General features: G+C 43.7%; 1 protein-coding gene across 1 annotated transcript; it reads left to right on the forward strand.

Moving 5' to 3' along the window:
- Window positions 1-14,932: 14,932 nt before the first annotated feature.
- SNCG (synuclein gamma) lies at window positions 14,933-45,414 on the forward strand. The gene is made up of 5 exons (XM_073685894.1): window positions 14,933-15,289; window positions 20,697-20,738; window positions 24,676-24,803; window positions 29,549-29,623; window positions 45,240-45,414. Exons 1-5 carry the CDS (start codon window positions 15,169-15,171, stop codon window positions 45,258-45,260), a joined length of 387 nt encoding a protein of 128 aa, XP_073541995.1. The 5' UTR covers window positions 14,933-15,168; the 3' UTR covers window positions 45,261-45,414.
- Window positions 45,415-72,089: the final 26,675 nt, after the last annotated feature.

Consider the following 72,089-nt stretch of genomic DNA (forward strand, 5'->3'; position numbering starts at 1 on the left):
TTTATGTGTTTTCATGCATTTTTAATGCATTTTTGGACATGCTGCTTATTTAAACGCACATGAAATCCTGTCAGGAAAACTCTTGATCATGTGCACAGATCTTGCAAATTCTCATAGAAAATGCTCGGATAAGGTTTGCAATGCATTTTTGGGGCCAATTCGACACGGATTTACCGCATCAAAACCGCATTAAAAACGCACTGTGTGTACATAGCCTAACAGTTAAGAAGTAAAAGAAAGTAATAAAATGGCAACATTGTTGTCCAAATGCTTTGTGTAATGTCATCACTGTTATTTGTGGTCTTGTTTTTACACTGAAATCCCGAGAAATAGACTTTAGAGTACCTTGTTCCAAGAAAAACTTGGCCAGTTGAACATTGTAGACAATTTGCCTGAAGAAGTTATTAAATTATATATGATGATATCAATTAGCAAATATTGCTTTATCATCCATTGCAGAATATGAACCAATTAGATCAGAGATTTCAATTCTTTAGAGATTCCATTTTGTATTTTCATTTGTTCTGATTTTATTGTTGGAGTGGTTATGTGTCAAGTGTTTTTAGGCTAAGTGCAGCATTAGTTCATTATTCTTTTAATTCGCTATTAAAGTAAAGCTGAGATTTAACAAACGAACAGGCAAATGTTAGATCAGTAAAATATGGCAACTGATTTAACTCTTAAACTCTGTGTGACTGCAAAGTTATGAATTTCCCCAGCACACGCACTGTGCGCTGCGGGGATTCGCCAGTTACAGAAACTGGACCAGAGGGTACATATGCGTTTTAGATACCCCCAGCCAGTGGGCGCCGCCTTGCTCCATACACTTGTATTGAGCGAGGCCATGCCCCGTCTAGTGACGCGGGCGGCCAGAGGGCGGGTCCGACTAGAGAGTGCGGCCTTGCTCCATACAAGTGTATGAAAACCGGCGAATCCCCGCAGCGCACAGTGCGTGCGCTTGGGGGATTCATAAGTCTGCAGTCACACAGAGTGACTGCAGACTTATCGGTTTTGACCGGACAACCCCTTTAACACCTAAAGGACATATTTTCGAACTTGCATTTCTAACCTTTCTCAAATAGCGACAACTTTTTTACCTTTTGCTGTACTCTGCTTTTTTTAAAATATTTTTAAAACTTTTTTTTTTTTTTTTTTTACTTTTCACTTACTTGAGCCCACTACTATATACAGCAATCTTCAAGGGTGACCCCAAAAAATGTATACACATTTCAATAGTGGTTATTTATGCCCTTTATAAAAATCAGAATTGAATTATGGCAGCAATATGTAGTATGTTGTCTCTAAAAATGAATGTAGGCTCCGTGTGGCCTTCAGGAGAGTCAAAGAAATAGAAATGTAATGCAGAGCAATAGTTTGCTGAAACCAGTGTCCCTTTGGGCACCTAATGTGATTTCAGAAGTCAAATTGATATACAGCTACCCTTTGTTGTCTATGTATATCTAGTAATAATCTAGTAATAAAGCTTTTATACAGATATTTTCCATGGTGACATCACAGGAGAAATCACACGACATTAGAAGAATAGCAACCCATCGGCCAATAGGTGTCCAAATGGATGCTCCGGCTGGACCGAAGCGCTTAAATGTTGCTGTAATTGACATCAATGTTTAATACCTTAACAACAGCGATCGGTGGCAGAGCCATTTGTTGCTGTTATATGCAGATAGGAGTTATGTAATACAGCCGGAATCTGCTCTGCTTGGCATGAACTCAGCTTCTAAGCCCGCTCCAAAGTCTTTGACATGCATCATAATGTAATAGGATGTCTAGGGCCGCTTCAGCAATGAGGTGAGTTGAGTATCACTCAGGATTCCGATACTGTTACCAATTGAGCAGAGGGCCATCAGCTCTCAACCTGTGCCACTTACTTCACCAAGACACAAGCTACTTTTGGAGGAACGTCGGGTGGTACAATGCCACCATTGCATCGTGCCGCCCTCTGCCCACTGCTAGACATGTCAAAAGAGAAGATGAAAGCTGAGGTAGGTGAGGAACATAAATTAGGTGAGCATAATGTTGTTTTTATTATGTATCCCGAAAGTCATGACACTGGGGGTGGGGGAGGCAAGATGAAGCTATGGTGACAGCATATTGTGTATTGGGGGCTTTTGGGGCATTATATTGTGTATATGGGGCTATAGTGCAATCATATTATGTTTAGGGGACTATGAGGTATTATACTTTGTATAGTGGGCATTAAAATTTGTATAGGGGCTATGAATGCATTAAACTATGTATAGGGGCATATATGGACATCATACTATGTATAGGGGGCTATGGGCACATCATACTATTTATAGGGGTGCATTATACTATATATGAGTGGCTATAGGCATCATACTGTGTTTAAGGGGCTATGGTGACATCATATTCTATATGGGGGACTATAGGGGCTATGGTAGCATTATACAGCACTAAGGGGTCATGATAATGTGTATAGGGGCTATGGGTTCATAATACTGTGCATAGGGAAGTATGGGGGCAATATACTGTGTATGGGGGGCTATGAGCATCATAGTGTGTATAGGGGGTTATTGAGGACTTATACTGTGCATGGGGGGCTATGGAGGCATTATAATGTGTATGGGGCTATGGGGGACTTATACTGTGTAGAGGCATATGGGGACTTTATACAGTGTATGGGAGGCTGTGTTGGTACCATATTGTGAATAACATGTTTGTGGGGCATCATATTGTGTATAGGGCAGCTATGAGAGCATCATACTGTGTATATTGGGGCAATATACTGTGTCTGGAGGCGCAATACCCGTTTGTGGCGGGTTGGTAAAAATCCTGCCGACTACGCCAAAGTTGACGCGCCCCCTGGGCCTGTGTTGTGCAGGGAATACCCGGAGCCGGATCGCTGGGGGTTGTAGTCTCCGTGGTGCTGACCCGGTCCGTGCCCAGGGTGGTCAATTCAGTGGCAGTCTTATTAGTGAGATAATAGTCCGACTACGCCACCCGTGGATTGCGGTCAGTGGGGGCCGCCGCTGCAAGGCAGACCGCTGAGGCCGGTGTTATGTGTGCAGCTAAGAATGGGATGACTCCCCACGGGAGAAGTATAGCCTCAGGGCAGTTAGTGTGGATGATGGGAGTGATGGTGCACGAGCGTCCCAGCACTGGTGGTGCTGGTGCGGCAAAGAAGCACAGAGACGTGTGGTTGCAGTTTCCAATGCTTTACTCACAGTTCTTTACTGGTCTTAGTCACCTCGGCACCGGCGGCGACTGCCTAAGCCGTGCTGCGTCCACCAGGCAAGGGGCTCGACCAACTCCCAGGCAATTCCAGAGCGTGGCACAGGGCTCCCTTCTCTTCCCTTCTCTGGCCGTGCCCCACCAGTGACTCTACGTTTGTCCGGCTGCCTCGGGCCTTCTCTGGGCACGCTGATCTCTGCGTCCCTGACCCTGTATGGTGTGCCTTCCTGGTAGGTGTAGTGAGGGGTCACACCGAGATATAGTCACGACCGCCGGTCTTTGGCTGAGGATTAGTCGCCTCCACCAATTTGGGATCCGGTACCCTGTTCTGCCAACCCGTCACCCGTGATTTCCTAGGCCTATGGGGTTCCTTCTTCTCACGTGTCTCTGGGCCTCTCTTAATGTTCTGTTCCTTGTTTCCTTTCTCTTCTGTTCCTGTTCTCTCTGCTGTTTCTGGCCTCCACTCCAGGCCTGCCTCGTGGAGCTGGGCCCAGACTGAGCCACAGCTCCCTGTCAGCCCTCTCTGGCTGAACTCCTCTCTGAACAGACTCCCCGGACTGAACACTGTTCTAAGATGGTGCCCACCTTATATACCTCCCTCTATGTGTGAGCCCAGGTGAGTAGCAACCAATGGGCTCCTACCTTTGCCCAGAGACCCACCCCTATCTGCTCCTACACCACTGGGTTTTCCTTCCCCTCCCCACTCCAGCCAGGGACAGATGCTGTCGTGCCTGCACTTCTGTCTAGTGGGAGCACCGTTGAGCTGTCCCTCGGAAATGGGGTGTGTGTGGTGCATGCAGCTTACTAAGTCCTGGTCCACACTCCATCCTTACCCGGGAGTGGAATATCACACCTCTGGTTTGAGGTGCAATACCCCTGTAGCAGCCGAGCCCTCGGGGTGCTACACATACAGTGCAGACAAAAAGTTTGGACACACCTTCTCATTTAAAGATTTTTCTGTATTTTCATGACTATGAAAATTGTACATTCACACTGAAGGCATCAAAACTATGAATTAACACATGTGGAATTGTATATTTAACAAAAAAGTGTGAAACAACTGAAAATATGTCTGATATTCTAGGTTCTTCAAAGTAGCCACCTTTTGCTTTGATGACTGCTTTGCACACTCTTGGCATTCTCTTGATGAGCTTCAAGAGGTAGTCACCAGAAATGGTCTTCCAACAATCTTGAAGGAGTTCCCAGAGATGCTTAGCACTTGTTGGCCCTTTTGCCTTCACTCTGCGGTCCAGCTCACCCCAAACCATCTCGATTGGGTTCAGGTCTGGTGACTGTGGAGGCCAGGTCATCTCTCGTAGCACCCCATCACTCTACCTCTTGGTCAAATAGCGCTTACACAGCCTGGAGGTGTGTTTGGGGTCATTGTCCTGTTGAAAAATAAATGATGGTCCAACTAAACGCAAACCGGATGGAATAGCATGCCGCTGCAAGATGCTGTGGTAGCCATGCTGGTTCAGTATGCCTTCAATTTTGAATAAATCCCCAACAGTGTCACCAGCAAAGCACCCCGACACCATCACACCTCCTCCTCCATGCTTCAAGGTGGGAACCAGGCATGTAGAGTCCATCCGTTCACTTTTTCTGCGTCGCACGAAGACAAGGTGTTGGAACCAAGGTCTAATGTCCATTCCTTGTGTTCTTTAGCCCAAACAAGTCTCTTCTGCTTGTTGCCTGTCCTTAGCAGTGGTTTCCTAGCAACTATTTTACCATGAAGGCCTGCTACACAAAGTCTCCTCTTAACAGTTGTTGAAGAGATGTGTCTGCTGCTAGAACTCTGTGTGGCATTGACCAGGTCTCTAATCTGAGCTGCTGTTAACCTGCGATTTCTGAGGCTGGTGACTCGGATAAACTTATCCTCAGAAGCAGAGGTGACTCTTGGTCTTCCTTTCCTGAGGCGGTCCTCATGTGAGCCAGTTTCTCTGTAGCGCTTGATGGTTTTTGCAACAGCACTTGGGGACACTTTCAAAGTTTTCCCAATTTTTCGCACTGACTGACCTTCATTTCTTAAAGTAATGATGGCCACTCGTTTTTCTTTACTTAGTTGCTTTTTTTCTTGCCATAATACAAATTCTAACAGTCTATTCAGTAGGACTATCAGCTGTGTATCCACCAGACTTCTGCACAACACAACTGATGGTCCCAACCCCATTTATAAGGCAAGAAATCCCACTTATTAAACCTGACAGGGCACACCTGTGAAGTGAAAACAATTTCCGGTGACTACTTCTTGAAGCTCATCAAGAGAATGCCAAGAGTGTGCAAAGCAGTCATCAAAGCAAAAGGAGGCTACTTTGAAGAACCTAGAATATAAGACATGTTTTCAGTTGTTTCACACTTTTTTGTTAAGTATATAATTCCATATGTGTTAATTCATAGTTTTGATGCCTTCAGTGTGAATGTACAATTTTCATAGTCATGAAAATACAGAAAAATCTTTAAATGAGAAGGTGCGTCCAAATTTTTGGTCTGTACTATATGTATTCACCCCTTTTTGCAATGAAGCCCCCCCCCCCCCCCAAATTTCTGGTGCAAGCAATTCCCTTCATAAGTCACATGCTTAGTGAAAGGAAGTCCACCTGTGTGCAATCTAAGTGTCACATGGCCTGTCTGCACACACATTTTCTGAAAAGATGCAACACCATTAAGCAAGAGGCACCACTACCTAAACAACACCATGAAGACCAAGGAGATCTCCAAATAAGTCAAGGACAAAGTTGTTGAGAAGTAAATGTCAGGATTGGGTTATAAAAAAAATCTGAATCTCTTATGATCCCCAGGAGCACTATTAAATCCATTATCATCAAATGGAAAGAACACGGTACCACAACAAACCTGACAAGAGAGAGTCACCCACCAAAACTCTCAGCCCAGGGCATTAATCAGAGAGGCAACACAAAGACCAAAGGTATCCCTGAACGAGCTGCAGAGTTTCCAAGCAGAGACTGGAGTATCTGTCCATATGACCACAATAAGCCATACACTCCATAAAGGTGGCCTTTATGGAAAAGTGGGCAGAAAAAAGCTTTTACTTACACACAAAAACTGTAAGGCTTGTTTTGAGTTTTCAAAAAGGTGCTGTGGTCAGATAAGACCAAAGTTTAACTTTTTGGCCACCAAGGTAAACGCTATGTCTGGGGCCTAACCAACAGAGATCATCACCCCAAGAACAACATCCCCACAGTGAAACCTGGTGGTGGCAGCATCATTCTGTAGGGACAGGGAAAATGGTCAGAGTCAAGGGGAAGATAGATGGTGCAAAATACAGGGATATTCTTGAGCAAAACCTGTTTCAGTCTGTCAGTGATTTGAGATTGAGACGGAGGTTCACATTCCAACAAGATAATGACCAAAAGCATATTGCTAAAGCAACATTTGAGTGGTTTAAGGGGAAAAGTGTAAATACTTTGGAGTTGCGCAGTCAAAGCACAGACCTTAATCCTTTAGAATCTGTGGTCAGACTTGAAGATTCATGTTCACCAGAAGAAACCATCTACCTTGAAGGAGCTGGAGCAGTTTTGCCTTGAGAAACGGGGAAAAATCCCAATGGCAAGATGTGGAAAGGTCATAGAGACTTAACCAAAGTGACTTGCAGCTGTAATTGTCACAAAAGGACGCTCTACAAAGTACTGACTTTAGAGGGGCAAATAGTTATGCACACTGAAGTTTTCAGTTATTTTGTCCTATTTGTTGTTTGCTACACAATAAATAGAAAACCAAATGTTCACAATTGTATGTATATTCTTTACATGAACTGATGCAACCCTCAAAAAAATACAGTGACATTCCAGATTGTGGGGTATCAAAACACAAAAAATGCCAAGGGGGTGAATAATTTCACAAGCCACTGTATATTGTATATTGAAGGCTGCGGGGGCATCATACTGTGTATGGTGGACTATGGGGGAATTATAATCTGTATCAGGAGCTATGGGCCATCATACAGTATATAGTGGAGTTACAGATCATCATACTGTGTATAAGGAGTTATTTGGGACATCATACTGAGTATGGGTGGCTGTAGAGACTAGGCAAAGTATAAAGAGGGGGAAGTATAGAGATGAGGCACTATAGAGAGGGGGATATAGTGAAGATGGAGACAGACTGGAGGTGGCATCATGAAACTCAGTGTGGAGATAGATGATGGGGTACACTGTAGAGGAGACAACATGAAGTAGGTAAAGTGTGGTGGTTATAGTTCAGAATTTAAGATTGAGTTAAGCTTATATATTATGATGGTGATGGTTCATATTGAGGGACTGTGTGGAGGCAATAGTTCATAAGTGTGGCTGTTGTGGAGACCATAGTTCATAAGGGATGGATGGCGAGAGGTTAAAGTCCATAAGTGGGGATGTTGTGGAGGTTATAGTTGATAAGGGGTAATGGTGTGTTATACTTCATAATGACAGATGGTGTAGGGGTTATAGTACATACGAGCGGATGTTGTGGGGGCTATAATTCTAATGGGTGGATGTTATGGACAGTGTGAAGACAATGTACCATAACAAGGATAGTGTGGTAGTCATGGTTTGTGCAGAAAGACAATTATTTTTCAGGGGCACAGCATGGACAGATATTTTTATTTAGGAGAATTATAATGACACTGTTATTTGGACTCGTGCTGTGTCGGGATGTACTGTAGACCAGAGAAGAGGAAAGTCTGTGGATGTCGAAAGTCATAATGGAGTCTGGACTAGATGAAAGCGAAAGGACTGAGAATGACTCCAATTAGAGAAGATGTCACTGATAAGGTACCATGGTGTAAATTTTTATTTCTGATACTGTCTGCGTCTCATCAGTGCTGTGGTTACTATATGGTCCACAGTCTGATGATGACTGGTAACAATTCCCAGTATCTCCTTATCATTGTTCACAAAATAGTAGGAATTGCAGATTCATATGATAACAATGTTCAACTGGGGGCACCAACTTTTCCCACATGAACATCCTAAGGAAAATTGGTGCTGATCTTCAACCCATATTCCACAGAGACCACAAACTGAAAGAAATATTCCCTTAACTACCACTTCTCTCCTATAAACAGCCCCCTAACTTAAGGAATTGTCAGAAGTGTCCTCTCATCACCATCAGTGACAGGCATATTCCCATGTAAAAACAAAAAATGCAAACCTTGTACCCACATATTACCATCAATACAGTCTGCATACCTAACACAAATCAGGACTATAAAATCATGGATGTCTTTTCATGTACATCCTCAAATGTGGTGTACATGATACAGGTGTACAAGGTGCCCAGAAGGAGTTTATATTGGAGAAACGATGCAAAAACTGCAAACAAGAATGAATTTACACAGACACACAATTAAGAATGAACTGGACACACCTGTGGGAAAACATTTCTCTATTATGAAAATCTAAAAGTTTTAGTACTAAAAGGTTATTTCAAGGATGACAGGGAGAGAAAAATTTGGGAATTCAAATTGATAAGGATGTTCAATTTCTTGTCAACAGGACTCAATCTAACACCTGGAATTATGACTCACTACATGGAAACAATTCACACCTCCAGATAATTAAACATTCCCATGGCCTCTGCATTTGCAACAAAAAACCCTAATTTGATCTTATTGACTTATCAGTAGGAGGCATCACCCCTTACACCTCATGAACAAATATCTTGCTGTAACATCTCTTAAATGTTGGGCCTTGTGTCTTATGAATTCATTTGTAATATTGCCTGAAGAAGGAGCCTGTGTGCTTTGAAAGCTTGCATATATATATATATATATATATATATATATATATATATATATATATATATATATATATATATATATATTTTTTTTTTTTTTTTTTTATTCTGGTTAGCCAATAAAGGTATCACTCCAAGAATACTTTTGTCATTTTTGGGCATAAAAGTATTTACAGAGAAATAAGTAAAAACCTATTAGATCAAACAATGCAATACTCAATACTCAAAAATAATTTGATATTCCATTTAGAATAACCCTAACAGGACGTTGGTACCTAAATTACACTCATCATTCCTTTATAAATAAAACACATCAAAAAGATGTAACAGCATAGGATCTAGAATTATTCTCCATTATAATGGTGAGTGGAAATTTTAAATCCTCTCTTGAGGCCGTTGTCCAGTCAATGATGCAACCCTCAAAGCTTTATGTAACATAAAAGCACTAAAATTGTACCGTATGGTCTGTTTCTGCTAAATGAGAAGGTAATCAATACTGCAGGAACGTATGGAGAAGTGAAAGCTGAGAAGATTTGACCTTGAAAAAGTCAATAGATTCCTACTGATGCTTCAAATTGATGAATTGATGTAATTAACTCCATTTCTGTTCATATATTCACAAAAAGAAAGAAAGAACAACAGAATTCCTTTCATTGCAACCTAGTCCAAATTCTCAACTTCTAAATGGGCTATTGAGCTAAGATATGATTGCTCAAAGCTATGTCTCTAAAGAGGAAGGGTCCGGAACTCAATAAAGGGATCTTGCATTTTTAAACATTTATGGCATATTTTTAACTCCCAATGATCACTGCACTGAATGGACGCCATAGGAATGTAACCACTCACAGATCTAATCCATGCGCTTGTAAAGCACAGGAACAGTCAGACAGCAGGCAGAATGTATGGAGATGAGGACAATTGAGGAATAAGACTTACATCTCAACCAAGGTATGCAGGCTTCCCAGCTACAGTACTATACTTTACAAAAACAGCAGTATACAGGTTTCAGAGCAACAGTGGTATACAGGCTTTACAACAACAGTGGTATACAGGCTTTACAACAACAGTGGTGTATAGGCTTCACAGCAACAATGGTATACAGGCTTTACAACAGTGGTATACAGGCTTTACAACAGTGGTATACAGGCTTCACAGCAACAGTGGTGTATAGGCTTCACAGCAACAATGGTATACAGGCTTTACAACAGTGGTATACAGGCTTCACAGCAACAGTGGTATACAGGCTTCACAGCAACAGTGGTATACAGGCTTCACAGCAACAATGATATACAGGCTTTACAACAACAGTGGTATACAGGCTTCACAGCAACAATGGTATACAGGCTTTACAACAACAGTGGTATACAGGCTTCACAGCAACAGTGGTATACAGGCTTCACAGCAACAGTGGTATACAGGCTTTACAACAACAGTGGTGTATAGGCTTCACAGCAACAATGGTATACAGGCTTTACAACAACAGTGGTATACAGGCTTCACAGCAACAGTGGTGTATAGGCTTCACAGCAACAATGATATACAGGCTTTACAACAACAGTGGTATACAGGCTTCACAGCAACAGTGGTATACAGGCTTCACAGCAACAGTGGTATACAGGCTTCACAGCAACAATGGTATACAGGCTTTACAACAGTGGTATACAGGCTTCACAGCAACAGTGGTATACAGGCTTCACAGCAACAGTGGTATACAGGCTTTACAACAACAGTGGTATACAGGCTTCACAGCAACAGTGGTGTATAGGCTTCACAGCAACAATGGTATACAGGCTTTACAACAACAGTGGTATACAGGCTTCACAGCAACAGTGGTATACAGGCTTTACAACAACAATGGTATACAGGCTTTACAACAACAGTGGTATACAGGCTTCACAGCAACAGTGGTGTATAGGCTTCACAGCAACAGTGGTATACAGGCTTTACAACAACAGTGGTATACAGGCTTCACAGCAACAGTGGTGTATAGGCTTCACAACAACAATGGTATACAGGCTTTACAAAAACAGTGGTATACAGGCTTCACAGCAACAGTAGTGTAAAGGCTTCACAGCAACAATGGTATACAGGCTTTACAACAACAGTGGTATACAGGCTTCACAGCAACAGTGGTGTATAGGCTTCACAGCAACAATGGTATACAGGCTTTACAACAACAGTGGTATACAGGCTTTACAACAACAGTGGTATACAGGCTTCACAGCAACAGTGGTGTATAGGCTTCACAGCAACAATGGTATACAGGCTTTACAACAACAGTGGTATACAGGCTTCACAGCAACAGTGGTGTATAGGCTTCACAACAACAATGGTATACAGGCTTTACAAAAACAGTGGTATACAGGCTTCACAGCAACAGTGGTGTATAGGCTTCACAGCAACAATGGTATACAGGCTTTACAACAACAGTGGTATACAGGCTTTACAACAACAGTGGTATACAGGCTTTACAACAACAGTGGTATACAGGCTTCACAGCAACAGTGGTGTATAGGCTTCACAGCAACAATGGTATACAGGCTTTACAACAACAGTGGTATACAGGCTTTACAACAACAGTGGTATACAGGCTTTACAACAACAGTGGTATACAGGCTTTACAAAAACAGTGGTATACAGGCTTCACAGCAACAGTGGTGTATAGGCTTCACAGCAACAATGGTATACAGGCTTTACAACAACAGTGGTATACAGGCTGTAGCATCTGCTTCTCTGCACACTCCTCTCCTCCCCTGGCAGGGAGCCAAGCCTAACCCCACCATCAGGGGCTCTAGAGAAGAGTCTGCTCTCCTTGAACCATGACACAGTGGTTCCACCACTCCTGTTATACAGGCTTTAGAACAACAGCAGTATACAGGCTTCACAGCAACAGTAGTATACAGGTTTCATAGTGCTTACCTACCTTACTGTAGCTTCTCTTCTTCAGGGGTATGAGGAGACAAAAAACAACATCTCTATACCGCCTGTATTTCAGTCTAGACATTTCAAGCTCCAATCACAACCTCACATCTTGCTCAGTTTCAGCCACCACTACAGACCTCCTGTCTAGCTCAGTGGCGTCAGACAGCCATGCTCGGCAGTGCCATTACTAAACACTGACACCCTGACAACATATGCCAACTCATCTCCACATCCAGCTCTCTCTAAATAAAGGTGGGAAGCTGCCCCCTTTTATCAAGTTCTGTCATGGAATTAGGGCGTAAACACAAAGGGTTTGCATTTGCACCTGGGCCATACATTGAGAAGATCAGTCCTATTGAAGACAGTAGAGGGCCCTGTTTCAGATCTTGCATTGGGGCCCACACACTACAAGTTATGCCTCTGCATGGACTCACTTCAGTACTGAGGAACGTCAGTGAGATTGTGCCGTACAAAATAAAATATTCCAAAATATTGGCTCCAATTTGATAATCTCAAATATGCACCTATTGTCACAGAGAAACTCAAGAAGATCAATGAAATGCTTTAACAAGAAAGTGTTTCTGGATCTCTTATATGCATCTAACTACTTTTAGAATTTTAATGGGTAGAAGTTAAAATAGTTACACTGTTGAAGGTAACCACCATTGGAGTCACATTGGTCAGGTACATACAAATACAGATATAAACGTACACCAAAAGCTTACACAATAAAATAAATATTACTTCATATTAACCTCATATGTAAAAAAGTACAAAAATCCTATTAAGTGGGAAGATTAGAGACTAGGTTCATACGGCCATATTTTTGCACAATGGACCAGTCATAGACCAATATTAGCCTATGAGTTAGGGTACATGGCTATTTGTGGAAAACCTGACAGAATTCTCTAGTCTGGTCCGATCTTCAGTACAGACTAGTGCATGTAACTAGAAGTTCAGTGCTCATCTGAACTTAGCCTTACTACTATGCAATTTGGGCCCGTGGTTCATTACTTTTCAGTCAAAATGGTCTTCATTTTATAATTTAACCTTTCTTGTGATTTTTTTAGTGCAAAAAACTTTGCACCAAAATAACTGACATACTTACAATAAATCCACCCCAGGTGGGACTGGAGAACATTCGCAACACATTTATTGGCTTTTCAAAAAGTCACAAATGATGAATCAGGTGAAAACCTTTGGAAAGCCCAAACCTCTCACATAATGGAGAAAAAAAGAAAAAAACAGGTGAACAACACACATAAAATAGATTTCAAAATAGGAGCACATGGAAAAAATAAATATGATGCAAATGGAAAACATTTTTTCTTCTTTTTAACATCCGTGTGACATCCGTGTGACATCCATTTTTCTACATCACCAGTTAAAAATTTTTACAAGACCAAATAGTTTCCTATGCATCTGTAAAAATCAGATGCAATATTGAAGATCCGATTTTTGTGCGCACCTATAGACTTGAATATTCGAGTCTCATCCAAAACACAGAAGAGACTGGTGCATGCTGCGCGTGAATAAATCATCTGAACAGCAATATTGAATAACATTAGTCCTTGTGATGTCAGATTTTTACATGGACAGCACTCGGACTGAAAATACAGTTGTGTGAACAGACCCTTACAATGACAGATGCTATGTTATGACTATGTTGGCCCAGTTACACCCCATATCGGCTTTCTGTCACCAACATTTTGGTGATTGTTCACTTGGCTGAACACTCACTTGCTCTCTGGGACCTTTTGGGTTGACATTTCCACTGCCTCTTTTTATACAGTGCACATTAATCTCTATATAGGTAACATTCACTTTTCGTAATCTCTTCTGTATACCTAATACTGGACAGAAAAGGAAACTCCCCTTTGAATGTTATCTGATTTTCTCGGATAAGGAGAAGATGGAAAAAAAATTCTCTGTCTTCTCCATTCTGTCAGTCTCTGAAAATCAGTCTGCACTCAGATGCCATCCGAGTGCTCTCCGATGTTTTCCATGCACCCATTGACTTGTATCTAATGATCGGCATGCTGCAATTCTTTACTTCGACCAGATCAGTCCGAGAAAAAAATCGACGCGACCCCATAAAATAACTTTGGTCTGAGTGCGATGCAACGTTTTGTCGGATCACACTTGGACCGAAAATATGATCACGTGCACGAGCCCTAATGATGGGTGTGATCGCACGACCCAGCCTAAATATTTAAACACCATCGAAAGCTTTTACAAGAATTAAACAGAACGTTCTGTACATTTTTTTGTTAAAAGAATGTGGAATATATCCCCTAATTCCACTTCATAGCATCACTACATAGCGGAGGAGCAGGGCAGATATTTAATCAGGCCTATGGAGCATTTTCTAGACAAAGCAATCATACTATGCGGTAGTGGGTGCGTGCGTGTAGCTGGTAGGGAGGGGAGATAACATACTCTGCGCTGCCACACATTCATTTTAAGCATTAGGCTTTTAGTGTCCATTATATTAGACATTGCTTTATTGCCCACAGGGAAGATCTGCTCTCTCCCAGCATGCAAACGTGACATCACTCTGCAGCAAAATGCCTGATGTGATGATATGATCCAGCGCAGGCATCTTCTATACAGGGTTGTGTATAATACTCCATATACAGTGTGATGGGCAGTATATTTATAGCATTGGTTTATAGTACAGCATCAGACTGAAACAATATACTTGTTTTTATCATCTGTATAATATATTTGACTTTCTCAGTAGTTTTGACCCAGCTTTTGCATTTTTCTCAGTCTATCTATCCCATTTTAAAGATTTGAATAACTGTTCAACATTGACATACGTAATCCTATTTCCAATTCCTTTTGTAATTAACTGGAAAGGGTTAAGAAAGCTTTTTTAGTCTGACTGTACACAGAGATTCCATCCAGAAAGTGCAGATCTTGCTTGTACAGCATCTCCCCTGCAACTGCAGCTTGTCCTTGAAGGAGTGCAGCATACTGCAGCCCAGCAATTCTCAGGAGCTGGAAAGCATCCAGTGGTCCTTTGCATTGCCATCTCTCCCTCCTCCCCATCCTTTCTCCAACCTCCAGCTCCTCCTCTCTAGCCCCCTGTCCCACCTAACTCTAGCATTATTAATATTTTACAGCTGGATAGTCCTGGTCATTGGTCAGACTGCAGTGCAGCAATTTGATAAGAAGCTGGAGAAAAAGCTGAAAACTATCACACTGCCACCACTGTACTGAAGACCAGCACATCTCTAGTAGGACTCAGGTCAGGCTAAGGAGTCTCTTCAACTTTGCTATATTTATAAAGGCAGCATGGATGTCTTCAAGAAAGGCTTTTCCATGGCTAAGGAAGGTGTGGTGGCTGCTGCAGAGAAAACCAAGCAGGGTGTGACAGAGGCTGCAGAGAAGACCAAAGAGGGGGTCATGTATGTAGGTGAGTGACTCCCCCTGTAAGGAAGATGAGAAAAGAACCTATATGCTGTGTTCATGCAATTCTCACACTAATGACCTTGACTTTAACTGTCACACCACCCTGCCCTGCCCAACCCATTACTTACTAAAGTATTGGCACATTACAGCAAAATGATACTTGTAGCACTGGCTCTACTGGGCGTTTATAAAATGAAGGATTATTTTATATATATGTTTTAATTCATCAAATTTAATAAATGACAATAGGCTAACTTTACAGCATCATAAAGCTATATATCATGAGAGGCACGGCTGAAGAGAAAGAATGTAACAGCATTGAGTTTGGGCTTTTCATATGATAGTACATTGCTATATATATATATAAACATATATTTCTATATCTATATTTATAATATATACATATGCACACCTATATATAAATCTATATATATATATATCCATCTATCTATATATTTATACACACATACATATCTGTCTATATATATTTAGATAGTATTTATAAACACACACATACATACATACATACATATATATATATTGAGATAGTAAGACACATTTAGTGGTTAATATACAGTACAATGACAAAGCTAAACATCAGAAGTGTGGCTAGAAGAGGGCTGGTTGGACATGTGCCCTGGTTGCTGTTGGGGGGTCATTCTTGCCAGGATGCCCTAAATACAGGGCCAGGGCAGTAAATATAATATGACTGGTAAAAAAAAAAGCCTAGTTACAACTGTGAATAAGAAATACTACGTATTTCCTGAGATTTACAATAGAAACAAATGTGCACATCTGATCCTACGGTCCCATCATGAAATGACTGCAGGCTCCCAGGGACCATTAATAGGTTTCCTCTCATTACAGGGGTCTGTAGGCTTTATGGCTCCTATCAGATAAACAAAAAGGGCCCTATTATCCATCCATGTGTGAACTGTCCAAAGTGCTGATCTCTGGCTACAAATTAGCTGCCCAGTTTCTCCCTACAACTGCAAAACCTTAAAAAATGTTAAAAGTTTACACTGAAAATAATGTAATGTCAGTGATTCCCTCTAATAATGTTTTGGCCAGTTTTATGGAGTTTGTCAGTAATTGGCACTATATAAGCAGTGGGATCTGCAGTAGCTAGGTAGAAGAATGGTAGATGTGAAAAAACCTTAGAAAGTCGCTTTATAGCAATATTCTGCATTGTGTTTTGACATCTGTGACAGATTAAGGACTTACACTGATTTGCACTGTTACTAGGTGTGGCAGATGAATCAGCGTCTGAGGAGGGCTGAGCTGGGTGTGACAAATACATTGCAGAGATATTATTATTATTATTGGACATGTGCTTTATTGTGTATATTAATATGTTTATTAGCAATGCAATGTATGTTTCATATTAGTCTGAGTATGCAGAGCATGTCGTATGTCTATATCTATCCATCTACCTATTTATCATCTATGTCATACCATCCCTGTTTATACTTTTATAAGTTATGTTTTTTAGAAAAACATTTTTCATATGTAAGAAAAGCTGAAAAAAATGACAAATGATCCGCTCATTGGAGTATTATGGATTGAGGCTTAATGCTAAACTTCTGGACTGGGGACAGAAATAGCTGCATGGTCATCAATGTCATCACAATGCCCCTTGTGGCTCACTATGGTAGTACAAGAAGAGCTGACTCATTGGGCCTTTAGCGTCATACCTAGACTCCAGCACATTGGATTTACCGATGGGGACGACATCAGCTCTTTATAGTAAATCCAATGCTATATAAATAATCCTGAAGCAAATATATTTAATATTCTGAATTACAGAATAATCCTTAATATATTTGACGTAACATCAGTGTCTCCCCGGCTCACCACCCATTTGTTCATCCATCTCTTGACTCAGTTTAAAGGTCCTCATACACATTAGATTAAAGTCAGACGAAGCCATTGATTTCAGGGATACTTGATCATCTAAGGTGTATGGGCTCCTCCTGAATCTCTTGATGAGAGAAGGATTGGGCGCATTGCTTTACAACATCAGATCCTTCTTGTTTATGTATTTGAAGCATTAAAAGCTTGAAAAATGAAAATCTGCCTATAAATCGGAGTATGTATAGCCCGTGCCTAAAGGATAAAGCAGCATATGGGATAAAGCAGCAATCTCTGAGCAAGTCAATATTGTCAAAGCCTAATACATAAATACACAAAAATACACATAGACAACCAAACCACCATTTCAGCGATAGAAGGGAATCTGGTTTTGTAACCTCATTTTGCTGATCTAGTTTCGGCATAGAAGCCAGAATCAATCTATCTGAAAGCTCCTGACATATTGCTGCAAGATAAAACACGTCAGCTCTGGCGTCTTAATGTCCGTTCACCAGTGAATCTGCAGAGGCTTGGGTGCGGCTACCATGCCCTGTTCAAGCCAATTATCTCCACACCTACAGGAAATCTCTGTACTCTGGGAAAGTAATGTATTACAGGGCTGGACCAGCAGAAATGAGGGCATGTACCTCCTAATATTCCAAATAATGTTCCACCTGTGCCATGGCCTGATGCTACAATTAGGCAGTCATCGGGTGATTTATATTATATTGCCGGTATTACAGTACTGAGTGTGCAGAAGGAAGAGACACAACATCGATCAAGGGAAATGATTTCAGCTACCCGACAATATGAATAAAGCATTGCAATTCATCACTGAAAAAGCCCTTCATCTGATAGTCTGGCATCCAGTAGTCCAGAAATTATATAATAGTTGTCTGCACGAAGCTTCAAGATAATCTCCATTCTCACAAGATCAGAACAAGAAAAAGAAAAAAAAATGTATATATACTCCGAAGTATTATCTACCCATTAAAATGTATAAAATACAGAGGAAAATAAATATCAAGACAAAACTGGTTACTATTATATTTATTAATTAGATTTTGTCCCGCCTTTTTCTTCTTCTTCTGTTCCTGTAACATTTAATCTTATAAAAGGTAACATTATTGGAACTGAGTGCTGGAGTGAACGGCAGACTGTCAAATAGACAGATTTAAAGGGAGTTCTACTTTATTCAAGTTTTTCTGTTAGGGTCCTCCATGGGTAACCTGCTTAGAGGGTGCTCCATTGCTGGGACCCTCACTGATCATCTGGTATCTATGTGATCTCTGGTGACAAGTGATTGATGTCACTACAAAGTCACCAGAGGGAAAGAGGAGCATTCTACAAATCCTATTGAAATGATTGATCTGTTGATTTCATGTCTGAGCCAGCTGGGTCCTTCAGAGTGAGTGAGAATGATTGGAGCCAGTCTGTGCTTTGGCCAATAGACACAATTCCTATATGTGAACCTTTTCTTTTCACTACTGTGCTACACTGTCCATGGCACAAGTCTAGTATTGCAGTGGCATATTCATGATGTGGCTCCTAATCTGTAAAAAATGACCCTTTTGCAATACTGTACAATACTTTTAAAGGGTTACTCTACCACTTTTGTATTGGTGGACACACTGTCCACAGGGTAGGCCATCAATGTAAGATTGGTAGGCCCTGACCCCCGACACCCCCATCGATCAGCTGTTCTTGGTGCTGTCAGTAGCCAGATGTTAGCAGTGGAGAGTTAAACAGCACAGCTCCATCATCAGTATAGTGGCCACGGCCAAGTACTTAGGATCCATTCATTTGAATAGGAGTGGATGTGCAGTACCCAACTGCAGCCACTACACCGTTGATGGCGCTGTGCTGTTTAATTTGTCCACTGCTAACATCCAGCCACTGAGAACAGCTGATCGGTGGGGGAGTCAAGCGTTGGTCCTCCACCAATCTGATATTGATGAGTATCTTGTGGATAGGTCATCAATATAGAAGAAAGGGAGCAACCCCTTAGAATAGAATTTCCTTTATAGGATATTTGAAAAAAAACAACTCCAGACAATCGCTTTAATTATCAACAAGCTGACATCACTACACTAATTAACTATATAATATAACCACTGTATTGCTTTAATGGCCTAGTTTTGGGGTATTATTCCTGCTACATTTACAGCTAGAGAACATGATAATTATCTCTACGATACAGGGATTTTGGTGCCAACGATGTCTGAACGGTTTGATATTAAGTTTATGGTGCTGATTAAGAATATGACTTTGGTTTTGCCAGATCGCCTCTAGTTTCAAAGATATTTAATAGTTAATTAATTAATTACAGTAGAATTCTGGCTTCTAATAGTGGCTTTTATAGCATTGTAAGCCTACAAATTGAAATACTAAATAATTATATGGAATATTCCACTACCTAAGACACTGTTAAACAGTCAAAAGACCAAAATCTATACCATTAGTTATCACACACAAGCCACATTGGGGGAATACATTATTTTCATGGATGAATTATCTAAAAATTAAGAACAAATTCAGCAAAAGTAATGGGATTTTTTAATTCAGCGCCCTCAAAATACCCTAAATCCATTCCAAAAACCTTGGCACATGAATACATTTTTTTTTCATAGACCTGTGCTATGTAATATATGGAGGATCACTACATACCTGCACTTTATTAAACTTCTGTCCACCCCTAAACATTTCTAAACTGTCCTGGAAGCTATAAAATAAATAAAAGTAATATCAAGTATTACTGATCCCCCACCCCTTGTCTTCCATTGCTGTATGGGTCTCCCCACTGGTCTCCCTATTTCCTATTCCAGCCGGATGGTTATGTGACTGCAGCAGCCAATCACTGGCAGCAGCATGAGCAAAACGATCAGTGATTAGTTGCAGCAGTCACATGTCCAGAATATGACATACGGAGGCTGCCTGTTTTTTCTCTTTTTTTTTAAATAAATTTCATAAAACAGTTTGTAGTCCACATTTGTCTTCAAGGTACTTATTTTGGGGGCCATTCCTGAAGCTGTCCCATAGTCTACGGCCTCATACACTTTGCAGAGGCTGTATGGGGGGACACCAAGACCCTGTGCCCTGTACTGTCTGCTCTATAGAGTCTATACTGCACCATTTTACCATTTTAAAGAAAATAACCTGAGAAGCCTTTAGGCCCCCTATTTCCACTCTATATAACTTAGAGGCTGCATGGAGTCATAAGACGGTCCTGTACTTGAGACCTTATCCATATCTCCATTATAGGTAAGTAAAGAAACAACAATCTGAATCCTGGTAATCAGACTACACCGTGAGAAAACATGAGAACCATGTGCTCCATTTAGTGATATTAATTTAAAACATTTATATTAATTTGGTAAAAAAATACGTGTATTCCATATGAGAAGAATAAAAGAGCCAAATGTAGATAAAGATCCCCAATACCATAAAGTGACGGTATGTCACATGTCCCTGGGAATTTGTGCTCTCGTCTTCAATTAAAAAACTATTTTCCTGAAGTCTTGCATAACTGTGTGATACATTATCTCAATTTTGTTTCATAGGCGCCAAAACTAAGGAGGGTGTGGTGCACAGTGTGAATACAGGTAGGTCAGATTGTCACTCATTCATCTAGTATTTGTTACAAGACTCTTCTATATCAGGGTTTTCAATGTGGTCAGATATATACAAAGGACTATATTAAAGGATATTTCCACCTTTGCAACCATATGTATCGTGCTAATTCATCTACAATAAAAATAGAAGCCGCTTGATTCAAATTCTCTGACCATTTTGTGACTGCAGCTCCTATGCTGACTAATGTGTTGCCCTGTTCACAGAAAACACATATACCCTTATGTAGCCCGATCCATCAATTATGCATTATTCCATCACTTCTTAGCTAAGCTGCTAAATATATGTAGTCCATTACCAAGTCTTCATGGGAGCTGCAAACACAAAACAATACTATATTTTAACACAAAACAGTTTTAATAACTTGAACATAAATTCGGAAAGTATGTGAGCTATCCTGGGGGAGACTGTGGTAAGGTCAGGGGCGATTGTAAAGACTAAGGAAGAAGTGAAGCCGATTTCAAGGGGACGTACATCAATATAATGTAAAAGTGCAAGGTTTGCAAGAAATGGGCCATCTTATCCATGCAAATGGTGCGGATTTTTTCAAATGTCTGAGATAAGGAGACTTCTGTTGAGAAGCAACATGAATGGGTGCATTCTTTATTATTTTTGATCTATTGGGGCATTATTTGGGCAAATCCAGACAAATGGCACTGACATAAATAACTGCATGCGATATAGACCATACATGTCAAACTCCGACCCGTGGGCCAAATCTGGTGCGCAGGGTAATTATATTTGCCACGCAACACCAGAAACACCACCCCTATGTGGGGCCAATTATTCTGTAGGAAGGACTATGTGGGGCCCATTATACTGTATGGAGGACTATGTGGGGCCCATTATACTGTATGAAGGACTATGTGGGGCCCATTATACTGTATGGAGGACTATGTGGGGCCCATTATACTGTATGAAGGACTATGTGGGGCCCATTATACTGTATGGAGGACTGTGTGGGGCCCATTATACTGTATGAAGGACTATGTGGGGCCCATTATACTGTATGGAGGACTATGTGGGGCCCATTATACTGTATGAAGGACTATGTGGGGCCCATTATACTGTATGGAGGACTGTGTGGGGCCCATTATACTGTATGAAGGACTATGTGGGGCCCATTATACTGTATGGAGGACTATGTGGGGCCCATTATACTGTATGAAGGACTATGTGGGGCCCATTATACTGTATGGAGGACTATGTGGGGCCCATTATACTGTATGAAGGACTATGTGGGGCCCATTATACTGTATGGAGGAATATGTGGGGCCCATTATACTGTATGGAGGACTATGTGGGGCCCATTATACTGTATGGAGGACTATGTGGGACGCATTATACTGTATGGAGCACTATGTGGGGCCCATTATACTGTATGGAGGACTATGTGGGACCCATTATACTGTATGGAGCACTATGTGGGACCCATTATACTGTATGGAGGACTATGTGGGGCCCATTATACTGTATAAAGAACTATGTGGGGCCCATTATACTGTATGAAGGACTTTGTGAGGCCATTATACTGTATGGAGGACTATGTGGGACCCATTATACTGTATGGAGGACTTTGTGGGGCCCATTATATTGTATGGAGGACTATGTGGGGCCCATTATACTGTATGGAGGGCTATGTGGGGGCCATTATACTGTATGGAGGACTATGTGGGCCCATTATACTGTATGGAGGACTATGTGGGGCACATTATACTGTATGGAGGACTATGTGGGGCACATTATTCTGTATGGAGGACTATGTGAGGCCCATTATACTGGGTGGAGGACTATGTGGGACCCATTATACTGTATGGAGGACTATGTGGGACCCATTATACTGTATGGAGGAATATGTGGGGCCCATTATACTGTATGGAGGACTATGTGGGACCCATTATACTGTATGAAGGACTATGTGGGGCCCATTATACTGTATAGAGGACTATGTGGGGCCCATTATACTGTATGAAGGACTTTGTGAAGCTATTGTACTGTATGGAGGACTATGTGGGACCCATTATACTGTATGGAGGACTATGTGGGGCCCATTATACTGTATGGAAGAATATGTTGGGCCCATTATACTGTATGGAGGACTATGTGGGACCCATTATACTGTATGGAGGACAATGTGTGGCCCATTATACTGTATAGAGGACTATGTGGGGCCCATTATACTGTATGAAGGACTTTGTGGAGGCCATTATACTGTATGGAGGACTATGTGGGACCCATTATTCTGTATGGAGGACTATGTGGGGCACATTTTACTGTATGGAGGACTATGTGGGGCCCATTATTCTGTATGGAGGACTATGTGATGCCCATTATACTGTGTGGAGGGCTATGTGGGGCCCATTATTCTATATGGAGGACCATGTTAGGCCCATTATTCTGCATGGACGACTATGTGGTGACATTATACTGTATGGAGGACTGTGTGGGGCCCATTATACTGTATGTAGGACTGTGTGGGGCCCATTATACTGTATGGAGGACTGTGTGGGGCCCATTATACTGTATGAAGGACTTTGTGAGGCCATTATACTGTATGGAGGACTATGTGGGACCCATTATACTGTATGGAGGACTATGTGGGGCCCATTATACTGTATAGAGGACTATGTAGGGCCCATTATTCTGTATGGAGGACCATGTGGGGCACATTATTCTGTATGGAGGACTATGTGGCCTATTATTCTGTATGGAGGACTATGTGGGGCCCCTTATACTGGGTGGAGGACTATGTGGGACCCATTATACAGTATGGAAGACAATGTGGGGTCATTATACTGTATGGACAGCTATGTGGGACCCATTAATCTGTATGGAGGACTGTGGGGGGCCCATTATTCTGTATGGAGGACTAGTGCCCATAATACTGTATGAAGGACAATGTGGGGCCATTATACTGTATGAACAGCTATGTGGGGCCCATTAATCTGTATGGAGGACTGTGTAGGGCCCATTATACTGTATAGTGATTGGCCCACGACTTTTCATTTTGGCCCTCTGTGTGTTTAAGTTTGACATCCCTGGTGTAGACTATGATCTTATATAGGGCTAGCAGTAATAGTACATCTTATGTCTAAGAATAAACCCATATAAGGCTAATGATAATTGTAAATTTGTGTATGGATTTATACATAAATAAGAGTAGTGTACTAATTACCAAGGGACAGGTTCAGTGCAAATAGCACAAAGAACATATAAGAAAAAATGCGCCAAAGAACGAAAGAGTAGAAAGATAAAAGCAATATTTATTAATACATATTAAAAATGTACAGGGTGTGTTATACAAGGGTAAAGACAAGTGAAAAACCAAAGACATGACACCGCAGTAAGACAAAGCAGCTAGAAAAATTGCAAGAAGAATGTGCAATAAAAAGAGAGATAAGGACCTGGATAGATGGCTATAGCACACCTCTGGGCCACACAATATGTATTAATAAATATTGCTTTTATGTGATATAGAATGTAGAGTAAAGACAGAAGCCATAGCAAATACTACGTAGCAGACTGGATGGCCTCATTTGTGGGGGGCACAGTGACCCTGCAGCTGGTCCTCCCTAATATCGGTGCACTAGGTGATAGAGGGAGGGTCACACTGCTCATAGGTAGGGGAATGACGCTACGTGTTCTGGAGGGCTCCCCATGGTTACGTGTCCTGCATACTAGACTTGATACAATATACCATTGGACATTTTACACATAAGCAAATATCAGGTCTCTTTCTTGATATCTCTTGTAAACTATTTATAGACAATCTTTTTTGTGACTTCACTAGCAATAAAGTAAAGGAAATCATCCATAGCCAAAACACTGTAGTCAGGGAAAGGCCCTGCTGTGCTGGAGGAAGCGAGGGTACAAATATTTACTCCTCATTTCTTTTGTTGTCCTTTTTAGTTGCTGAAAAGACCAAAGAACAAGCCAACGTGGTGGGAGGAACAGTAGTCACCGGTGCAAACCAAGTGGCAGCGAAGACTGTAGAAGGAGCCGAGAACATTGTAACTTCAGCCGGCGTTGTAAAAAAGGTGATTGTTCTGTAGAGCTGAGCGATGGAGGTTACCCATATACGTCAATGATAAAGCACTGGATCTATATGGAAGGATGAATACAGGATCAGTAGAGATCTTTACACAGGGGAATAGCAGCAGAAGGAGCAGAGGTTGTTGTCACACCAAGTCCAGATGTCTAAGGGGTTCTAAAGGGTCTTCTACCCCATACAAAAATACCAATATTATATTACCTTCTTCCTGACATTGGAAGAACTGGTCCCCCCTCAGCCAACATGGGGAGCAGAACTGTACTCACTACTGTTAACCCATTGAATGCCACTAGCAATCTCTGGCAGTGGGGTCCCCTATTTTCATTGATTAAAAATAAAGTACAAAAATTAAAAAAATATAAAATATTCGATATTGCTGAATCTATAAAAGTATTAGCTGTCAAAATTCCAATTTAATTAATCCATACCGGGAAAATTTGTAAAGAAAAACAAAAGTCAAAATGCTGTAATTGCCTTTTTTTTTGGAATTGCTGCAACTCAACCAAGAAATGCAATAAAGAGGGACCAAAACATAATATGTTCCCCAATGTAGTGTCAATAGCAATGTCAGCTATCTAGGCAAATACACAAGCCTCCACACAGCTCTGTCCACGTAAAAATTAAAACCTTACACGTTTTGAAAAATGGCGAAAAAACTAAAGTGAAAAAACAATGGCAGCATTACCTTTTTTTTTTCTTCTGATTTTACAGCACTTTTTTTCCTGTTCCATTTTTCCGTACATTGTACACCCACCACCCACCATAAAAAAAAGCCCTTGTGTAGCTTTGTCATCGGAAAAATTAAAAGTTTTGTCACTTGGGTGAAGAGGAGGAAAAATCAAAAGGGCAAAAACGTAAAATCGTTATAAAGGGTTAAACATGGTAGGTGGTGTGCTTTTAGGCAGATTTTACATTGGGGCATCTTGACTCTAAAATCTACATCTTGGTAGCTGGGTCAGCATTTGACTAAATAGGGAAATGTAGCAAAGTAGTTTTATGCGTAATTATTGCAGATGGCTCATTTATTCTTAGGAGATTACAAAAAGAGAAAAACCAAAATGCAGCACAGTGCTTGTTTGGCAGCTAGAGGGCAGTGTTGTAGCACTAGTCAGAGGTTCACACTGAACCATGTACCAGTAAATGTGAAATATGCAGCAGTTCTGTCTCAGGACTGATAGATCTCATAGGTCCTCATTTCTAATGAAATGGGATAAATCAGTCCACAACTAAAGATTAAATGAAAACTTACATAAACATAATAGGCATAATTCTGATAACAATTATGGGAGCCATTATGACAATAATTTTTAACATAAAAAATACAAAGCAAAAGCGTCTTTAGTGGTGCAGTCAGCATTTATGTAGAAATACAGATTCAGTAACAATTTACAGGGAATGAAAGAATCTGTACAGCAAATACAACATTCAGATATGTACTAACCAGGAGGGTTTCTTTCGCAGCTGAAATGGAGGCCAGGCAGAGCAGAAAGTGAGGCCATCTTCCGACCAAATCCCGCTTTTCAGGGCTTTAGATGAAAGCTCTGACTGAGCCACTTATATGTGGCCCACACGTCAACAGTTCCTGTAGATATAATATACCTCAGCCGTTACCCTGTGTAGATCTGTGTTAGGCTTAAGGAAATATATCAATAGGGAACCCCCTTTATATTAGTGCTTCTATAGACTTGTTAGCAGGAGTAAGCCTGATGGGTCTCATAGGCAGATTCTGATTAGTTGTGAGAAGCTACGGAGGGGGATCTATATGGAGGATGCAATCAGTTTCAGTCCTTACTGGAAGTGCACCCCCAATGGCCATCAATATTAGATCAATGAGCTATGCAAGTGAATGGAACTGTACAAAGCCCAGTGCCTACTAAATGTACGCCTATGCCATTGTAACAATGGAAACAATGAAGCGGTCCCCCTCACAGAGCTGATCGGCAAGCTTGCTGTGAGTCAGACCCCCATCCACCTGATATTTCAGGCTTATCCTAAGGATAGGCCATCAATTTTATCACTTTAATAATGTTTCATAAATCTGTCCTATCCCTTGAAACCTAAACTGCAGACATTCAGGTTGATAAACTATGTTACTGTCTTCTATGCTTCTACAACCCATTGCTCTCTAATATTAGGAAACAGCAACAGCATCACTACCTACGGTCAAAGCTCTTAGGCCCTGTGCTAAGTCTGTGGCAGTGCCCCCATTGATTAGAGCTTGTTTATAGTACTAGCTTTTCTTCATGTGATCATGGACCTTTCACGCTCCCGCAGACTCCAGGGGTCAGGCTGCTACGTCTGCTCCAACTAAGGTTACACCTCTCTATGCTTCACCCAGACCAGGGATCAGTAACCCTTAGCATGTTTGCCACAGCCAGAACTTGGCTTTTGTTTGCCCAGCACACTGAGTAGTGGGCACATAGCATCATGAACACATTGGGCAAGGTTTAGTCCGCAGTGACACATGGATTGTGCTGCTTTGAAATCCACACAGTCCGACTGTTGAAGTGGCTGAAACTCAGCTATAGTTGACCATTGACATCAAAATTTTGGAGTTTTATCCAGCAGCCTTTGGCCAGTTGCAGGTGGCAGTAACAGCTAGAATGGCATCCTATGTCAATGTAATACCAAGCTGGCATAAGGTGCATAATGACCAAAAACTTTTACTAGGAGAATGCCAACTTATGTTTTGAGCAAGCGGGCTGGTAAAATGTATAGGGTCAGTGCCTGGCACCATGGATGGCACTGAGTCTGACCTTTCCTCCATGCTAAGCAACTACATTTAGGGGCTAAATTATATTGGTCTACTACAGCTGGACCTATATCACAACATGTATGTGCCCTAACAGTTTGTGTTATATGACTTTCTATGGCATAACACTACTGTATGTTTTGTTAATCAGTATTCCAAACAAAAAAAAGGGGTCAACTCTTGACCTAGGCCAATGATTTCTTCTATAAAGACCATACTATTGTGTATAAGGCGTTTTTACATCAAACTGGTTCTATAAGGTGCAAAGTGTTCATCTTAAGTAATTAGCAGTAAAACTTTACCAGGTTTCGGACTTTATACCAATGTAACCTGGTTGGATCATCCACCAAACACTAAATACCTATTGTTTTGCTGCATACGGAGAGACACAGGTTCATATTCTTGCCATAGAGCTTAAAGGAGTCTACAAATATACTATAGATCTGAAAATTTAGATCTTCATTATTCTCATGGAAGCCAGTGCTGTCTGAAATACTAATCTCAATTTTAGATTCCATTGAAATATTGATCAGAATATTCCACTGTGACATCAATAATATGGATTTTCTGCATGGAGAATATAGGTTTTGCATACTGTATCTGTGTGCTCACCATGGAGCGCAGTTCTATATGGTTACTTATGTGTTTAGTTGGTGGTCCACTTGCCATAAACTGGATCAGAGGCTTAGACCTTGTCATGGTTAGGGATGTTTCCACAGCAGTCTGTTTAGATCCACTGCACATACAGAGCTCAAGATACACATCAGATGTATAGAATAACCTTTATGAGACATCACATACATTCAATGAAAATTCACAAGAAAGATTAATAAAAATATGTTTACGTGCTTCTTTTCAAACAAGTCATTTTGATATATTTTAAGTTGGAATAAAGCGCAATTTTTCGTGCTGACACAGGATCGTAAGATATATAGTGATGAAATCCTGTGGGATAACTCCCTGTTCCATCCCTATTATCTGTTCATGAGAACGTCAAGTTTCAGCTAAACTTGTCTGTTCTGGAAAAACCGGTACGGGAGGGAAGCTTTGCCCAATAATGTGAAGGTGCAGCATTATGATGAAATGGGTGTAGAGAATGAAAGAACTATATGATGAATAGGTAATGTATAAAGACAACCTGTAATCAGCGGCATACCAGACATAATAAAGGAGCTCTAGTAATTATGACTTTGCTCATCACATAATTGTAATTCTATAGCAGCAAGTCGTGATATCTACCGTATATTGTCTTTTTACCCACATATTTCCAACCCCTATAAACCTTCTATCTATGCAACAACCACCTACTATGTTCTAGACAAAAATAATTACAGCTGTGACATTCTCCGTTCCTCAAATTCTTTCTTCTGGTCTGAATAGTCTTCAGCCATCGAGTATTTCATTTAATCTAGGCAGGGGCTATGGGGCATGTGCCCTTGTCGCTGGCCAAGGTAATTAGGATACAGGGCTGAGGCAGTTGAGACAATCTTTGCTCCAGGTGAAATAAAGCTTTGCTATGTCTCTGATTTAGGAAACTATAGGTCATTGCAATGTGATTGTTTGTCACATGAGTGTAGATGAGCGCCCTTAGTTCCTGGGCCTTGTATCAGCTCATATATCTGTTAGATATCGATAAGATGAAATATTTGATGAATTGGTGGAATCAAACTGTGGTTCCTGTATTAATGGGCAATCATCATTTTCCTAAATTATGTCATTGAAGGGCAGATGTTGTACCGAAAGGATAGAAAACATTTTCCAACAAATCACAGGTGGACTTTGGATTGTGACAATTAATTTGATAATTTGGGCATATAGATGTTATGTGCTGGGGGTCGCTCATTCAGACCTTACCTTAGGGGTTGTCAAGGATTAGCTCTGCTTCCTCAATATATGCTGTATTTCTAGCTCAATCTATAATGGTCATAGAGTTTTAATATATGAGGATTATAAGTGATTGAGTATTTTTCAAATTATAGGATGACTTTGCACACCCAGAAGAAGCGTTTGGTGCAGACGATCCAGCTCTGGAGGCCACAGAAGCCATTGAGCAGGTAAGCAACAATTAGTGCCCAAAAGAGCCCCCTTTATTTTTAACAAGCCACTAAACATAATCAACATTTGTGGCAATTGGTGGCACTCAATAATCTCTGCGCTCATGCCAGTCAATGCAAGCGGTACAATGCATCAATTTAAACCTCACACGTTATGCTGCACTATTCCACAACATTAATGTTTCCTAGTAATGATACAGTAAAGTGTGGATGAACATTAAACAAAGTACGAGTAGGTAAGAGTTTTGTACAACTTATATAGCGTGCTTACTCTTAGATCTAGAACTTTCCACAAACATGTAGCCGTCTTGGGACTCATACTTGTAGCCATATTACAGCTCACTACAGCCCAGGATTTGTCCAGAGTTGTATTAGAGCATCCATAGAGTTCAATGTGCACTTCTGCATGATGCAGATTTTATACAAAGTCAGTGTGTTTTATTGTCATATTCTGTATGAATAGAATAAATAAAAATCCTGGCACCATCATATTCCTCATTACTGAGCTATTTTCCCTAGGTTGAGACTATCACTACAATATAGCATGGAGCATCACACAGTGATGTAGAGAATCCCTATGTCTCCTTTATCCTGAGCCACAGGGGACTTCATGTGCCACCATGCAGCTCTGGTACATGAGTTAGTTCTTCCATTAACTCAGCCTATTAAACGGTTAGTGCCATCTTCATGATTGGATATTATAAGATAGTGCGAGCAATTTTGCAAGTTAGAGCTTGTTCAAATTTTTTGAGATATCATGAGATATTTACACTTTTATTTTGTTTACATCTCATTGCCTTGGAGACCGACCACCGCTGCTATACAGCAGAACTCGCGCAGTGCTTTTTTTTATATAAGCAGCATCTGACAAAATATATTCATAATGATGGGAATAAGCCTTTAATTTGTAAAACCTCAATAACCAGAAAAGTTCAACAACTTATGTGATATTCTTGGAAATGTAAATTACATGAGTTAGCTGATAAGCTTGAAAAATGTGTGGATTTCAGCGTAAAAACAGCAATGTCTTAAAAAGATTTCATACCCCAAATTATTTATATGTGCATGTAGCTCTTTCAAAGTCAAGTCCATACGAAGTCCATTGCCATTACATGGTGAGTCCATTCCTCCTTTAAAAGAAAATCAGCATTTGAATGGATATGCAACTTAGGCTTAATAACTATTTGTAGATCTAAAACCTCTGTCATCTAGCTCTGTTCCTCACCGATCATCACCTCCTCCTGCTTGACTGACAGCTCCTCTGCCTAAAGTCACAGAGCATAAAGACAGTCAACCCAGAAGAAGCTGTGCTTGATGGGGAATAGAGCTGGAGTGGCAGAGGCTTCAGATCTACAATAGCTTTTTAGCCTCAATTGCATATTAATTACATTTCAGATTTCTCAGTAATGGAAGAACGGACTGGCCATGTAAAGATCTTGTTAAACTTGCCTTTGAAAGAGTTACATGCACATATAAATAGTTTTGGGGATGAAATCCTACTGATGGATTCCCTATAAAGTAAAACTATACTCAACTGAACTTTGAATCCATGGTGAGAAAAGCACAATACAAATGTTTGTTGTTGTCATTCTTGCTGACGTCTTTTTATAAACAAAATATTTTTAACTATAGGATGCAGTTCATAAAACCTTCCACCTGGAGTGCTCATCTACAAGTTTTGACTCATGTGGAAGCTCAGGGCATGTTTCATCTACTCGTAAAATACAATGTACTTTTGACTTCTTAGTGGTGACATTTATTAGACATGTGACAAATGAATTAACAAGTACTATTTTGTTTTATGGCTTGAATAGGACAACTCTTTACATAACTGATAAACAGTGTAAAATTTATTTCACAATAAATGATCTACTAGTTAAAAAATGAAGAGAATAGTGTGAATATTTATTACTAAATTCATGTTACCTTATAGCACGAGCAGGATTTATGAGATTCAGATACAAAGTATTATGCTCAAATTAACCACTTATACATTCATGTAAGGAGAGGCAAATCTAAGTTGTTCTGCACCCAGGGCAAAAATTTCGTTTGGGGCCTTTTTCTATACACAATTTAAGAGGTTTGAGCAGGTGTTATGTGACCATTCACATGCGATTTGCATACTTACAGTCACGGGCCGACTAGCTGACCTTCCTAATTCTCTTAATGTTCAATGAAATGAAATGAAAAATTATTGCTCCTGCTTCATTGACAGAAGCACGACAGCAACCTAGTTGCAATGTAAACAGAAGGATGACATCGCATATGAGTGGTCATGTGTTGGCCGCTGTAACTGGCAAGCAGAGCCAAATTCTGACAGTAGATTACATGCTCTTAGGATTTAGCATGCTACAGTGCTGAAGTTTATAATTAATAATCTTAACATAAATACAGATGTAATAATCCTTAATTTGTCCAACGGCATAATACTTTATTGACATAGCCATGTATCACGTTATCTGACAAGTTATGGATTGCTACAGGGGTGCAACCTATAACTGTACAGGATCACGTTATCTGACAAGTTATGGATTGCTACAGGGGTGCAACCTATAACTGTACAGGATCATGTTATCTGACAAGTTATGGATTGCTACAGGGGTGCAACCTATAACTGTACAGGAATGCAGCGCTAGAACCACCATCAGTACAGGAATTCCACATCAGAACTATCGTCATTACATGAATACATCACAAGAACCACCATCAGTATATGAATATAGCAAAATAACCACCATCAGTACACGAATATTGCACCAGAACCACCATCTGTACGTGAATACATCACCAAGCTTAGTACAGCAATGAATTGCAACGTCAGGACAGCCCATATAAATTGTATTCCGTGAACCTACAGTAGTATGTCTTTAACAATGGTAAGGAGATACTTGAAGTGGTTGTCAACAGCCATCATAAGACTGAAAACCATGTAGGAACCACAGTACTGGTAATGCAGGATCACAAATGAACATGTTCTCTGATTTGGAGTCATCCTCTTATCTTCTCCATATTGTCCAGATGCCACAACAACTTCAGACATCCACAGCTCTTTTCTGCAGACTTCCATCTTCTCTGGTCTTCTGCAACACATACTGACACGGTTCCCCTAAAAATAATAGTGTCACTACAGTGCTTCTGAATAAAAATATCTGCCCATGCTGTGCCCCTGAGTAAATAATTGCCTCTCAATGTGCTCCCTGAACAAAATATTACTGTTACACTGTCCTTTTTATGAACTATAACTACCACTGTCTGCTCTTATTAGCTATAACATCCACACTGCCCGCCTTTATAACAGCCTCACTGTCCCTATTTTTAGTGTCCCCCACCATGCTGCCCTCTTTACATACTGGGCCCTCTCTTCACTCTGTGCCGTCACACTGTGTCCCCCAATGCTGCCCTGTCTCTATACTGTGCCCCCTCCTTACCCACTCTTCCTTTGCATACTGTCTCCTCCTTGCTCTGCCTTTACAATATCCCTGAATGCTGCCCCCTCTCTATACTGCCCCCACACTTTCCAGTCTCTGTAGTGTTCCCTCCTAAACTCCCCCTAATTCTGTCCCCTCACACTTTCACCCCATGCTGTTTCCACACACTTCCCCCTCATATTGACCCCTCACACTCTCTCCCCATACTTTCCCTTTACAGTCCTTTACACTGTAATCTACACTCCTCCCACACTTTTGCCTCACACTCCCCCCATGCTGCCATACTATTCTCTCACACTTCCCCCATACTGTTCTCGTACACTTTTATCCCTCATACTTTCCCATCACACGTTTCCCCCATACTGACCCCTCACACTTACCCCCCATAATGTCCTCTCACACTTTCCCAACACAATAGTTCTTCAACCCCCCCACATTGTTCCTTCACACTTTTCTCCCCATATTTTCACACTTTTTTCTGCCTTATCACACCATTTCCTCCATACTGTATCACCACTCATACTGACTCCTCATATTATTCAGTTTTCTCCCCTCATTCTGTCCCCTCACATTTCCCCCATACTGACCCCTCACACTTCCCCCCATAATGTCCTCTCACACTTTCCCAACACAATAGCTCTTCAACCCGCCCACATTGTTCCTTCACACTTTTCTCCCCATATTTTCACACTTTTTTCTGCCTTATCACCCCATTTCCTCCATACTGTCTCACCACCCATACTGACTCCTCATATTATTCAGCTTTCTCCCCTCATTCTGTCCCCTCACATATGTGTCTCCTATACTATCCCCCTCACACTTTGTCCACCATACTGTCCCCTCACACTTCCCCTATACTGTCTCTTCACACTATTCCTCCCATACTGTCCCCTCACACTTTCTCCCATACTTTCCCTTCATACTGGCCCCTCACACTTTTGTTTCCAGACACAGCCCCAATAAAATGCCTTTGTTGCTTCAGCTCCATTGGAATGCTTACCTTAACACCATCCTGTGTGGCGCAGGAGCGATGTCAGCAGCATGATCTGGTTACCATATCACGCTGCTGACCTTGCCTTGACCACAGAAGTGACACCAGTCAGGGTTTCAGTTGTACTCACACCTGAAAGAGGCGAGTACAATTAAATCCAGGGAGCTGGCCTTTAAATGTTCTCTGAGCTGGCTGTCAGTATGACAACCAGCTTGGACAATGGACAAATCCCACTTCCAAGGAGCAGCAAAATGGTGACCAATGGTGTTCCCTTTGCTAGCTATGCCCAGGGTAAAAGCCTGGCTGCTCCCTGGTATAGTTGACTTAGCCTCTAAAAATTCATACTTGTGGTGCTGATTTTAATTATTTTCTTTTATGTAAAAACAGTTTTATTGCATATGTAAATGAGGGGACTTTAGTGCACTCTTCATGTGGCCAAATGCTCACCTTTCCACCTCCTGTTTTGAATCCTCAGCTTTTTAGGTATTGACATTGTAGGAGCTGAAAGATTACATGATGTCAATATGTGCAGACATTTTCTGATCCCTTATCCTGTCTGAAGCAGCCTCTCACTGTGCACAGGATTACACAGGAGTTGGTGGCTGATGCTAACAGGATAGAGGGATGTGAATGCATTCTAACACTGCAGGAGCTGAGCACATACAATGTCAGAACAAGCCTTAAACTCTCTCGCCTAACGGCATTGGCTGCCCACTGCAGTGTGATCATGTGTGCAGTGAGCAACTGCTGCACACAGACATGGGAATCAGAGGGCACCTGCAGACACTGACATAGTGTGAGCTCTTGGCTTCTGCAGTGTCAGTATGTGCAGAGCTGAGAATTCAATACAGGCATGGAGAGCTGTCAGTCATCAAAAAGGAGGTGCGTAGAATGGTAATTGAGGAGGCGGAATAGTGTACTGAGCATTTGGCACCAGGCAGTTGTTCACCAAAGCCCCTTCATTTATATATAAAATAAAACAGTTTTTACATAAAACTAAAAAATTCCAATCTGTACCGCAAGTATGTTTTTTATTGGATCTAACTCCTCTATATGAATGCATAATTCGTATTGGGGATGACAGACTCCATTTAATATGGTTGTAAGGTGATTAGAAAAAAAAGACTCCTATTGTTCACAAATAGCATCAAACGTGTCCATGTGTTTTGAATGGGACTGCAGTCCAGCTCTTTTGAAGCTAATAGGTCTGAGCTTCAATACCACATAAAACTGAGCACAGATATGGCACTGTTTACGGAGGAGAGCAGACTTTTCTAATCCTGTACAGTTTCTTTAATCCCTTGTTGCTGCATTAGAACAAGGGATTAGCTAAATGAACCATGCCTTACATAAATGTAAAGTATGTCATGGTGATGACAGAATCTTTTCTTGTGCTTTATCCTTGGGAACTCCTGCAGCAACACCAGGGATCAGAGAAATTTGATTCTGGGCTCATAATTCCTTAGATGCCTTGGTCTTTAGCGACCACGACATCCAATATATTTTACAGGGAAATATTATTTACACTGTCAGCTAGATACTCTGCTATTATGACAATGGGGCGCTGAACAGTTGCCCAGATACAATGTCCATTTTAGGACATGATCAGATATCAAAGTCAAACATCAGAATAATGTCAGACTTTCTTCAAACATCAATGACTTTTAGACACCCTTAGTATTTTCATGGTTGATCCCATAAGACAAGAAAAACTATCAGTCACTATCACTTGGCCTTATGGCTGAATGGTAAAGCTTCAGCCTCATAGAATGGAGCTTCTGAGTTCAAATCCCAGGTACAGAAGACCTTTTTTTAGTTATGCGGATTAGCACACAAACTACAGTGATATTTTACTTTTAATATCTGACATTCTTATTGCCATCCAGCCATGTTAAGAGTTTCAGACACTCTATCTATATGCATGGTAAATCACATAGCCAAAGTAAATTGGGAGACACTAATTTACTACATATCAATTTCCAAGTGACTGTATGTTTGCAGAATTTCTTAGGAAGGGGTCTAATGATCAAATTTCTTTATTGTAAATTTTTCTTTCCATCCAACTAAGAACTGGCTGCAAACACCAGTATAATTTAAAACTCCAGCTAGCCAGCATAATTAAAAGAAATTGTTCTGTTCCTGAGATTTAAACCCCAAAGCTCCACTCTATGAGGCTGAAACTTTACCATTCAGCCATAGAGTCAAGTGATAGTAGCTGGTAGTTTTTCTTGTCTTATGGGATCAACCATGAAAATAGTCAGGGTGTCTAAAAGTCATTGTGATTCTGATTCTGATGTTTGAAGAAAGTCAGATATCAGATTCACATATCAAAGTCACACATCATTTGAATGTGGCTTGGAGGGGAGGTCTGTGTGAAAGTCCCAGTGAGTTTCAGACAGGTTTGCACTGAAAATCACATAACCAAATAGAATGTCTACATTCGATCAACTGAGTGTATAGCTCAATGGTAAGTGTACTGGCTTCTCCGCAAAGAGTTTTGGGTTCAAGTCCTAGCAGCGTACAGTGAACCTTTTTCTTTTTATTATTATTTTCAGTTGTAAAAGTAAAATGTCAAAGTCACTTGTCAAAGTCACATATCAAAGTCAGTTCTCAGACAGGGTATTTAGCCTCAAACTGACATTATTTTGATGTTTGACTTTGATATTTGGTAAATAGAAAATTGGCGTGCACAATGTCAACTAGAGTTGAGGTGCAGATGCAATGGACTGGAAATGTCCTCAAATCACGTAAAAATTAATTCATCGCACACTCATAGGAAGTTTTGCTTTTTAGTGCCAATTTATTTATACAAATGAAATGTAGGAAAAATAACAGTGGTAAAGGCGACAATAGGTAGACGTTTCGGCCACACTGGCCTTATTCATTAAGTCGCTATTGTATAAAGTTTGTTTTAGTAGGAAGGCACCATAGAATGGTAGAAGTGGAGGGTACAGGCGAACCTGAGAACGCTGGGAACGCTGCCTGTACTCTCCACTTCTACCATTTATGGGACTCCCCATCTAGAGACACCCCTGATACAGGAACTACAGCTCTCCACAGGCTGATGAACCCCTGTCTTTTGTTAAGCTTCTGACTGGAACTTCTCTCTACATTCTATGGTGCCTTCCTACTAAAACAAACTTGATACAATAGCGACTTAATGAATAAGGCCAGTGTGGCCGAAACGTCTACCTATTGTCGCCTTCACCACTGTTATTTTTCCTACATTTCACTTCCTATGAGTGTGCGATGAATTAATTTTTACGTGACTTTGATATTTGATCATGTCCTAAAATGGACACTGTACCCGGGTGACCAGAAAACCCTCAGATCTGTTAGCAACTGCTACATAGTAGTATCACACAAACAGGGAATAATGCTCTAATTACTATGTATTCTGAAGTATCATAGTACAAAACAAGCAATTGTAGCGCCCCGAGGGTTCGGCCGCTACAGAGGTGTTGCATCTCAACCAGATGTGCGATATCTCACTTCCAGGTAAGGATGGAGTGTGGATCAGGACCCTGACACCTGCATGCATTACACCACATTTTCGGGGGGGGCAGGGCGACTGATATGCTCCAAGTAGAGCACGACAGTGCCTGTCCCTGGCTGGAGTGGGGGGAGGGAACACCGAGGAAGGGAGGACCCTGTAGTGCATAGGAGGGAGAGGGCAGTTCCTGGGTGCATTGAGTAGGAGGTATAAAAGGTGGGTACCATCTTAGGTTCAGAGAGTTCAGACAGAGAAGAAGAAAGAGCAGGAGGCTGGGAGCAGAGGCTCTGCATGGGCTATGCTCCGCAGGCAGGCCTGAGAGAGAGGCCTGAGCCTGGAGGAAGGAGAAGGAAGGAAGAGGAGCGGAGGAGGCTCCAGGAACAAGGAACGAAGGGACCCCAGGGGTGTGGACCGGCGAGTCGCCACCGCACGCCCAAATCTACCTGCGTAGGGGGGTCAGGCCAAAGGGGGAGACCGGTCCCCGAAACTAGTGGAGGCGGGGAACTACCCTCAGCTAGAAACCGGAGGCTGTGACATTTTATGTGGCGCAGCCCCTCGCTACACCCGCTAGGAAGGCACCACATAGGGTCAGGGAAACGGCACCAACGTTTACCGGAGAAGGCCCGAGGCAGCTGGACAAAAGCGAGGTCACTGGTGGGGTATGACAGGCCAGAGAAAGGACACACAAAGGGGGTCCTGTGAAACGCTCCAAAGTTATCTGGGAGTAGGCCGAGCCCCTCACCTGGTGAGCACAGTGCGACATGGAATGTTATGACCAGCTGGAGTAACGTGGATAAAGAACTGTGAGTAAATAGCCTGGACTGCATTAACCGACTCCGTGTCTTTACTTCTGCTCCCGCGCACCATCATCCCCAACATCCACTCTCACTGCCCTGAGGCTATACTCTTCCCGTGGGGAGTTATACTATCCTCTGCTGCACCCACAACACCAGCCTCAGCGGTCTGCCCTGTAGCGGCGGTTCACTCTGACCGCAATCCACGGGTGGCGTAGTCGGACATTTAATCACAAAACCCTATAAATAGACCGTCATTTGGGTTGACTACCCTGAGCCACAGAATCGGGTCCCCCGCCATGCAAGGACTACAACCCCCAGCATCCACAGCGGGTCCGGTTCCGGGTATCCCCGCACACACGCGGCCCAGGGGGCGCGTCAACTTTTTGCCGTAGTCTGCAGGATTTCGTGCCCGCAACAACCGGGTACTGTGTGCCTGAAAAAAGACTGTTTTATTGTATTGAATGTGGCGCCCGCCCCAGCAGAACGGACGCCATTATGTGCGTGCCAAAAGATAACAAGAAGCCACCTCCCATCGTGGGCCAGGTCTCAGAATGGCGCCAAAGAAGGAGCCCACCCCCAACATCCTTGAGTGCAGTTGTAGAGATGTCCATCAACGTGGGGGGCTGCCCCTGAGAGTGATTGTCAGCAGGTTGCCCCGGGACCACCCCCAACAGGGGGTGGAAGGAGAAGAAAACCGGGGGGCAGGGTGTGGTTTGGATCAGTCTCGGCAGACCACACCCGGAGATGGCGAGCAGCACCGACTCCAGCACCCTGACGGGTGGCCTGCTGCCGGCTGAGGCGATCCCGTACAGCCTCACGGAGCTGATGGCTCAGCTCCCTGGAGAAGACCCGGAATTCCTTCGGACTGCGCTGGAGGATCTGGACCGGAGGATGGTCCAGGCGCAGCGGGAGGCCGTAGCGGGATGGAGAGAGGAGATGGCCCGGTGGGTTGCGACCAAGCAGCAAGCGACGCCGCCAACACCGGCCAGCGAGCCAGCCCCTGAGGATGAGGAGCGGAGGCCGGAAGCTGAGAGCAGCACAGCCCTGGAAGCAGGTAAGGGGGACACCCCTGCCACCAGCCCTGATGTTACAGACCTGCCTCTGGACCCCGTCGCAGAGCCAGACGTTGCTGCGCCTCCCCCACTCCCGCCGCCGGCACCCAGGCCCCAAGCCACGAGCACAGCCGCCGGACCATGCACCAGGCCGTGCCCCCTGACCCCGGGTGCGGTCGGAAGCAGCCCGCTCCAGGCCCGGTCGCAAAGCCTGACCTCCCCAGGCGCCTCCCAACCGCGTGCGCCCCTGGTCCCGACACCACTACCCTTAGGAACCGACCTATACAGCCAGCTTGCCGGGCCCGATGGAGAGCCGGTCCCCTTGCCTCATGGATGGGTTCACCCTCGTCATCGGAGGAACCTGTCCGCAGGGGCCGAGGCCCTGCTTGCTCTGCTCCTGCCCGCTCCACGGCCAGTCACCATCCCCCAGCTCCCGGAGGAAGAGGTCCAGATGGAGTGGGACCAGACCGGGGAGGACCTAGTGGGGTTTTCACAGGAGACGTGGGCTGCCGCAGCTCGCAGGCGGGAATTCTGCCAGCGGGAAATAAGGCAGCTGGGGAAGGAGGAGCAGACGCGGCGCCAGAAGAGGGAGCAGCTGCAGGCCCAGAGCGCGGAGGAGAAGATGCTAACCCGCCGAAACCCCCAAGCTGCACGCGGTCCCAAAATTACCGGGACCATGGTTAAGTTCCATAAAGAGAAGGGGTGGGGGTTCATCCGGGACCCCACTACAGACACGGACCTCTTTGTCAATAGGAGGGACGTGGAGAGCCACCTGCCCGAGGGTCACCGTGGACGGGATCTGTTTCCGGGGGACTTGGTGTCCTACACCCGACATCGAGGACTGCGGGGGTGGTACGCCCTCAATGTCCAGCGGGTAGAGGAAGAACACTACCCTGAACCCTACTACCCAGAGGACCCGGACGGGTCTGAAGAGTACAGCGAGGAGGAGGAGTGTCAATAAGCAGGACATCGCTACTGATGAGCGACAGCCAGATTGTATATAGTTACCCGTCAGGGTAAGAGAAGGCAAAGTTTGCTAAAAGTTCGTCACCTGTTGTTTTGTTAAAAGTTACCTGGAAACGGGTCAGTAATATCCAGCTGAGGACTGGGAGCAGCCAACCCTCTGTGAACTATCCGGCTGAGGACTGGGAGCAGCCAATCCATGTAAATAGTTGCACTTCCTAAAGTGCCCCCTATTGGTTTTATAAACGTCGCAACAACAGACCTCAGAACAAAAACCCGTTTGGCGTGGCAGAAGAGGTGGTCCAACGGCCGGATCACCTATGCCCTGCAGCCACACCCAGGGCCTACGTTGAGGGTTTGTGAATGGGTCCCTCATGTTCAAAAGTTTTCCCAAGTTTGCGCCTTAAGGAGAATGGACACCTGGTCGCGGAAAGAACTGTGACCTGTTGAAGAGAGACTTCGCCGTTGATATGCTGCTGATGATGTTTTATATGTTTTCTACTAAAAAGAATGTTTTATATGTTGGTGTAAAGAGAAAATGTTTCCCATAAAGAGAAGTGATATGCAGTTGGCAGTTTTATAGTGTGAAAAAAAAAAATAATAATAATTTTGCATGTCCTAATTTGCATTGTCTTTTGCTCTGTTCCAGCCCGCGGACGTGCTGTGATTTACCAGGGGGGAATGTAGCGCCCCGAGGGTTCGGCCGCTACAGAGGTGTTGCATCTCAACCAGATGTGCGATATCTCACTTCCAGGTAAGGATGGAGAGTGGATCAGGACCCTGACACCTGCATGCATTACACCACATTTCCGGGGGGCAGGGCGACCGATATGCTCCAAGTAGAGCACGACAGTCCCTGTCCCTGGCTGGAGTGGGGGGAGGGAACACCGAGGAAGGGAGGACCCTGTAGTGAATAGGAGGGAGAGGGCAATTCCTGGGTGCATTGAGTAGGAGGTATAAAAGGTGGGTACCATCTTAGGTTCAGAGAGTTCAGACAGAGAAGAAGAAAGAGCAGGAGGCTGGGAGCAGAGGCTCTGCATGGGCTATGCTCTGCAGGCAGGCCTGAGAGAGAGGCCTGAGCCTGGAGGAAGGAGAAGGAAGGAAGAGGAGCGGAGGAGGCTCCAGAAACAAGGAACGAAGGGACCCCAGGGGTGTGGACCGGCGAGTCGCCACCGCACGCCCAAATCTACCTGCGTAGGGGGGTCAGGCCAAAGGGGGAGACCGGTCCCCGAAACTAGTGGAGGCGGGGAACTACCCTCAGCTAGAAACCGGAGGCTGTGACATTTTATGTGGCACAGCCCCTCGCTACACCCACTAAGAAGGCACCACATAGGGTCAGGGAAATGGCACCAACGTTTACCGGAGAAGGCCCGAGGCAGCTGGACAGAAGCGAGGTCACTGGTGGGGTATGACAGGCCAGCGAAAGGACACGCAAAGGGGGTCCTGTGAAACGCTCCAAAGTTATCTGGGAGTAGGCCGAGCCCCTCACCTGGTGAGCACAGTGCGACGTGGGACGTTATGACCAGCTGGAGTAACGTGGATAAAGAACAGTGAGTACATAGCCTGGACTGCATTACAGGACTCCGTGTCGTTACTGCTGCTCCTGTGGACCATCATCCCTAACATCCGCACTCACTGCCCTGAGGCTCTACTCTTCCCGTGGGCAGTTATACTATCCTCTGCTGCATCCACAACACCAGCCTCAGCGGTCTGCCCTGCAGCGGCGGTTCACTCTGACCGCAATCCACGGGTGGCGTAGTCGGACATTTAATCACAAAACCATATAAATAGACCGCCATTTGGGTTGACCACCCTGAGCCACGGAACCGGGTCCCCCGCCACGCAAGGACTACAATCCCCAGCATCCAGAACGAGTCCGGTTCCGGGTATCCCCGCACACACGCGGCCCAGGGGGCGTGTCACAATCATTTCTTCAAATCCCCTTGACCAATGATGGGCAATTCATTTTCCTAGGTGCCACATGAGAGACCGTGACTGTTGTGGAGGGCCCAACTAATTCGTTGATCTTAATTCTGTTCAATATTAATACAGTATTATTACTTTATATTCATATAAATGTTAGTATTTATTATTGAGCAGATCAACCATATAATTTACTCATTTTTATAAAGTTTATAAAAAGCAGTAAATTATACTGGTTCTGTTATTCAGCCCTTGTACCATAATCAGCAGCTCCCTCACCACACAGTATGATATCACCTTAGCTACACACACAGTGTACTAGACTCCTCAGCAACCCATACAAGGTGTGATGCCCCTACAACCCCAACACAGTATGATGGCCCACTGAATGAGTCCCCACAATCTCAAAAAAGTATAATACCAGACACAATATGATGCCCCCCACAAAATATGATTGTCCACACAGTATGATGAGAGGATGATAGCTCCCACAGCTACAATATGATGGCCTGCACTGGCCCCTAAAAAGTATAATTCCACACACAGACTTATTACACCCAAACAGTATGATCCCCTACAGTCCCATATATATATATATATTGATTGATGACTCTAACAGCATGATCCCCAATAGACTACAACAAATTATGATGTCTACCAAAGCTCTCAAAAACAGACTGATAACCCCTACAATATTATCTCCAAAGGCCCCCAAACACATTTTGATGGCCCTTACCCAGTATGATCCCCCAGAGTCACCAAACACAAAATGATGGTCCCACACAATCCCCCACAAGTGAATGAAAAAAAAAACCACTACTTACCGAGGCTCCAAAGCAGGCGCGAAGTAATGACGTCACACCTGTTGCATTGAGAAGCTCAGACGCACAAGCTGAATGGTGAAAGATGGAGCCGGTGCATGCCTTCTTCACCATTGTTTTCACCGTTATGTAGATAAAATACATAAAATAAAAGATGTCAGAATAAGTAAAATAAAGATGTCAGACAGAGGTGGGAGGGCGGCCAGTGGGCCACAACTTCCAGCCCTCATGCTATCCTGGGCTGCAGGCTGTATAGAAACAGCCCTAGAGCCGGATGTGGCCTGTGGGCCGCAGTTTTCCTAGGTCTACCCTAGAGGGAAAAAAATAAAACTTACAATTAAGTTTAATAAAGTTTAAATAAACAAAGTAAATAAACAGAATTATAACATTAAGCAGGGAAAGTTTACATTACTGTAATGTATCCATTTTAGACAGACTTGACAGGAAGTAACTTGGAAGCTCAGAAATTAAAGGGGTTGGAAACTTTATCTCTTTATTTCCATTTTAGCAAATGTTTTGGGGAGATGATTCTGGTCCATCAGTCTTCAAATGAAAATTACTTGCAAGTGACACAAAATCACTTCCCCAACACATTTGTGAAAATAACACGGGCATCCCCTATAAGGTCTCATCCATGTAGCACACAAGTTTTATGATGGCAAATGGATTTCTATGTGACTTCATAGAATGCAGTTGGTATACCATGCAATATCGAGTGTCGTATGATGCTCTGTTGGGTTTACTTGAATAGAATTGTAATATGACATTTAATAAAGCATGACACAAATTTGATATCCAATTCATTTAGAGTACAACAGAAACAAACCTTTTCTGACTTCTTAGAAAATTAGCGTGAACACTTCTATGGGATTCCTTCTTATGGCTTACCTTTTGGAATCTGATAATAAATCGGAATTCTCCCATTACATTTATTCAGTGGCATCCTTTCATTATTTTGTGAATTACTAATTGAAAGTGAACTACTAATATGACAACTACAGATGATCAAATAGATTTGAAGGACTGGGTCAGTATTCCAAGCCACTGGATGGGAGGGCTTTGCAATTTCCCATCAAGATGATACCCTGCCTCCTCTTTTGCTTAGCGAGGCTGGCTTGATGTCATCTTTGAATTGTGACTCATACAGGAGTGCCTGTCACCCACAATGTGGGAAAGACTAAGTGCAGCATGAAGGGATGAGGGGAAGGAAGCCCAGACTCTAGGGATAGGGGGAGTGGAGACCCCTAGGCAGATCTAATAACACCCTGCCTACCCTACTGTCCCTATATTGGTTCCCCACCAATCGCTGAGCAGGAAATCTAAGCCCTGTATGTCTCTAGAGCTAGGCCCTGGATAGGGAGGGGGGTGAGCACTAGTCAGTCCCCACTATAAACTAAAGACAACAAGGGAGACAAACAAAGGGGAAGAAACTTAGCTTCAGCAGACTCCAGAGAGATAACCCGCTGGGTCCAAAAGTCAGAAGGATTAAGAAGGCGTCTGCAATGCCAAATGCAGAGACCTTCTGCAGCCAGATGCAGAGCGACTGTCTGTTGCATCTGACACATCCGTGACAGTCCCATCCAGTTGCCACAGAGAACTGATCTAGCACTGGACCTGGTGAAAACATTGTTGTCTCTGTTAGTAAATAAAACTTAATTGCCAAACTTGGTACCAATCTAAGTTTTACTTTAATATTAAATATCCAATATTGTATTGTCAGTGAAATAGTCAACAATATCACCATCATCTGCACATCTTGCTCTATTGTTCAATATACAAGTATCAGGCACTTACAGTCCAAGGTTGTAAACTGGTAACAACTGTTTTTTATTACTAAGCCACTAACTAGATAGAATTACTATGCACTTTTACCCCGACCCTTAGACAATGGGCCACCTCTGTGAGCCAGTACTGTATTTTATTTCAGTCCTAAGGTGACCAACGTGGATACAGTCTTCATTCCTTGTCCCAGAGATCTTTTTTTAAGAAGTACATTCAACACCCATGATTGAATAGGGAATTTTGACAATCTGAAGGAGCATCAAAAACAGATGATGGAAAATAAGGCAGCATTGTGTGAAATAATAAAAAGAAATTGAGAGAAAGTGATCTTAAATATTGTGATTAATGTATTTTTTTTTCTTTCAGGCTGGGGATGCACAGTATTAGTCATTTCGTCTTAAGTGCTGCCAAAATCCTTAAAGATCTATAGCTAATACAAGAGCAGGAAAGCCATTAACTCCACAGCTGAAGATATCCAATCATCATACATCGCTGTTTATCTTGAAGATTTAACAATTCACCTTCTTCTGATATATATGTTCACCCAAAGTAATATCATAGCAGTTGTGAGAAAAAGTTTGCAAACCTTTGGGAACATCTGGATTTCATGATTAAATCCTAAAATGTCGACTAAGCCATAAAGTCTTAATTGACAGCATTTAACAGTGCCATATTTTTATTGAGCAATTGGCTTAAACAATTGAGTTCATTGTTGGTAAAGCAAGGATGTGAATAATTTAGCAACCAATAGAACATCAGTATTGAACTTCATGAACAACACCTTTGGTCCATTTCCATATGGAAAATTCATAGTAGCCAATTTCATGAATTTCTGCATATTGTTAACTAGCTAATTATTCTTTAAGGATTCTAGAGCACTATTAGATCTATGTAGGACTCCGATTCCTAGTAAGCAACAGTGAGACATTTCTCCCATTAAACCATGATTTTATTTATTTTATATGAGTTAAAGGGGTTGTCCACTAGTTGATAACACCTGCTTACACACTAAACTCCACCAAATAAAGTAATTAAAAAAAAGTATATTTACTTCTTGGACTGGCACCATTTCCAGCAATATTACATGAGTGATGGAGCCTATCAGCGACCACTGATGGGCTGCATGGCTCACCTGACATAATAGTGTCAGGTAAGCACTGGCAGAATAAGCACTGACGTTGCAGGAATGGTGCCGGTCTGGGAGGTGATTATAATTTTTTTTTTAATTTTACATTGGGCACTATTGCATTTAGGAAGTGGTTGTCCAGTAATAGACAACCCCTTATTATGCTTTTTTAGTGCAACCTTTCCTTTGAAGAGGACCTGCCACTTGCTCAAAAAAAAAATTAAAATGAAGTTAAATAACTTTTAAAAATCTCTGAGCTCACCCGATTCTACTTTTTTTATTTCCATTTTGTGCTGCATTGCTCCATTGCAGACATATATTAACATTTGTTTCTTTTGGAGCAAAATAGAATGAGGCAGAGCAAAGCAAAACAAAAAAACTGGGAGAACCTGGACAGTTCAGGGATTTTACAAGGTATTTAACTCAATTTTTTTTAGCAAATGACAGGTCTTCTTTAAATTAGTCCAACCCCAAAACATTGTTCAGTTTACTGGGCAATCATAAGTTACCAATCTGTCATCAATGTTTCAGAGTTGATGTTCTTCATCTTCTTCTTACAGTGATCCAGAAAGTAAGGTGTCTTTAGGGCAATTTTCTCTGTCTGAAGCAGACCCCACTAGCATGATATATACAAGAAGGAGAAATATCTTCCAAGAGAGTGTTCCTTATGGCCATTTAACCCTTACGTTATAAGAATTAATAATAACGTCTTCTTCATTTTGCTCGTTGTCAGAATGTTGTAATGAAGAAAAGGTGATCAAAATGTGCATTTTATAGAACAGGGGTCATATTAACAATTGCAATTATTTTGGAACAACAAACTCTACTTGATTGTTTCATGGTCATTACCATAAAGTATTAAATATATTTAATGAACTTAAAAATTTGTTCAGTAAAACTAAGGCAATGTATAAAAGGATTTTCTATATTATAAGTTGTAAAAAGATTAGAGCACATTTTAAAAGAAAATTCATGAAGGAATCAAGAAAAGACCCAAGGGTTCACTTTTTTCACAACTGTAGCACAGGTGTATTGAATCCCTTTGTACATTACTTGTTTATTTTTACTTTAGTTCTGTACTATATATATAAAAAAATAAACATTTCACTTAATTTCTCTGTCTAGTCTTCTTTTGAGAGGGATTAAAAATGTTAACAGTATTTCGCCCTATTTGTTATATCTGTGTTAATTTCTTCCCAATATAGGCTTGAATAGTACGACCGATGCTGGGTTCCAGTATATGGAACAGGCTCAGGAGCTGAGTCTGCACCATACAAAGCCACCATCTGCCTGTAACAGCAGCGACCAGAGCTGTTTAACCAGTTAGAGGAAGTCTGTCATTCCCTAAACACACATTAAATTACTTATACAGTTATATTCTGTGAGATGTGGATTGAGTTTAGGCAGTGCTCGCTTTGGGACAAGGAGAAATGCTCATAATGCAAAGTGAGGGGATGCAACAGTGCTCTCTAAACTCTTGGCCACACCAAGGGTGCACTGAAGTGCCCCCATTTGCAAATGAAATAAAATACTTTTTTTTTTCAGTCATTAAAGCACTGAAATTGATACTGAAATTATGATTTTTATAGGGTCCTCTTTATAACGGTATATTTATGCTGTAGTTTAATTTGCGTTTTAGGGATGACAGACTCCTTTTAAACACTCTTGTCAATCTCTGACAGCAACATTTAAATGACGAGATTCAAGTTGTCCGACTGTGAACTGATACTGACAGGATACTGATGGATTACCATGGCAGTCACTGGGTGCCTGCTCAAGGCCACCATGGCTGCCTTTTGTCCTGCAGGTATAGGTAATAACTTCTTTTCACCTGTCATCCATTGTTTTGGGTTTGACAGCAGGCGGCAAAATGCTGCTGCTTTCCTGTGAGAATGACCAACTGCACACAGATAAGAAAGCAGTGGCTACTCTTGGTGTCTCAAACAACAATTGGACAATCATGGGTCTGGAGTAGGGTTGAGCCACCCCCATAGTGTTCGGGTTCGGTTCAGTTCGTCGAACAACGGGATGTTCGAGGAACTGTTCGTCGAACTGTTCGTCGAACACCTTAGAACACCATCGAACACCGTTAAAACCAATGGCAGGCAAACAAAAACACATAGAAACACATAGAAAACACCTTCAAAGGTGTCCAAAAGCTGACAAACTGCACAGAAGACGCTCTCTTTAAAAAAGCCGGCCGGCAATTCAGCGGCATACACTGGTACCCGAAAATTTAGACAAGAAGGAATAGAGCATCACACATGGATTAGATAGATAGAAACATGTCAGTCACATATATATGAAGTACAGTGACAGTGTTGGTTACTGTACTTGTCATTTAGTGTAAAGGATTTCTTAAAAAAAATATTAGTGTTTTCATGCACCGTCTCTTTAAAAAAGCCGGCCGGCAATTCAGCAGCGGTACCCGACAATTTACAACAGAAAGAATAGAGCTTCACACATAGATTAGATAGATAGAAACATGTCAGTCACATATATATGAAGTACAGTGACAGTGTTGGTGACTGTACTTGTCATTTAGTGTTAAAATAAAGGATTTATTAAAAAAAAATTGGCGTGGGGTTCCCCATAATTTTAGTCTCTAGCGGAAGTTAAGCGGACGGCTGGGGCAGATGTTTGAAGCCTGGGAAGGGGGTAATACCCATGGAGCTTCCCAGGCTACTAATATCAGCCCCCAGCTGAATACCTAGCCTTTACTAGCTATTAAAATGGGGGACCCCCCCCAAAAAATGACGTGGGGTCCCCCCTATTTTAATAGCTAGCAAAGGCTAGACACAGTAATCAACACTGTCACTGTGCTTCATATATATGTGACTGACATGTTTCTATCTATCTAATCTATGTGTGAAGCTCTATTCTTTCTATTCTAAATTGTCGGGTACCGCTGCTGAAATGCCGGCCGGCTTTTTTAAAGAGACGGTGCATGAAAACACTATTATTTTTTTTAATAAATCCTTTACACTAAATGACAAGTACAGAAAACAACACTGTCACTGTACTTCATATATATGTGACTGACATGTTTCTATCTATCTAATCTATGTGTGATTCTCTATTCTTTGTGTTCTAATTTGTCGGGTACCGGTGTATGCCGCTGCTGAATTGCCGGCTTTTCATGTTTCACTGTGAGCACTGTTCCCATCGATTTGGGCAATCACTCTAATGCCACAACCACCATGGCTGTGGCATTACAGTGAGTGGCAGACAATCCCTGCATGATTGGTGCTCTAAATAGCGCCAGACATGCAGGACACGCTTTTGGTGCACGAACAGTTATCGAACATAACCTCGAACAGCCGAATTTTTTGCAAATTGTTCGGGTTCGTCGAACAACTCGAACACCGCCCAAAACAGCTCGAATTTGAGATTGGCGAACAGTTCTAGTCGAACACCGCTCATCTCTAGTCTGGAGTGAGCTTACCGGTGTGAGCGTTATTTTCATCTGGATGTGCCTTGGATACACATCCAGTTAAAAAGTGTTGTGGAGAGAGGGCCACTGGACTACCGCTCCGCAATACAGTACCTATGCAACCACTAACCTATCAGATGCCAGCAGCAGGTGATATTGGTGTACTGAGTAGAGATGTGCGGTGTTTGACTTGAACTGTTCGCCAATCTCAAATTCGAGCTGTTTTGGGCGGTGTTCGAGCCTTTCGACGAACCCGAACGATTTGAAAAAAATTCGGCTGTTTGAGGTTATGTTCGATAACTGTTCGTGCACCAAAATCATAACTGGATTTTTTCTCAGTATTGCTGAAAATTAATGTTAATACGCAGTTTGAGTGTACAGCGGGGCGGGGGGAGGGGCAGGGGATGGATCTCTGCAGAAATAATGAAGATCTCCATTTTTTTTTCTCTTTCCCGCATTTACAGTGGGGAGGTGCAATCTGTCAGCCTATCAGCAGTGCACACACGGAGCGAAGTGCTTTTTTTCACACAAGCAAGGGCATGTGTCATTGGCAGTGTATGTCACATGTCCTTGCCCTATAAGACCCAGCCATTTTCCCTGTCGCCACCATTTTCTCACTGCTGCAGCTGCCTGGTAGACGGCACCGCTGTTGCTGTGTGCGCTATATTTTGTTAATTTCAAGCCAATTTTCACACAAATCTACAGATAGCTTGGGAGTAGGGAATAGTTGTGATTGCAGTCCTTTTAAGGACTAGGTTACATCATTTCCTACGACTTTTATCAGGCAGGTCTGTGCTCTTAAATAGATAGGTTGGGAGTAAAGACTAATTGTAATTGCAGTCCTTTTCAGGGCTTGGTTACATCAGTTCCTATCACTTTTATCAGGCAGGTCTGTGCTCTTAAATAGATAGGTTGGGAGTAAAGACTAATTGTAATTGCAGTCCTTTTCAGGGCTAGGTTACACCAGTTCCTATCACTTTTTGCCAGGCAGGACTGTGCCAGTGCTGTGCAAGTTTTTTTCACAGCATTTGTCTAAATCTAGCAAAGCAAATCCTTTTTGTCCTCTTGCAGTGTGTGTTAGTCAGTGGAGTAGCCTATCTGTGTTGCAAGCTACACCACCTGTGCATAGAATACAAATTTTTTTACTGCACCTAGTAAAGTAAAACCTTTTGGGCATAGCATCATTCTATTAGTCCATCTATACTAACCTCCACCAGGTTGCAAATTCAAAATAATTTTTATCTGCATCTAGCTCTGAAAAAATATTTGGGCTTCGGCTTGTAGCAGTGTGTGGGACTTGTTCTATTAGTCCATCTATACTAACCTCCAGCAGGTTGCAAATTCAAAATAATTTTTATCTGCATCTAGCTCTGAAAAAATATTTGGGCTTCGGCTTGTAGCAGTGTGCGGGACTTGTTCTATTAGTCCATCTATACTAACCTCCAGCAGGTTGCAAATTCAAAATAATTTTTATCTGCATCTAGCTCTGAAAAAATATTTGGGCTTCGGCTTGTAGCAGTGTGCGGGACTTGTTCTATTAGTCCATCTATACTAACCTCCAGCAGGTTGCAAATTCAAAATAATTTTTATCTGCATCTAGCTCTGAAAAAATATTTGGGCTTCGGCTTGTAGCAGTTTGTGGGTCTTGTTCTATTAGTCCATCTATACTAACCTCCAGCAGGTTGCAAATTCAATATAATTTTTTTCTGCATCTAGCTCTGAAAAAATATTTCGGCTTGTAGCAGTGTGTGGGACTTGTTCTATTAGTCCATCTATACTAACATCCACCAGGTTGCAAATTCAAAATAATTTTTATCTGCATCTAGCTCTGAAAAAATATTTGGGCTTCGGCTTGTAGCAGTGTGTGGGACTTGTTCTATTAGTCCATCTATACTAACCTCCAGCAGGTTGCAAATTCAAAATAATTTTTATCTGCATCTAGCTCTGAAAAAATATTTGGGCTTCGGCTTGTAGCAGTGTGTGGGACTTGTTCTATTAGTCCATCTATACTAACCTCCAGCAGGTTGCAAATTCAAAATATTTTTTATCTGCATCTAGCTCTGAAAAAATATTTGGGCTTCGGATTGTAGCAGTGTGTGGGACTTGTTCTATTAGTCCATCTATACTAACCTCCAGCAGGTTGCAAATTAAATCTAATTTTATTCTGCATCAAGCTCTGAAAAAATATTTCGGCTTGTAGAAGTGTGTGGGACTTGTTCTATTAGTCCATCTATACTAACCTCCACCAGGTTGCAAATTCAATATAATTTTTATCTGCATCTAACCCAGCCAATACTTTTGGGCTAATACCACAGTTTGGCCACTCAGCTCTGCTCGGTTCCCATCCATTGTTTTTTGTGTAAACAACTCCAGAGTTGTGTATTAGTTAACCACTTAAATGAGTGGAAAAAGGCCTGCTGCTGGTGGAAAGGGGAATAGGCGTGTTGGGAAGGGAAAAAAAGGTTGTGTCCGTGGGGTAGGTGTTAAAGCAACAGTAACATCTGCAGAAGAAAGACCATCTTCCAGTCAAACTAAGATGTCTACTTCTTTTAGCGGACAATGTGATAAGATCCCTTTCTTACGGCTACGCCAATCGCTACAAATTCCAGATGAGGTACAAAAACAGCAGGTGCTTCAACGGATATCAAGTGCTCCTTTAAGTGGGCTCTCCTCCACCTCAACTTCAACATCACAAATACTACAGTCCTCAGAGGTGTCACCCCAATCACACTTGCTTCCTCACAGCTCCCAAGTCTCCAGCTGTCCCATCTGAGTATGGGGTAGAACAGATGGTTGAGTCTGCAGAGCTGTTTACTCATACTATAGCCTGGGAATCAGAGGTCGGCTCCAGAGCTCCTGTGAATCTAGATGAGGAAATGATCTGCACTGATGCCCAGAATCTTTATGAGTCGGATCCAGGACCAGACGCAGAAGGTTCTGACCATAATGTAGACCCTCGTTCCCAAACTGTAACTCCTGTTGGTGGAGACAATGAGAAAGATGATGATGAGACTCAAATACCTGATTGGAGCGACAACTTTAGTTTTTTGTCAGGGCAGGAACAGGTTGGCTCTGAGGACGACAGGTGTGATAACACACAGGGTGATGATGACGAGGTTGGAGATCCCACTTACTGTCAACCCACAGTCAGCCAAGAGATGAGGTCAGCAGAGGAGGTGGAGGAGGATGCTAGTGACGACGAGGTCAGGTTGCGCCTTCCTGGACAGAGACGTAGTACTGGAAGCACGTCAACAACTGCATCCTCAAACACAACTCTGCCTCTCACCACAAGTCGTGGTGGCTCTTCAGGTCGCATGGGTGCTAAGCCTTGCATAGCCTGGGCATTTTTTCAGATCGATAAAGATGACCCAACTCGTGTTATCTGTAACATTTGTCAGCAAAAGCTAAGTAGAGGCCAAAAAATACATAGTTTGAGCACTTCATGCATGAACCGGCACATAGATATGAAGCATAAGTTGCAGTGGGAAGCTCACTGTGCTACAATGCGGCCTAGCCTGCCGGGCCAACCACCGTCTGCCACATCTTGTGCATCCGCGGCCTCTTCATCCTCTGTGACTGGGGGGACAGCAGTCACACCTGTTTAGGGACGCAGACCTGCCACCTCTTTACCCGCATCAGCCAGCGTGATTGGCAGGTCATCATTTTCTTTGGAGGTGGAAACACCAGCTTGTGTTCAGCGCTGTCCGACATCGATAGCACGACCTTTGGATCAAGGCAACCTAACATGTCTGGCTGCATCTTCCTCACAGACCGGCAGTTTGCCGAGGACACCCTTCTCAACCCCGTCTAAGCACAACAGCCAGCCCTCGGTCCCTCAGATGTGGACAAGTAAAAGACCATTTCCTCCTAGCCATGAGAAAGCTAAGAGGTTGAATTTCACCATCTGCAAGCTCTTGGCTACAGAAATGCTTCCTTTCCGCCTGGTGGACACAGAGGATTTTCGAGACCTTACGACCGTCGCAGTGCCCCAGTACCAGATGCCCAGTCGGCCCTACTTCTCAAAGAAAGGTGGGCCTGCGCTCCACCAGCATGTCGCACACAAAATCACCGCTTCTTTGAGAAACTCTGTGTGTGACAGGGTGCATTTCACCACAGACACTTGGACGAGTAGGCATGGACAGGGGCGTTACATGTCGCTGACTGGGCACTTGGTAACTATGGTGACAGCAGGACAGGTGGCTGCTGTCCAAGTCTTGCCGTCCCCACGAGTTGTGCGTCAATCCTCTTTATCTCAAAGTTCCTCCACTGCTTCTGCCTCCTCAACCTCCTCTCGGTCCTCCACCTGCACCCAAAGCCTGTCTGGTCATGCCACAAGCTTTCTAACTGCGCAGAAGGGATTCTGCACACCTCCTTACTATGCTGGCAGCAGGGCTCAACGTCATCAGGCGGTTTTTACTTTGAAATGTCTGGGAAATGTGAGTCACACAGCTGAGGAGTTGTGGTCAGCTCTGGAGAACCAGTTTCATGAATGGTTGTCTCCACTGGACCTGAAACCAGGGAAGGCCGTGTGCAACAATGCTGCAAACCTCGGTGCGGCCCTTCGCCGGGGCAATGTCACACACGTGCCTTGTATGGCTCACGTGTTGAACCTGGTTGTCCAGCAATTTTTAGCCCACTATTCCGGACTAGATGGCCTTCTGCAGAGGGCACGGTTGCTGTGTGCTCACTTCCGCCGTTCGCATCCCGCAACTCAGCGACTTACATCTCTACAGAAGTCGTTGGGCCTGCCACTTCACCGGCTAAAATGCGATGTGCCTACCCGGTGGAATTCAACTCTGCACATGTTGCAGCGACTGTGGCAGCACCGACAAGCCCTGGTGCAATACGTTGTGACGTATAGCCTGGGCCAACGAGATCCAGAGGTGGGGCAAATCACGCTGGAGGAGTGGTCTCAGATCAGGGACCTATGCACCCTTCTGCACAGTTTTGAAATGGCAACGAAGATGTTTAGTGCTGACGATGCCATTATCAGCATGACTATTCCGGTGATTTACATGCTGGAGCACATGTTAAACAGAATTCGGAGTCAGGTGGTGGCACAAGAGGAGGTGGAGGAAGTAGAGGAGGAGGAGTTGTATGCGGAAGGGCTAACATCTGCAAGGTCCAGACGGTCGGCAGCACCAAGGCGGCAGGCATGTGAGGGTGGGGGAGATGGTTTTACCAGGGCACATGGTAGCAGCCAAACTAGTGAGGAAGGTGCAGGAGCCCAGGAAGAAGTGGAGGATGAACTGATGGAAGACTCATCAGATGAGGGAGACCTTGATCACATTTCTGTTGTGCGAGGTTGGGGGGAGAGGGCAGAGGAAGGAAGCATGATTGTTACCTCGCCACCAACACAGCAGGGACTTGGTGCTCCGGGATGCGCAAGACACATGAGTGCCTTCTTGCTGCACTACCTGCAACATGACCCTCTAATTGTGAGAATTAGATATAATCCTGACTACTGAGTTGCCACACTGTTAGATCCCCGGTACAAAAGTAAATTTGCAGAAATTATTCCTGCCATAGAAAGAGATGCACGCATGCAGGAGTATCAGCAGAGACTGTTGCAGAATCTTACATGTGCTTTTCCCCAAAACACTAGTGGTGCACGTAGTTTATCTCACAGTTCCAACTTGCCAACCGTGGGACCGTCGAATGTTCAGCACTCAAAACGTAACAGAAACACAGTATCTGCTGGTAACATCAATTTTGCGGAATCATTTCACCACTTTTTTAGCCCATCCTTTGCAAGGCCACAGGAGACAAGAAGTCTGACACATAGTCAACACCTAGAGACGATGGTACAGGAGTATCTCCAAGTAAACATTGAAGCCATGACTGTGTCACTGGACCCTTGCTCTTTTTGGGCTTCCAAGCTGGATAAATGGCCGGAGCTCGCCACTTACACCTTGGAGATCTTGTCATGCCCCGCAGCCAGCGTTCTATCTGAACGTGTGTTCAGCGCTGCTGGTGGTGTGCTGACAGATAAGCGCATGTGGCTCTCCACTGATAATGTAGACAGACTCACGCTCATAAAGATGAACAAATCATGGATTCGAAACGACTTTTCTACCCCTGTGTCATCCTGGGGAGAGTAAAAGCTTGATGATTTGTTAAAATCACCTCACCAACCGTTTTAAGCTTTTAAATTACTAATCATGTTTATCTGTATCTTGGCTGGAAAATAATTTGGGCCTTGTAGCAGTGTGCAGTACTGATTCTATTAGGCCATCTATGCTAAACTCCACCAGATTTAAAATTACTAATCATGTTTATCTGTATCTTGGCTGGAAAATAATTTGGGCTTTGTAGCAGTTTGCAGTACAGATTCTATTAGGCCATCTATACTAAGCTTCACCAGCTTTCAAATTAATAATAATTTTTAGCTGCATCTAGCCTGGAAAATAATTTTGGGGCTCCTAGATGCGCAAGACACATGAGTGCCTTCTTGCTGCACTACCTGCAACATGACCCTCATATTGTCAGAATTCGAAATAATCCTGACTACTGGGTTGCCCCACTCTTAGATCCCCCACACTCTTCGATCAACCTTTTCATTTTAATAAAGAGCAAAAAATGGTCATTTTTGAAATTATAAGCATTAGCAGGTTATTAGAAACTGAAATCAAACAGTTTTCAACTCAAAACTTTATTCTAGGTGATGTTACATTTGCACATAGGACCCCTTGTTCGAAAGGAGCTTCTGAACTCTCTCGTCCATTGAATTTGTCAGGTTTTGGATGGTTTCTGCTTCAATTGTTTTGCATGAGGACAGAATACCCTCTCAGAGCTGTTGCTTAGATGTGAACTGCCTCCCGCCATCATAGACACTCATTTTGATGATGCTCCAGAGGTTCTGAATGGGGTTGAGGTCAGGGGAGCATGGGTGCCACACCATAAGTTTGTCCCCTTTTATGCCCATATCAGCCAGAGATGCAGATGTGTTATGTGCAGCATGAGACGGTGCATTATCATGCATGAAAATGATCTTGCTGCGGAATACACGGTTCTTCTTCTTGAACCATGGCAGGAAGTGCTGTTTGAGAAACTCCACATACATTATGGAGTTCATCTTTACCCCTTCAGGGATCCTAAATGGCCCGACAATCTCTCTCCCCATGATTCCCGCCCAAAACATTACTCCACCTCCTCCTTGTTGGCGCCGTAGCCGTGTTTGCATGGGGTGTCCATCAACCAGCCATCCTCCACTCCATCCATCTGGACCATCGAGCGTTGCACGGCACTCATCGGTGAACAAAACAGTTTTGAAGTCAGTCTTCATGTATTGTTTGGCCCACTGGAGCCGTTTCTGCTTGTGTGCAGTGGATAGAGGAGGTCGACAGGACGGCTTACGCACAGCTGCAAACCTCTGAAGTACTCTGCATCTTGTTGTTCGGGGGACGTTGGAGGCACCAGCAGCTTCAAAAACTTGTCTGCTGCTATGACAAGGCTTTTTTGCCGCTGCTTAACCTGATTCAATTGCCTGTAGGAAAGAGTCCTCAATTTTCCCTTATCAGCACGCACACGTTTGTACTGTGAATCAGCTACATACTTCTTGATTGTACGATGATCAGGATGAAGTGTCTTGGCAATGTTGATTGTAGTCATGCCTTGACCTAAACACTCCACAATTTGTTGCTTCTCAGCAGCCGACACATCCTTTTTCTTTCCAATTTTGGCAGAAAATGTAGGCTACTTAATAATGTGGGACAGCCTTCTTAAGTAGTCTTGCCTTTCATTGGACACACCTGCCAAACTAATTAGCACAGGTGTCTGCAATTGCTTACAGTGATATAAAGAGCCCTGACACACATCACCATCAATGAGTTTAACTGACAAACAAACAAATTCTTACCTTATCACTCCTAAACACTTTTTGCATAATAATTTGGAACACAGTGTACATGTGCTTTTCCACAAAACACCAGTGGTTCACGTAGTGAATCTTACAGTTCTAACTTGCCAACCATGGTCTGTATGGAGTTGTTCAATAAAGGGCCCAAAATTAAGATAAAATAGATGGGAGATGTCTCTATGAATACAAATTCCTAAGTATTTGATACCCTGTGAGGGCCAGGCAAAGGGAAAGTTGGACTGGATGGAATCCTGTATGGATTTGGGGAGGGAGACATCGAGGGCCTCAGACTTCGCTGCATTGATTTTAAAATTTGACCATGTAACAAAGTGATCTATTTCAGCCATAACAGCAGGGATGGATATATGTGATTGAGTGATATATACTAGGACATCATCAGCAAATGCAGAGCACTTGTACTCGGTGCCTCCCACCTCCATCCACCTAATATTGGGGTTATGGCGAATTGATGAGAGCAGGTACTCCATCACTAGGATGTATAAGAGAGGGGACAGAGGACATCCCTGCCTTGTCCCATTGGTGATTATGAAAGGTGATGAAAATGTTCCATTTATCTTCAGCCTAGGTGACGTATTGCGATACCCCTACCCCAAGCTTTTTAAGAGAATAATATATGGCGTGCCAGGAGACTCTATGGAATGCTTTCTCAGCATCCAACGAGAGTATCTAATTACAAATTTTTAACTGCATCTAGCCCAGGAAATACTTTGTGCCTAGTAGCAGTGTCTGCTAGGCAGCGGATTATCCCAGCTGTTAAGCAAGCTACACCACCTGTACTTTGGACACTTAATTTTTTCAAAGGAAATGGTTCGGGCCCCCAGGACACTCAGTGAAGAGCATCGGGGAGGCACCCCAAGGCATAGGGGCTGGGACTGGCGGTAGGACGCCTTGCGGTGGACCGCCGAGCTCGATCCTTATAAAAGCTTTTTAACTGCAGCAGCTTTAGTGAACGATACTTGAGCTGGAATTATGCGGCTGCTGGCATGAGACTTGCCCTCCAATAGATCCTTGTAAAAGGATTTAAAGTGTACTCATTCAAATTAGAGAGACAATTTAAATTAAAAAGATTAGACCTGCCTCCACCGCAGGGGTGCTCGCTCGACCCACCAGCGGACAGGCACCAGTATTGGGAGAGGGGGGCTGGCCGTCAGGGTCCACCGCGGCTCTGGCACAAACCCGGCGACACGGAGGTGGCACGGGCAGGAACGGACTGGCCGTGTCGGCTCCGCATTTTTTGGTTTTAGAAGGGCATGACATGCCTATATCTGTGTCTCCCCCTCCTTTTACTCCTCCACCTCTTTTCTTTTCACATGACTATATGTACTTGTCACTTTTCCATGTGTTAGTTGTGTCTTCTGAGCAGTTTGTCAGCTTTTGGATACCTATGAAGGTGTTTTCTATGTGTTTCTATGTGTTTTTGTTTGCCTGCCATTGGTATTAACGGTGTTCGAAGGTGTTCGACGAACAGTTCGATGAACAATTTGGCGAACATACGGGTGTTTGACAAACCGAACCGAACTCGAACACTACGGGGGTCGCTCAACACTAGTACTGAGTAAGAGAATGCAATGACATCACTTCCTTGCACTGAATGTGATGGGCAACGAAGACAGAAAAGAAGGCGCTGCTCATCATGGAAATGGGAACAGGTGAGGTGGTTGTTTTTTTATTTAACTTTAAAGAGCACCACAATGGGGGACATTATAATGTATGAGGCCACAATGGGCAATATTACACTATAATTGGGCCAGAATGGTGACATTATGCTGTATGAGGGCTAGAATTTGGGACATTATGCAATATAGAGGTCTCAATGGGGAACATTATACTGTAATCAGGTCACAATGGAGGATATTATATTGTATGGGGGCCACAGATGGGTCAGTATACAGTATTTAATACAAAGTGGGTAACATTATTACTAAATGGGGGCCATAATAGGGGACATTATTGTTGTATGCGGGCCACAATGAGGGACATTATACTGTATGGAGGGGTCCCAGAGGGGGACATTAAACTGTATGGGGAGCAGACTGTGGGATATTACACAGTATGGGGTCCAGTATGGGGAACATTATACTGTATGGGGAATATTACACTGTATGGGGGCCAGACTAGGGGACATCATTACTGTATGAGAGTACGGCAGGGCTTCGAAGGGAAGATGCAATGATTGACTTTTTGAACGCAAAATTGGCTGGAATTGAGAGCAGATGCCATGTTGCATTTGGAGAGCCCATGAAGTGCCTAAGCAGTGGAAGTCCCCCCACAAGTGACCCCATTTTGAAAGCTAGAGACCTCAAAGAATTTATGTAGATGTGTGGTGTGCACCTTGAACCCCCAGAAGCTTCACAGAAATTTATAACGTTTAACCGTGAAAATAAATAAAACATTTTCCACAAAAATGTTCTTTTATCCCCAAATTTTTTAATTTTCACAAGGCTAACAGGAGAAAATGGACCCCAAAATTTGTTGTGCAATTTCTCCTGAGTATGCTGATATCCCATATGTGAGGAAAAACTACTTTTTGGGGGCCCGGCAGGGCTCAGAAGGGAAAACAGTGATGTTTTAAAATGCTGACTTTGATGGAATGGTCTGTTGGTGTCATGACGCGTTTGGAGAGCCCCTGATGTGCCTAAACAGTGGAACCCCCCACAAGTGACCCCATTTTGGAAACTACACCTTAAACCCCAAGATTCTTCACAAAAACGTATAACGTTGAGCCATGAAAATAAAAAAAATCTATTTTTTCCACAAAAATGTTCTTTTAGCCCCAAATTTTTAATTTTCACAAGGGGTATTAGGAGAAATTGACCCCAAAATTTGTTATGCAATTTTCCCTGAGTAAGCTGATACCCCATATATGGGGGAAAACTACTATGTGGGGGCACGGAGGGCTCGGAAGGGATGGAGTGACGTTTTGGAATGCAGACTTTGATGAAATGGTCTGCTGACGTCATGTCGCATTTGAAGAGCCCCTGAAGTACCTAAACAGTGGAAACCCCCCCACAAGTGACCCTATATTGGAGTTGATCTGGGGTTTCCTGGTATGTGAACTGGCATACGTGAGTAGTGTAGAGTGCATCAGGTTGGCATATCTGCATAGTGTAGAGTGCATCAGATTGCCATTAGTGATGAGTAAGAATGTTCTGTTAACCCTTTCTCCGAGTATGCTCGGACGAGCACCGAGTATTTACAGCATGCTCAGTGATATGTTTGAATCACTCCCGTGTGCATGATTTGCAAAAGTTTGACAGCTTTATACATGTGAGGAATGTGTAAGAAACAGACATTCCTCACATGTATTAAAGCTGTCAAACCGTTGCAAATCATGTTCATTGAGTGACGAAAACTTAACCCTTGAGCACGCTGTAAATACTCGGTGCTCTCCCGAGTATACTCGGCGAAAGGGTTAACAGAACATACTCGCTCATTACTAATTGGTATACATGAGTAGTGTAGAGTGCATCAGGTTGGCATTAGTGATGAGCGAGCATATTCGCAAGTACTCGGTACTCGCTCGAGCATCTCAGTACTCGAGATGCTCGGAGCTTGCCGAGTACTTCTGAGATGCTCGGGTGGATGCTCGGGTCCCCTCCCTGCATGTTTGGAGCTCTTTAGAGAGCCAATCAACATGCAGGGATTGTCTGCCACACACTGTAATGCTGCAGCCATGTTGGTTGTGGCATTACAGTGATTGGCTGGCCGCACAGTGTCATCAAGTCTACTCCACAATCAGGCAGTGTAGGGAGAGGTGCTGCTGAGCTAGGGAGAGATTTGGTTGTTTTTTAATTAGTGTAGGTATTCCACAAGATTCTCTACATATCCATCTAAACTAACAGTCCTTCTGAGGACTAATCCAGCTGCAGAAATATCAGTGCTAGGCAGGCAGGCATGGTATATAGAAGACTGCAGTGCATATAGCAAGAGGGTCCATTCCAGTTCTGTCTGCTGGTGCTTTTATAGATATTTGTAGAAATAGCCCCAGGTATCAGGAGCCAGGAATAATTTTTTTTATCTTAATCCTGATTGCTTAAAAAGCAATCCAGAGAATACAGTTTTTCTGCACCATTTGCTTGTTGACACTGCAGAATACAGCCAGGTCCTTTCCATATTACAGCGCTAAAAATCCAGCTATTTAAAACTGTGGTTTGTCCGTCACACGGATCACATATAATTGTGCTGAAAATTCTGCGATTTCTGGCCTCCATTAAAATGTTGTTTCAGTGTGTCAGCGAAGTTATTGACACCAGTTTGCTGTTAAAAATAGTTACCTACAGGCCAGCTATTTAAAACCGTGGTTTGTCCATCACACGGATCACATATAAGTTCATTCAAAATTCTGCCATTTCTGGCCTCCATTAAAATTTTGTTTCAGGGTGTCAGCGAAATTATTGACACCAGTTTGCTGTTAAAAATAGTTACCTACAGGCCAGCTATTTAGAACTGTAGTTTGTCCATCACACGGATCATATATAAGTTCGCTCCAAATTAGGTCAGTTGTAGTGAGCATGGAAGATATTGTCCTCCATTTAAAATGGGTAAGGCTCGTGGCAAGGGATGGGGAACTGGAAGTGATGGTGATGGTGCATGCAGAGGCCGAGGCCGTGCGCAAGCTGAAATTGTGCCAGAACAAATACCCACATCTTCTCGCCCACCTTCCTGTCCCAATTACTAGGGGACCGCAGCACACCACTATTGAACCCAGAGCAGTGTCAAAAAGTTGTTGGTTGGATAGCGGATAATGCTTCCAGTCACTTTGCCACCACCACCACCACCCTGTCTTCCACATGGTTAAGTCTCAGTAGCCGTGAGTCTGGACCGCATATTCCTCACCCTGATCCTCCTTCCTCCCACCATGCTGAGTGCCCGAAGACAACTGATACCACACACCGAAGAGCTGTTCACTTTTCCATTTATAGATTCGGGCCTCTCGCCTTGTTCACTTGAAGCAGAACAAGAGTAAATCAGAAGGAGGACCAGGGTGCGGAAGTGGAACACAAGGTGGTGGATGATATAGTAACTGACCCAACCTGGCAGGAGGACATGCAGAGCAAGGACAGCAGCACACAGGGGGAGGAAGGCAGAGCACCGCAACAGGCAGGAAGAAGCAGTGTGGTGGCAGCAGACAGAAGGCGAGCAACCGTTCCCTGTAACACCAACATGGTGGAAGCTGCCAGTACAACTGTTAGATCTTCCCGAGTCTGGTTGTTTTTTAAAGACTCTGCCGATAATCGCAAAAAGGCCATTTGCACCACCTGCCAGGCCAGCATCAGCAGGGGTAGCAAAACTACCAGCATGACCACCACCTGCATGATCAGGCACATGGCAGCAAAGCACCCGACTTTGTGGGCCGAACCCCAGGGTCTAGAAACAGTGTCTGCGGGTGATACCACTGCTTTTTCCACTGTTGTGCGTGCAAGCCAATCCCCTGTCCATAGTGCATGCGAAGATGCCTCCTGCCCTGCACCTGCCGTTGCACACTCTCAACTAGCACCATAAGCAAGCACGTCTTTGTCCCGGTGTAGCGTTCAGTTATCCATACCCCAGTCCTTGGAACGCAAGCGCAAACACGCAGCCAACGCCCCACAGGCCACACTACTATATTTCCACATTTTGCAACTGCTTACGCTCAAAATGTTGCTTTTTGGGCTCGTGGAGACGGAAGCTTTCCACAACCTGATGGCGGTGGCCGTCCCACGGTCCCCAGCCGCCACTATTTCTCCCGGTGTGCCATCCCACATTACACAAGCACGTGTCCCACAACATTAGCCGTGCCCTCAACAATGCAGTTACTGGAAAAGTCCACCTAACCACCGACACGTGGATAAGTGCTTGTGGGCAGGGACGCTGACGGCACACTGGGTTAACATAGTGGAACCCGGGACCCAGTCAGACACAACCTCCCGACGCTGAGGATTGCGGGCCTTAGGTCAATCAGGGTTGCCCCCACAGTCTACAGCTCCTGCACCTTATCCTCCTCAGCCTCCTCCTTCTCTTCAGCCTTCATGTCCAAAATGACCACATCAGTCACAAGCAGGAAGCACTGCAGCACTGCCTCAGCCAAGCGGCAACAGTCTGTGCTGAAGATAATATGCTTAGGTGACAAACCGCACAATGCTGAAGAATTGTGTGGACAGCTGAGAAAGAGCAGGCAGATCTGTGTCTGACACTGCTGAACTACAGCCAGGCATGGTCATGTGTGACAATGGCCGGAACGTGGTTGCGGCACTGAGGCGAGGCGAGCTCACACACTTACCATGCCTGGCCCATGTGCCTAACCTCGTGGTTCAGAGGTTTCTCAAAACCTACCTGGAGCTGCCGGATCTGCTTGTTAAAGTACGCCGCCTTTGTGCCCATTTTAGAAAGTCAGCTACAGCTGCCCCCACCCTTGCCATGCTTCAGCAGCATTTGCAGCTTCTGGCTCGCTGACTGGTGTGTGATGTCCCCACGCTTTGGAACTCTACACTGCAGATGTTGGGAAGGATTTGTGAGCAGAAGAGGGCAGTTCTTGACTACCAGCATCAACAAGACCGTCGGTATTCAGTTCAGACTCCACACATAAGACCTCAGGAGTGGACATGGATGTCAGACATATGTACCAAAACTTTGAGGACTCCACCAAGATGGTGAGTGGCGATGACACCATAATTAGCTTCACCATCCCACTTCTCTGTCTTCTGAAACGCTCTCTGCTCACAATCAAAGAGGATGCATTGCAGGTGGAGCACGATTAGATGGAGCAAGGAATCATACAGGGTGATTACACACAGCCCAGCCTCATCTCATCCCAACATGGATTGAGTGACAATGAGGACGAGGAGGAGAAAGAGGAAGAACAGGAGCTAGTTTCCTGCACTATAGATGGTACTACCTGCACAACTGTCATACCGTCTGTTCAGCGTGAGTGGCCTGAGGACAGGGAGGAGGAGGAGAGCATGGTCAGTCATCCTCTTGGTGAGGACACGGAAGTCTTGCCTGTTAGCAGTCTAGGGTGCATGGCTGAGTTTATGTTACGCTGCCTTTCCCGTGAACCTCGTGTTCTCAAAAGTTTGGGTGACAGTCATTACTGGTTGGTGACACTTCTAGACCCACGCTATAAGGAGAACTTTTTATCTATTATTCATGAGGTGGACAGGTCTACAAAAATGGGGCAATTCCAGAAGGCCCTTGTTGCGGAACTTTTAAAAAAATTCCCATCTGAAAACACTGGCAGCAGAGGTCTCAGTTCGTTGGACAACCAAGGAGTACAGGCGAGAGAGACACAACTCCAATCCAGCAGAGGCAGGGGAACACTGTCAAAGTTCTGGGAGAGTTTTCTCAGCCCCTCCCATCGCACAGGCCCTGAGGCGCGGGGTACTCTCACAAGGAGTGCAAAGTTTGGGAAGGTGATGAGGGAGTACCTTGCCGACTGTACCAACGTCCTTTGTGATTCCTCTGTGCCTTATATTTATTATTTTTAGTGCCGCTGGTGGAATAAGCGCATCCGCCTGTCAACTGAAAATGCTGACAGGCTGACTCTTATAAAAATGAACAAGGGCTGGATTTGGCCAGACTTCTCAACACCACCGAATGATAGCAGCGTAACATAAACTCAAATCCAGTGTCTTTTTTTGGGAGGTGTATTCCCATGCACCTCCTCACACCCACACATGGGTATACGCTTCCTGATTTTGGCTATTTGCTCTTGTCCTACTCTTTCTCCTCATTCTGATCTTCCACCACCATATCACCAGGGTGACCGTGGTTCGTGATGCAACACCCACATAATTTTTTTAAAGGGTGTTTATGAAGCCTGTAAAAAAAATGTTTTATACAGTATGTTCATGTATACCCCCCAGAGGTAAATGTTTATCAGCCCACACACTTAGTGCATGGGCATTGCAAGTATAGGAGACCCGCTCCTTTCTAATGGGAACATTTTTTTTATGAGGCCCTCACCACGTCTTTTCCAAGGGGCATTGGAGTGCCTTCCAATTTTTAGCAGCCCTTGCATTCACTACATAGGCAAACAGTATAGGAGACCCACTTCCTAATAATGGGAACATTTTTTCATAAGGCCCTCCTCTAAGTCTCTTCAAAGGGGTATTGGGGTGCCTCCAAATTTTCAAAGGGGTATTGGGGTGCGTCCAAATTTTGGGCAGGCCTGCCACTCACTGCATACGCAATAACAGTATAGGGGACCCACTCTTTAGTAATGGGAACAACAAAGCATAGCCAGCTGATGTCTCTCTAAGAATAGCGAGGGCCCACTGCTAGTCCTTTAACAATAGTAAAGGCCGCCTGATGGCCTTATAAACATAGGCTTTGTGACTTTCAGAGTCCCTCCTCCATAAATGAAACAGGATGAGTCTGATCATGTCTCACACACCACATGGCCAGATAAGGTTGTAAAATGTTAAAATTACATTTCCCAGTGAATGCATTTGTCACGGTTGAAAGCAATACAAAAGTGCAAAAACGCATCAAAAACGCTATGTATGAATATAACCCAAGGTGTGGAGGAGTATTTTTGTTTTTGGTTATTTATTTTGCCTTATATACAAGTCATTACCGTGGAAAGGATGTTCCTTAACATATTTCCCAGGAAAATCCATTTTGTTTTTGTTTATGTATGTTTTACTGTGAGTCCGTAAAAAGTGGCTTAATACCTCTGACAGCATTGTTCATAGCAGTGACCTGGGAGTCAGAAATGCTTCCAGGGGTCTTCCCTGTGCTGTTCCCAAAATGCTCAAGTTTCCCATAATCTTACATTGGGCTTGTTGCTCGAATCGAGCACCCGAGTATTCCAATGTGCTCGACCCGAGCAACGAGCACCCGAGCATTTTAGTGCTTGCCCATCACTAGTTGGCATACATGAGTAGTGTAGAGTGCATCAGGTTGGCATACGTGAGTAGTGTAGCATGCGTCAGGTTGGCATACGTGAGTAGTGTACATTACGTCTGTTTGACATACGTGAGAATTGTAGAATGCATCGGTTTGGCATATGTGAGTAGTGTAGATTGCATCTGGTTGGCATACGTGACTTGTGTAGTGTACGTCAGATTGGCATATGTGAGTTGTGTAGCGTACGTCTGGTTGGCATACGTGAGTTTTGTTAGTCATAAATTAATTTAGTAGTTCATGGATGTGTGGTACAGTTTGCAGCATTCTTTTATACACAGGCCAGGTTTGTCGGGGTAGTTGTAGCATTGATAAGTGGTGTCCTTGCGTATCCTTCTTGTGTAACACACTTGGTACCTCTTTTGCGACCTTCCTTTCTTTGTAGTTTGAATGACCTCACCGGGAAAATGTTGGCCTGGTATAATAAGAGCACCTTCAGTTCCGGAAGTACTGGGGCCCACTCCTTCCTGATTTCCAAAGATTAGGGCCTTGATCACTACCACCTGGAACTGAAGATACATACCGATCTGGTCTGCAGATCGTGATACCATGAAAGCATTGTACATTGGTTTGATGACTTGTGTAGAGATACATCGTACAATGGTGGGGGTTCTGCCATCACCATGTATGGTGGGCAAAAAAAGGAAGTCCCTCTGGTCCTTGTATTTGACCATTAGCATGTTGTCGCTACATTGGGCTCTGCTCTCACCCTTTCTGAACAGCTGCCCAATTAGCGTCTTAGGGAGGCATCTCTGATTTTTGCAGGTAGTACTGCATGCGGCGTAACTTGTGCAAAGAGGGACTTGAAGAATGGGATGCTGGCATAAAAGTTATCTACGTAGAGGTGATACCCTTGATCCAGCAGTCGGTGCACTAAATCCCACACAATTTTCCCCCTCACTTCCCGGACAGGGAAACATTCAGACAGTTCAATCCGGGTGTCCTTCACTTCATAAACTCTAAACCTGTGGGTGTACCCTGAGGTACTGTCGCACTGGCCCTCTTACTAGGCAGGTATTGCCGGAAATTGAGCCTCCCCTTGAAATGTATTAGGGACTCATCCAATTGTCCCTTTGGGGAATGCACACCTCATCAAACTTGTTGTTAAAATGATCAATGACCAGCTGAACTTTGAAAAGTCGGTCAAAGTTGGTTTCATCTCGGGGAGGACATTCTGCATTATCACTGTAATACAAAAATTTGTGGATTGCCTCAAATCGTTTATTGGTCATAGCCATGCTGAACACTGGAGTGTTGTATAAAACATCAACACTCCAATATTGCCAAAGTTCTGGCTTCTTCACTTACCCAAAGTGAAGGACAAGGCCCCAAAACATCATGATTTCTACTGCGTCTACAGGGGTCCAGTTAGAAAATGATGAAGGGCGGTTTTGTATCAAAAATTGCTGGCAAATTTGTCTCGGCCACCACGAGGTTTACAATATCCTCAGAGAAAAAGACTTTGAAACAGTCTATTTCTGTGAGGCCAGTGGTGTCAAATTTGATTCCTGATTGCTCCACAAAATCAGGAATGAGTGGCTCATAATCTTCAGGGGGTGAGGTCCACACAGGGTCAGTAATGGTGGGTGCTGGTTCATTTTCTGTCATGGTGCATCTGCGTGGCAGTTCAGTATCACGTGAGGAAGAGGAGGAGGATGAAAAATAAAGGAAGGTGGCATCCTCTACCTCACTATCAGTGTCAGAGGCAAGGAAGATGTATGCCTCCTCCGCTGAATTTGGACGTACAGGACATTTTTTTACATATGTGGTGTTTGTGTGTGTACCAAATTTTATTCAGGTGTGTGTGTGCATGAGTGTGTGGTGTAAACTTTTTTTATTTAGAAGAGAAAAAAATTAAGAAAAAAATCTAGAAAGAAAAAGATAAAAATAAAATAAAAAGAATATAAAAATTTAGGAAAATAAAAAACAAACTTACTAAACGGACGTCAGTAAAAAAAAAAAATGATGGAGCGCCTGTAACTATCTGACACTAACCTTGTCTATATTCAGTAAAAAATGCTGTAGTAGTCGCAGATAACTATAGGATATTTTTACTGTCTCTAATATAGTCCTATCAACTAAACTAAGCATGGGTGCTGATCAGTGATGCGTGCCACTGTGGGATGCACACATGGAGTGGTGCAAAGGAGGGGGAGAAAAAATGGACAAGGAGAAAAAATTCCAGGAGAAAAGCAAGCACAGGTGCCGATTAATGATTTGTGTCACTGATCAGCGCTCAGCAGTTGCAGGACACACGCACGGAGGTGGTGCAAAGGAGGAGAAGAAAAATAGCCTGGGACAAAAATGATGTCCTGGAAAACAAGTGAGCATGAGTGCCGATCAGTGATTTGTGTCACTGATCAGTGCTCGGCGGCTGCAGGATGCATGAACAAAAAAAGAACTGCCAAAAATTGTGTGTTAAGGAGAGAGGGAAAGGGGGGAGAGGGGGATTGGGGTGGATTAGGAAAGATCAGGGATCAAGAATGGATCAGGAAAGATTCAGAAATGTCTTTTTTCTTTCCTCAACAGCAGCAGCAACACCACCAGTGATGACCCAGAATTCAAAAAGTCTGTGGCACCACAAGGCCCTGCACAGCGCAACAGAACATCACTATGACCACTCTGCACATGTCCGAAGCTAGAATGAGGATGTGCAGGGCGGTCATAGTAAGTTCAGATCGCGTCTGTGCACTCTGATTGGTACGTTAAACACCATCGTCTGATCGCACCAATCAGAGCTGGGCCTGGTGACGCTGTCATTGCTAAGCTCCAGCCTATGATCTGTGCTGTTACCGCATCAATCATAAGCTGCACATCAGTGTTTCAGGCAATTTGATTGCCCAAAAACACTGAAAACACTGTAATTGGCTGTTCAGAATTAAACAGCCAATCACAACAATTGTAATTGTGGGGGAACGGCACCACCCACCTTGACAATGACTCCCGGTGCTTTGCTGTAAGATTTAGCAGGCACCTTAATGCGATCACCATGACTGCAGTTGCAATGAACACTAAAGATAGGACATATCCATAGGGTCGGCAAGTTCTTACCAGCCTGGACGTATTGATATGTCCAAGGTCGTGAAGGGGTTAAAACAAAGTAAAGTGGTTATCTAGGATTAAAAAAGTCAATTTTATTTTGGCCTACAGTTTTTTTGTATCTTTGCAACTCTGCCTCATTCATTTCAATGAAGCTAAGTTGCAGAATTGGATGAAACTCAGAGAGATGTGATGTTCTATAGTAAAAAATAGTTATGTTTGTCTAATCCTCGACAAACTCTTTAAGTATTTTGAATAGATATCCCTATTGGAGCACAGATAGCCAGCAATTGAATTTGTGAAGCAGCTCTTAATAGCTTTACCCTATCTAATAAGTGTAACACAAGTTGGTATAAGGTCAGAACAATAGATGATTAGCCTACACACTTGCAAATGATTCTCTGCAATCAACAATATGTATTGCCGAATACAAATGATCAAATCTACCCCTGGGATTTTCATTATAGATTGCAATATTTTGTTGTTCTCTTGGATGCTAGTTAAAATTGTATAGCAATAAATCAGATAAAGCAATATTATTGTACAAAATGATAGTAGTAGTAGACTGAAATCCTGCCTTGGCATTTGAAAGTACACAGACCCATGCAGCCCCTGCACACACCCACTTCCCCAGATGGGGGTGTCTATTACAAATACATTCAGGGCCAACCATCAGGGCATTACTGCCCTTACTGGAGTATGGAACCCGTTGAGCAGAGGGGCCCCGACCCAGCCCCGATGGACGGAGATTCACTTTAAAACTATTACCGTGTGGGAAGTTCCCACACGGCAATAGTTAATAGCCGCCAGCCAATCACAGGCCGGCAGCTGTCTGACGTCAGTGCCGGTCTGTTACTGGCTTGCGTCCACGCCTCATATGTGGAGGAGAATCATCGGTGGAGTGGCGGCAAGGTAAGGAGAACTTTATCTATTTTATTATGTAAAGTGGAGACATGGGGACTGAATGCTGGGGAGACACATAGGGCAGAATGCTGGGAAGACACATGGGGGCAGAATGCTGGGGAGACACATGGGGGCAAAATGCTGGGGAGACACATGGGGCAGAACGCAGGGGAGACACATGTGGACAGAATGCTGGGGAGACACAAGGGGACAGAATGCAGAGGAGACACAAGGGGGCAGAATGCTGGGGCGACACATGGGGGCAGAATGGTGAGGAGACACATGGGTCAGAATGCTGGGGAGACACATGGGACAGAATGCTGGGGAGACACATGGGACAGAATGCAGGGAAGACGCATGGGGGCAGAATGCTGGGGAAACACATGGGGAAGAATGCTGTGCAGACACATGGGGCAGAATGCTGGGGAGACACATGGGGTCATAATGCTGAGGAGACATATGGGGGCAGAATGCTGGGGAGACACATGGGGGCAGAATGCAGGGGAGACACATGGGTCAGAATGCAGGGGAGACACATGGGGCAGAATGCAGGGAAGACACATGGGGCAGAATGCAGGGGAGATAAAAGGGGACAGAATTCTGGGGAGACACACTGGGGCAGAATGCAGGGGAGACACATGGGGTCAGAATGCTTGGGAGACACATGGGACAGAATGCAGGGGAGACACATGGGGGCAGAATGCTTGGGAGACACATGGGACAGAATGCAGGGGAGACACATGGGGGCAGAATGCTGGGGAGACACATGAGGCAGAATGCTGTGGAGACACATGGGGGCAGAATGCTGGGGAGACACTTGGGGTCAGAATGCTGGGGAGACACATGGGACAGAATGCTGGGGAGACACATGGGGCAGAATGCTGTGGAGACACATGGGGGCAGAATGCTGGGGAGACGCATGGGGTCAGAATGCTGGGGAGACACATGTGGACAGAATGTAGGGGAGACACATGGGTCAGAATGCAGGGGAGACACATGGGGCAAAATGCAGGGAAGACACATGGGGACAGATTGCAGGGGAGACAAATGGGGACAGAATTCTGGGGAGGCACACTGGGGCAGAATGCAGGGGAGACACATGGGGGCAGAATGCTTGGGAGACACATGGGACAGAATGCAGGGGAGACACATGAGGGCAGAATGCTGGGAGGCACATGGGGCAAAATGCAGGGGAGACACATGGGGGCAGAATGCTGGGGAAACACATGGGGCAGAATGCTGGGGAAACACATGGGGCAGAATTCTGGGGAGACACATGGGGTCAGAATGCTGGGGAGACACATGGGGTCAGAATGCAGGGGAGACACATGGGGTCAGAATGCAGGGAGACATATGGGGGCAGAATGCTGGGGAGACACATGGGGCAGAATGCTGGGGAGACACATGGGGTCAGAATGCTGGGGAGACACATGGGGTCAGAATGTTGGGGAGACACATGTGGACAGAATGTAGGGGAGACTCAGGGGTCAGAATGCAGGGGAGACACATGGGGCAGAATGCAGGGAAGACACATGAGGCAGAATGCAGGGGAGACACATGGGGACAGAATGCAGGGGTGACAAATGGGGACAGAATTCTGGGGAGACACACTGGGACAGAATGCAGGGGAGACACATGGGGGCAGAATGCTTGGGAGACACATGGGGGCAGAAAGCAGGGGAGACACATGGGGCAGAATGCAGGGGAGACACATGGGGACAGAATGTAGGGGAGACACATGGGGGCAGAATGCTGGGGAGACACACTGGGGCAAAATGCAGGGGAGACACATGGGGCAGAATGCAGGGAAGACACATGGGGCAGAATGCAGGGGAGACACATGTGGGCAGAATGCAGGGAAGACACATGGGGACAATGCAGGGGAGACAAATGGGGACAGAATGCTGGGGAGACACATGGGGACAGAATGCTGGGGAGACACATGGGGACAGA

Source organism: Phyllobates terribilis, unplaced genomic scaffold (assembly GCF_046119375.1).
Source record: "Phyllobates terribilis strain yellow unplaced genomic scaffold, ASM4611937v1 Scaffold_5__5_contigs__length_657084704, whole genome shotgun sequence".
Classification (NCBI taxonomy): domain Eukaryota; kingdom Metazoa; phylum Chordata; class Amphibia; order Anura; family Dendrobatidae; genus Phyllobates; species Phyllobates terribilis.

Coding starts and splice junctions, on each gene's coding strand:
- SNCG (XM_073685894.1), top strand. CDS start 15,169: ATGGATGTCTTCAAGAAAGGCTTTTCCATGGCTAAGGAAGGTGTGGTG. Junction 20,739..24,675: donor GGTGCACAGTGTGAATACAG/GTAGGTCAGATT, acceptor TGTCCTTTTTAG/TTGCTGAAAAGACCAAAGAA. Junction 29,624..45,239: donor CCACAGAAGCCATTGAGCAG/GTAAGCAACAAT, acceptor TTTTTCTTTCAG/GCTGGGGATGCACAGTATTA.